The sequence below is a fragment of the Cibotium barometz genome, chromosome 61 (genome assembly GCF_041138505.1).
Source record: "Cibotium barometz isolate CiBa-2024 chromosome 61, ASM4113850v1, whole genome shotgun sequence".
In the NCBI taxonomy this organism is placed as follows: Eukaryota; Viridiplantae; Streptophyta; class Polypodiopsida; order Cyatheales; family Cibotiaceae; genus Cibotium; species Cibotium barometz.
In genome coordinates this window covers 37,058,001-37,130,089 of record NC_141106.1, presented here as the reverse complement: position 1 = coordinate 37,130,089, position 72,089 = coordinate 37,058,001, and the positions used below count along the sequence as shown (strand labels likewise).

Sequence of the window (72,089 nt, the reverse complement as noted above, 5' to 3'; positions counted from 1 at the left end):
TGCAGGTGCAAAATCAGCCTGTAAATCAGCCTTTTTATGAGGCAATTATTGAGGATGTAGTGGATGAGGAGAGAGCAGCCATAGAAGAATCTAGGAATATGCCAAAATGGCTTATGGAGACATTGAGGGATATCAAGTTGGGAGCTCCTTTACCTAGTAGAACTTGTGCAGGTTCTCATCATGCAGATTATTCTCATGTGGATCATTTTCTCATTTCTACATTATGTAATGAGGAGGAACTTGTTTCCTTTGTGCAAGCATAGGATGATGATCATTGGATGCATGCTATGCAGGATGAGTATAACTCTATACTCAAGAATGACACCTGATATTTGACAGATCTACCTCATGGCAAGAAGGCCATTAGTACTAAGTGGGTTTACAAGTTAAAACGCAAAGTATATGGTAGCATTAATCACTACAAGGCTAGACTTGTTGCAAAGGGGTATGCCCAACCAAAGGGCATTAATTATGATGAGACCTTTGCACCCACATCTCATATGACTACCATCAGGTGTCTCATTGCTTTGGCAACACATCATGGGTGGAATTTACATCAGTTGGACATTAAGACTGCAATCTTGAATGGTGATTTACATGAGGAGGTGTATGTATCACAGCCTCCTGGTTTTGCTGTGAAAGGAGAAGAGTCTAAAGTATGTAGGTTGAAAAAGGCTCTTTATGGCCTACATTGAACTTCTTCCAATTCTCTCTCTAATATGCCATATTGTTCCTAAAAAAACATGTGCAATAAGAAATTTGGAGAGCAACCATACAATTTTGTAGCACTTTTCTAGTAGTCAAAAGCACTCAAAAGCACCTAAAAAGTGAATTGAGGAGAGCACTTTGCCTCCCTAGCATTAAAAGTACCTAAAGAAACTAATACTAGTTAAAAGCACTCAAACGCACGTAAAAGTAGTGGCTTGAGGAGGGTACTTTACCTTCCTAGCACACAAAAGCACTTCAAAGCACCTTAAAGTAGTAGAGAGAACTTAAAAACACTAACAAAGCACTCAAAAGAATAAAAAAGAGGTGCCTTGATCAAGTTGCCTTGATGAAGGCAACTTGATTCTCAAATAGTAAAAGCAGTGTGTTGAGAAGAGAACTTTGCCTCCCTAGAGATAAAAGAAATCAAAAACACCTACAAGCACCTAAAACATTCAAAAGCAATGGCTGCATTATTCTTGAAAATCATGTGCATTAAGAAATTAAGAGAGTAATAATACAATCTTGTAGTACTTTTCTTGTAATCAAAAGCACCAAAAAGTGTGGATTGAGGAGAGCACTTTGCCTCCCTAGCATTAAAAGCAACTAATAGTAGCTAAAAGCACCCAAAAGCACCTAAAAGTAGTGGCTTGAGGAGGGCACTTTATCTCCAAGCTGCTCAAGGCGCTTCAAATCACCTTAAAGTAGTAGAGAGTACTTAAAAGCACTCAAAGCACCAAAAACCAGTGCCTTGGCCAATTCAATTTGCCAATCAAGCAATAAAAGTAGTGTGTTTGAGTAGAGCATTTTTCCTTCCTAGAGATAAAAGCAGTCAAAGTCATCTAAAAGTAGTAGAAAGCACTCAAAAGCATTATACCTCTCGATCAATAAATATATCTTAAAGCAGTAGGTTGAACCCACTTTGCCTCACCAGTAGTAAATGCAGTCCAAATCATCTCAAAGCACTTTAAAGTACTCAAAAGCACTTTAAAGTACTCAAAGCACTTTAAAGTACTCAAAAGCTCCTAAAGTACTCAATAGCACTTTAAAGTACTCAAAAGCTCCTAAAGTACTCAATAGCACTCAAAATCACCTTAAAGTACTCAAAAGCACCTAAAAGTACTTAAAATCACCTACCAATACCCAAAAAGCACTCAAAAGCATCGAAAAGCATCTAAAAGTACTCAAAAGCACCTAAAAGTAGTAGGATCTATAAATACCTTAAAGTAGTAGAGGTAGCATCTTAAAGCACTCAAAAGCATTAAAACTAAAGGCAGTGGCTCCCTTGAAGTACCTTCTATTTTCTCCCAAGGAGTCAAAGCACTTAAACGTAATAAGAAGCACCTTAAAGTAATGTCCTAAGCACCTAAAGGCACTTTTCATCTCACAAGCAGTCCAAAGCACCCAGAAGCACCTAAAAGCACTAGCTTCACCACGTTACTAAAATCACGTTGCAGTTAGAAGCACCTTAAAGTAGTCAGAAGCACCTAAAAGCAATCCAAAACACATATAACTAGTGGCACCTAGAATCACTTAGCTTGCCTAGTAATCCAAAGTACCTAAAAGCATTGAAGAGTAGATAGAACTTTTGGCATGTTGAAGCACCTAATAATCAAAAGTACATTTAAGCAGTGGATTGATCCATGCATAAAGAAGTTAAACATTAAAAAGCACAGGAAAAGCAATGTACAAGAACTTTAAAGGAGCTAGAAGCATAAATAAAAGTGACCTTATAAGAGAATTAGGAAAACTACCTGTAGTTTTGCCATGTCAACCTTGAAATTAAATATTTGTTCATATGCACAATAACATACATGAGAGAAGCGCATGCTGAATTTGTGCTTCTAGTTTCAATACTTCCTTCATATTCACCCAGTCTAAAACTGCTAATTTGTTATGTGCAGATTCTAATAGCCCTTGTAAAGTGGCCAAGACATTGAAGGCACCTTCCTCACACAAAATTTTCTCCATTTCTCCATCTAACAGTTATTAATTTGCAGCCTGTTGATTCTTCTTTCCATCAATTTTTGCTTGTGCCTGAGAGGTCATGAATTCTATAAGTAGCATATGCTTTGGACTAACTTTGCAAAACTCTATGAACAAACAATGCTTTTGACCTCACCTTGATAACTGTGTAGGATCTTGTGACTCCAATTGATCCTCTTCTTCTGTCTCACTCCATCTCAACCCTACTAGCCCCACGAAATGAAGATGTTTGTGTATTGACACTTCTCCAACGGTCCATCTTTTGTTGCAATGCACCTGATTGCCCTTGGATAATCTACACCACATGCTTTGCAAAATTTTGCCCATATGAGCACATGTGTTGACTTCTTCGATGGACTTTGGGCTCTTGAGGATCTTTCAAGCGCGAACTCCCAAGCAAAAGAAATACCCAACTCATTGTTTTAGGGGGGACTCTTGGTACACCTTATGATATTACATGGCACCCTCCTGCAATTCAGGGCGTACCATGCTAAAGTGTATATTAGCTTTCTTCTTATGGAGTTATGTGAAAACAAATAGCCTCTTCTAGTCAGGAATATCCTCCTCTGACAAGGCTCTTGCATCTTGTCCATCCAAGCTAATCCCGTACTCAGTGTGAAAATTCTCTTTTGTAGAACAAAATCAGGTCAATCTTGGAAATTAAATATCAGGTACTCATGGCCAATTTCATCCTCTTTGAGAAACAACCAAATATTAACTACAATCCATAATAGTCATATGTACATGGAGATGTGACAAAAATAGAATACTTAGGAGAGCATGCTTAACTCCTTATTTGGGCAACAAACCAATTGCACCAATTATTGTAATATAACATTAAATTCAACAAAGAACCTATAACACACACAAAAGATGATGATGATGATGGAGGAGAGAGAGAGAGAGAGAGAGAGAGAGAGAGAGAGAGAGAGAGAGAGAGAGAGAGAGAGCACAGGAGGAGGAGGAGGAGGAGGAGGAGGAGGAGAAAACCTTGGAAGCCAAATCGTTCAACAAAGATGTAGTCCTAAAGCAACACTTTCATCTAGCTTGTTCAAGGAAGCAAGAATTGGAGAAGGTTTACTTTTTCTTAAGGAAACAATAGAGGAGCTGCCACCACGAAGATGTGCATGTAGATTCTCATGATGAAGTCTCCATTTAATGATGATATCGACGGGACTCTCTTTGTTTGAATTGACAAATTTATTATTTGAACTTAAAAGTTGATCCCTTTGTTGAGTTTTTTTTTTAAAATTATTTTGAGATCTTCCCATGGGGATTTTAAAAAGTACCCAAAAAAAGTTGAAGTGTACCACCTAGTAAGCAAGGTGCCAATGGGAATCTAGATTTGTGAAGAAAAAAAGGAGGAAAGTCGAGCAATGTCTCTTGGAATAGGGGTGGACTTATGAGTCCAATGATCCATGTTCATTCTTGGGTTTCTTAGAGTGTATGGTATAAGGATATGAACATCAATGTCAGATTTCCTTGGATGGTCATACCTCATATTCAGATAGGCAATAATAGGATGCACTTGATGCAGAACTAGTATTGGCTCTGGTTCAACATCTCGAGGGAGATCCCTGAAGAGTACCCTATGGTTAAGTCCCCTATCTGGCTCATGGATTTCATCAATTGGTTTCATGCTAGACATCAAAGGACTTCATGTAGCGTGAATTGCCTGAGGTTCCTCCTCCAATTAAGCTTAGCATACTTTGACTAGCTCTTGAGCTGCCTTTAACCTACTCTTCTCCTCAACTGGGTTTCTCGGTGGTAATCCTCTCTACCTAAGGTTGTGGGGAAAGGTGGGACTAGCATATTCAGGGCATCCTCTTCTAGAGGAGCCCTTTCCTGTCCTTAGCAAGGAATTCAGGATCAGTTCATTTTATTATTAATGACTATACTGATAGAGCCTCCAAGATCCTAAGTCACTATGTGATGGAGGGAGAACAGATGTACCTAGTACACCTATCAACCCCAATCCGACAGGGATGAGATTTGAATAACATGGCCAAATGACCACCTATGCAATGTTATCATTGTGTAGGACCTCATCAAATAGCTAAGTGTCCAGTTAAAAAAGGGATGGCTAGTACTTCTATGAGTACCTCCACCTTATACACAAGGTGTGGAATAGACCATATTTGAAAGGGTTGTCCATTGAGAACAAGCACAATGGGGAAGGCACATGAGGCTAATCCTAGCACCAATATTAACTTGCTACGTGTATGAGATGGCTTCATCCATACAGTGCCTCTTAATGTAGTTACCAGAATGCAAAATAGAAGAAGGGCCACAACGCACACTGCTACCACTAAGGCATCGACCTCGCAAAGTCAGGGACACCCAAGACATGCAAGGATCCTATCCCGTAAGGAAGTCCTAAAACAAGCACGTGCAACAAGGCGCTCGTGAAACAAAAAGGCCAAGAAGATAGGCAAAAGGGATATCCGAGTGGTTATAAAGAGTGGTCCTAATGATGGGACAACCACCAATGCGTCAAACTCCTCATCTGATGAGGAGAAGATGCTACCTTTAACCCCTTTTGTCAAAGGACAAATAGACCCCAATCATCAGCCCTGGAAGTTAGCTGAATACCCCATTAAAGAGAAAGAAAGGTTGAAGGCCACTCATCACTGGTCATGGACTGTCAAGCTCAATTAGAGGAGAAACCTCAAACAACGCACCTTGAAGAATGTCCTCCTATCCCCCCAACATGAGACCAATTAAGGACACCCAAGAATATAACAGAGGTCCCGATAACCAAGCACCCTCTAAGTGACCTCCTCGAATGGGAGAACCAATAGCTATGGATACCCCTTTACAGGGAAACCCGGTTGTGGAGTATCTCAAAAACCTGAGAGGAAATCACCCAAAACAACGGACATGGAAGTCCAAGTTCCGATACCCTACACTCGCAAAAGCCTACACACAAGCAAGAGTGATCTAGCTTAGGGAAACTGCATCCGTTCCTAGAGGTCTCTCTTCCTTCCTTTCTTTCTTCTCAAATCCAAATCCTTCCCATTGGCACCTTACTCCAAGGCAGACCAAGTCTATAGAAAGGTTTGCAGGATTGGATTGGAGAGGAAATGCAGGAACTCGTAGAACTAGAAAGCTCTGACGAGACTTTGAGGACGGATTCATAGAACCACATGGAATCATTGGCGTCCCCAGGCAACAAACTAGGGCAATACTTTGAAGGAGACAAACTCAACGCAACACTACCCCTAACCTTCAATGGCCTTCAAGTCACGGCCATCCTGTATGGTGGAGCGGGAGTGAGCATTGTTACTAAACAATGCTCGGAGAAATGGGGAGCACCTGCCATGGATGTCATGGCCTTACTTGTGAAACTTGCTGAATCTGGACCCACTGCAAGTCCCATAGGCCTTTTGTGGGATTTGAAGATAAAGATCCTTGGAACCAAATTCTAACACATCTTTGTGGTGATGAACTTTGGCCAACAACCTATTTCCTATGATTGCATCCTAGGACGTCCCTTCATGAGAGAAATCAAAATGATCCATGACTGGGACATAGGTCATATCTACATCCGAAAGAAATATCAAATGATAAAGGTCAACTTGTGCACTTGGAAAGTCCATCCTATGAGTGGCCAACCTTTCATGTAGAGGATTTGGTAAAAATGACTTGATTTAGCAGTCCACTTGTGCCAAACGTGCCATAAGACGATCGATGAGGAGCAGGATAGCAAAGAATTTGCGCTCCTTCTACAGCCAGAAGACTTTGAGAATTGGATGCATATCCTTGCAACCTTATACATACTTCCAAGATTCACGGGTACCAGATTTGCTACAGCTGACGGGCAAGAAATCGCATCCCTCTACATGTTGAGTACCGCTTGCATGCCCGATGCCACAAGCCATGAGCCTGGGAGCGGTGGCGGTGGCGGTGGCAATGAAGGAAGAACCATTACGAGGAAACCATATGCGCAAAACTCGTAAATCCAAAAGCTTTCCCCCAGAAAGGAAGCATATGTCTTCGTGATTAAGTCGAAAGAACATTGGCTGAAATATGTTGGGGATGTTGACACGCATGCATAATTCCACCAAGTTTGACAAAAGGAGCTCGCCGACATCTCCATTCTGGTCAATACAGTAACCTCAAAACTGAAGAAACCCGTAGATTCTTAACCTAAATCTCAAAAGATTTTTCGCTTTGTGTGAAAAATACAAAACAAAAAGTTAGCTCTCATGAAAAACAAAACAAAAAAACTAATGGAATGAAGCTGAGGAGACTAAACAAGTCCCCAAACACTTTAGGGCCTTCAAGGGCGCTGATCATTTTGTATAATGTGACACGGCACAAAGAACCCATGATGGGGAGCCAAGAACATCTTATGATGGTCCCGACCAAAGTTAGAGAAATTAACCTAGCTGTCCTAGGCAAAGATCCAAGACCCATCTACATAGGGGAAGACCTCGATGGTCTACAAAAGAAGAAAAAGACCTAGTCGCTCTTCTCATGGAATTCTAGGATTACTTCACATGGAAGTATACAAACATGAAGGTTGTGCCTCCCAAAGTAGTCAAACATATCATCCCCATGGTAGAGGGAGTCAAGCCAGTGAAGCAAAGAACTTACCCTATAAACCCCAAATATTTGAAGATGATCTAGGAGGAAATTGAATGCCTTATAGATGCCTGATTCATCTACTAGATAGAGCACATAGAATAGGTTTCACCCATAGTGATAGTGCCCAAAATAATGGTAAAGTGTGAGTGGAGTGGATCTCGAAAAGGCCAATGGCACCATAATACGGGGTCACTATCCATTTCCTTTCACAGAGCATGTGCTTGGTAAAGTGTGAGTGAGTGGATCTTGAAAAGGCCAATGGCACCATAATACGGGGTCACTATCCATTTCCTTTCACAGAGCATGTGCTTGAGCGAGTCACTAGAAAGGAGGCCCACAACTTCCTTAATGGATTTTTTAGGTACAATCAAGTGTTGATCTATCCAAAGGATCAACATAAAACAGCTTTTGCTACTAAATGGGGCACATACGCATACCAAGTCATGCCATTCGAGCTAATCAATACCCCGGGCACCTTCCAATGCCTAATGGGCATGACCTATAAGGAATATCTTTAAAAATTCCTTGAAGTCTTCATGGATGACGTTTGTGTCAACTCTACGTGGAAAGCACATTTATGGTGTTTATGAAAAGTGCTAGACATGCCAACTCTGCCAAATCTCTCTCAGTCCCCTCAAGTGCAAATTTCAGGTCCGACATAGAGTAATCTTAGAACATATTGTCTTAAAACATGGAATCTCCACAGACAACAGCAAACCGCGACTCATGGGTCCAACGAGTCGAAGGAGTCCAACGATTCATGGGACATGTCAGGTATTATCGACGTTTTATATTCATGTATGCTGACATTGTTCGTCCCCTCTATGGACTCCTCTCATAATCTTCGAATGGACAAAGAAGTGCCAACAAGCTATATACCCTAAAGAAATCCTTAGCAAGTACTCCCATCTTGAGGTCTCTATTTTGGAAAATCATATTTACCTTTGCAATTGGGTATGTACTGGCTCAACCCGGTGACACACTAGGGATTTCCCTATTAGCTTTGCTAGTCACCAACTAAATGAGGCAGAATGAAATTATACCACCACAGAAAGGGAAGGGTTAGCCATGGTCTACACAGTTAAAAAGTTTAACCATTATCTTTTGGCAAGCAAGTTCATTTTCTTCCTTGACCATCAAGCTCTCCTTTACCTTATAAATAAATCAAGTACCACTGGCCGAATCACTAGATTCCCACTAATTCTGCTAGAATCCAACTTTACTATCACGGTGCGGAAAGGCTCACATCTCTTGGCTGACCATATGTTAAGCATCCCCAATGGTGATCCACTAGTGGGTGTTGATGATGACCTGCCAGATGCCCCCTTGTTTTAGCTATGCTTGATTCTTGAATGGGGAGAGGAAAATTGCACACTTCCTCGCCAATGGCCTACCCACCGAATAGCTCTCAACAAAGACCGAGCGAGACGCCTCATTAGAAAGGCTGCCCCCTACTATCAGTTGATTATAGGGAAACTTTACAAGCAAGGAAAAGATAAAATCACGAGACTTTGTGTCCAAGAGAACGAATGTCTAGGTATGTAAGCATGTATATATAAATAGATTTATATGTATGTCGGCGCACACACATGTATGTTCATGCACACACACACACAACACACAGACACCAGCACATGATACGTACACACACGCATACAAACACACATACACACTCGCACGCATGGACACACGTGCAACATATAGAGATATGCACACTTGCACACATACTCAAGCTTGCACATACACACACAAACATGTATATTATGTGCATGTGTAAGAGAGAGAATATACATACACACACACGTATATATAGGTATGTGAGCATGTATATATAAATAGATTTATATGTATATCGATGCACACATGTATGTTCATGCATACACACACACATAACACACAAACACAAGCACATGATACATGCACACACGCATACAAACACACATACACACACTCGCACACATGGACACACATGCAACATATAGAGATATGCACACTTGCACACATACTCAAGCTTGCACATACACACATGTGTATACATGCACACAAGCACATAAATACACTCACATACACAAGTACATGTGCACACACTCATACACATACATATGCACCTGCACGTGCACACACATAGATGTACACACGAGTATATTCACATGCTCACACACACGTACATGCAGACACTCGCATGGATACACATATATAAAAACATACACACCATGTACACACATACTTTTTTTTTAGTAAAATACCATGTACACACACACACACACACACACACACACACCAAATACACACTAACACATACACACAATCAAGACACTTGCACAACACATGCACGTATGAAGACATTACACAATCACACATACATGTGTATGTGCACACAATCACATACATATGTATGCAAAAGAGAAGACAAAAGACATTGTATATAAGATACACTTATTTAAAAGTGAACACACCTCATCATGCATCCCCACGTGTGTGTGTGTATACGTCTCTAAATATAATAAAATATAATATTATAGATAATATATATTTACATGTGGGTGTGTGTTTGTGTGTGTGCATGAATGTATCTGTGTGTGTGTGTGTGTGTGTTTGTGTGTGTGCATGAATGTATCTGTGTATGTGTGTGTGTGTGTGTGTGTGTGTGTGTGTGTGTGTGAGAGAGAGAGAGAGAGAGAGAGAGAGAGAGAGAGAGAGAGTTTCTATATGTGGGAGTGTGTGTGAGAAGAGAGATAGCATGTGTGTGTGTGTGTGTGTGTGTGTGGAGGGGAGAGAGAGAGAGAGAGAGAAACACAGAGAGAGACAGAGATATGGAAGTCTATGTGTGAGAGTGTGTGTTTGCATTAGTACATGTGCATGTGTGTACATACATGTTCATGAGTGAGAGAGAGAGAGAGAGAGAGAGAGAGAGAGAGAGAGAGAGAGAGTTTCGACATTTGAGAGTGTGCGTGAGGAGAGAGATTGTGTGTGTGTGCATGAGAGAGAGAGAGAGAGGCTGAGAATTTCTATGTAGGAGATAGTTTGTGTCGGAGGAGATAGTGTGTGTTTTCATTAGTGTATTTGCGGTGTGTACATGTGTGTGTGTGTGTGTGTGTGTGTGTGAGAGAGAGAGAGAGAGAGAGAGAGAGAGAGAGAGAGAGAGAGAGAGTGAGAGGCAGATAATTTCTACGTAGGAGATAGTTTGTGTGGGAGGAGAGAGTGTGCGTTTATATTAGTGTATGTGCAGTGTGTACATGTGTGTGTGTGTGTGTGTGTGAGAGAGAGAGAGAGAGAGAGAGAGAGAGAGAGAGAGAGTATATGCATGCATTCCTGCCCAAGAATATTGTGGAAGAGATTTCGAGAAGAAATGATAGAAGATTTTCTATACCAGTTATCAAGAAGCAGGGGTTAGTTTATTGGTATTGAACAATTAGCTGAAACTCATGCACTACTACATTTAGAAGAAATTCTTCGTGCTCAGAGAGACGGACATTGGAAAATTTTGAAGGAATGCCTGAACTAAACAGAACTGATTTGGAAGTCTTGGGTGAAAATAGATTGCTTTTGGAAGAGAGCTCTTTTGATACTATCGAACAATCTAGCCTGTCAAGTGCTATGGAGTCAACATTAACAGATAGCCAGCGTGTTGCTTTCGATGCTGTAATACATGCAATTGCAACAGATGCAGGTGACATTTTTTCCTAGATGGTCCGGGGGGATTGGGCAAGACCTATTTGTATAATTGCTTGCTTGCGCGAGTACGTGGACAAGGGTATGTTGCTTTGGCCACTGCATCATCAGGTATTGCTTCTCTACTCTTGGCGAATGGACGTACTGCACATTCTAGATTCAAGATACCTCTGGAGCTAAACAATTCTTCAACTTGCAAAATCCCTGTACATGGACAACTTGCTGTGGTTTTGAGAGTTTGTAAGCTCATTATTTGGGATGAGGCTCCAATGATTCATCGTTATTCTTTTGAAGCATTGGATAGGAGCTTACAAGATGTATTATTCTCAGATAAGCCATTTGGTGGAAAGGTTCTATTAATGGGGGGAGATTTTAGATAAATCTTGCCTGTTATTATGAAGGGAAGACGTGAGGATATTGTTAATGCAGCATTGTGTCGTTCCTTTCTATGGAACTCTATCAAAGTTCTAAAGTTAACTGGAAATATGCGTATTCAATCAAGCAATACTAATGGATGCAATGAGTTTAAACAATGGGTCATGAATATTGGGAATGGAGTGGATTGTAGCGATAATAATACGATGGTGACACTACCAAGTAATATGGTCTTGCAAAGATCGACTCTTAAAGACATGGTACATTGGGTATACTCTGAATTGGCTATCACTACGACATATGCTTCATACTTTAGTGAGCGTGCTATTCTTGCTCCGATAAACAGTCAAGTGGATATTGTGAATAAGACAGCTTTGGATGCAATGCCTGGTGAGCCTAAGCAATATTCCAGTGCAGATTCAATTCTTGAAAATGATGAAAATTCATTCCTATATTCCATAGAATTTTTGAACACAATCGACCTTTGGGGCGGATATCCACCTCACTGCTTGGTTTTAAAGTTAGAAGCTCTTGTTATTTTGCTTCGTAACTTGGATCCAAGACGTGGACTCTGTAATGGTACACGGATGATATGTGAGGCCTTTCACTCTAAAGTCTTGGAGACTGAAATCATCACTGGTACTACTAAAGTTGGTGAAAGAGTATTTCTTCCACGGATTACCTTTATATGCAGCGAGGCCCAACTACTGAAATCATCACTGGTACTACTAAAGTTGGTGAAAGAGTATTTCTTCCACGGATTACCTTTATATGCAGCGAGGCCCAACTACCATTCACCATGAGACGAAGACAGTTTCCCGTGTGGCTGGCATTTGGCATGTCAATAAACAAATCACAAGGCCAAACCCTAAATGTCTTGGGGTTGTATTTGGTGACTCCAGTGTTTAGTCATGGGCAATTGTATGTCGCATTGTCACCAGCACGGTCTCCTCATGCTGTGAAGGTGTTACTTGAGGATAACGCTAATGTGGAGTGTTCATTTGATGATCTTCAAAGTTATACACCTACAACAAACAATATTGTTTATAAGGAGATCTTGATGACTTCAGAGTGACAAGTCAGGTTTCTTATTTAAGTTCTGTAATTTGATTAATTTTGTTGTGATTTCTTTTTTTATACATATTTGTCCATGGTAAAAGTACCTATTTTTGTTGTTTATGTTTTGACCGACATGTCTAAGATTACCTTTACATTGGACATGCCTTTGTCGAGAATAGTAGATGAGTTATTCTCTATATTTGCATAACTTTTCTTGATTACAAAGTATGGAACATGATATTCTATACTGATGCCTATCTGTACAGAGCCACTGCTATGGTCAGCTCCTATTACTGCAGGTCACGTAGCAGGGATTATGATTGATGCTTATAGGGATGGGTAAGTATAAGTGTAATTGTTAGGCATTGTATAAATATTTTTTGAACCTATATATAAATAATTGTATAACTTATTTGTTATGCTTTGATTTTAGGATATTGCATGACATTGATACGTTTATGGTAAGAGTTGTCGACAAAGGCATCGAGATGTATGGGATCGGTGTTCCTGATGAGGAGTGGGGTGTCTATTTGTTTTGGAGAGAGATGGATAGATGCTTTGCATCATTTGAGGGGTATTCAGTACCCGATGACTGGTTGTTTCTTACATCCATCATGACCATTGGTATTCGTTATGGGTTTTATACTAGAGCTCCTCGATGTTCTATTATACGAGGTAATTTTGATTATGTTTTTCTATTATAAGATTTTTTTGAGATTTTATGTGTCGTTATGTGCAGGTGCTTTTGACATTTGATTTATCGTTGTTTCGTTTGTGCAGGTCCTTTTGCATTCATCGTGATAGTAGAGCATGTGCGGGATGGATCACCGCTTTACAACAGAGAGCGTATTGTGAGGAGACAAATGAATGATCCTTCTCATAAGAGAATAATTCAATTTGTTGATTCTGACATTACTGACTGAGAATACGTATTTTGTGGTGCATTTTGAGAATATGTAATATTGGTCCTTTTTTGCATCTTCGTATGCTACATTACTATGATATTTTTGTTTTCGCTATAAATCTACGAGACATGGATGTTATTTTGAGATATGTATATATGAAGTCACTTGAAATAATGTATTGTGTTTACTTAAAACATGACCTAAATTGGAGAAACTAAGCCTATTTTTTCTGGAACTCTACCTGCCCGTCGCAGCAACGCGCGGGTCCAATACTAGTAGTTAATGAAGGGTAGGTGTAACCTTTCACTTTTCATCTTCTTTAGCTCCTCGTTTAGAATGAAGTTCATTGACCTTACAAATGAGGTGGCTGATGATATAAACATTGCAGGTGTGGATGCTTGCATGGGAGACCTAAAAACTATAAGAAGGAAGAGGCCCTACTCCTTTCAAGGAAGCATACATGACAACAACTCTCATCGCCCTGAATACCAATATGTGAATGTGCCAAGATCAACAAAAAGAAACAAAGCGGAGCTATGAAGAGTGAATCACACCATGGAGAAGCAAGTATCCATAAAATAGCATGGCTATCCGAAGAACTAATGCCATTATAGTAAAGTGAAGTGTCAAGGATACCTAGAGGACAAAGGGGTCAAATGCAACAAGCTCATTGACATTAAAGGAAGGTCGGGAAAACAAGGTGTGCCAACACCTTGCTTCTTTGGGAGAATCAATACACCTATAGACATACATCGACAAATGATCTCGTTTTGTAGTGATAATGTTGATCATGCATGGACTTCTTCCAACATTGTTGAGGATACTCCTCCAAAGGTGCCACAAGAGTGGCCTATTGATAAGGGGACATTCTTGAGGGATATACCATTTGGATATGTAAAAGCATTTTTCCTACTTTTATGTTAGCATATTGAAATTACAAGTATTAGAGAAATTCCAACAATGTTTTGATCAAGGTAATATTCAGATATGTATTTTTGATTTAATTAATTTTAGTGATTCAATGTGCATGATTTGGATAAGGTTAAATAATGGTTTTATATACATGATTTTCATAATTGTAAAATATTATTTTATGAAGCTAGAAACTTATCTATGCCTTCACTTCGTCGCTCGAATTGCTCGTATGCCTGCTTGAATTGTGCTCGCCCCCAAAACAGTAGAGGCCAGCCGAAACGGTTGGGAACAAAAGCTACCAACAGCACTTTAGACATATCGCACATCGTACAAAGTAGCCACAACCGCAACACCCTTCAGAGTTTAACTTATGGTACTGAAGTTGTCATGTGCCTATGGAATTCTTAGTACCCAGCTTAAGGGTAGCAACACGGGAAAAACTCATAGCAGGTAATCTCCTGAGCTATCGGCTTTTGGAACATGAAAGGCTTGATGAAACACGCCTCATAGCTATGTACGACATGATCATAGAAAAGCAAACTTAAAGGCATAAACAATGGTTTGATGACCAACTTAAAGACAAGGAAATGGGTGAGAGAGATATGGACGTCCTCTACAGCATGAAGAATCACAAAAAGAAACTCAACTACGGAGGGCTAGGACCTTTCCTAGTCACTGAAATAACCCCGCAAGAAGGCGCAAGGCGCAAGGCGCAAGGCGCAATGCGCATAGAAACCCTCGACGGTGTCGAGATGGCAGGTTATTTCAACGGTAGAAAAACTAGCTACTCATCCCACTCACTCACAAAACATTAAGTGCCATTCACCTCAAAAAAACAGAAAAAACATTAGCACAAGGAAATGAAAGAATCGGCACAACGTGAAGCCAAAGAATAGCAAACAAAACTTAGGAGAAAACACATCGTAGTAAACATGGCCCCAAGTAGTAGACCTCAAAGAAGAGGACCGAGAAGTGAAACCCATGCAGCTATGGGGTTAGGGATGACCACACCGACGAGTTTCACACAAAAATTAGCGCTTGTCAATACGGGCTAATCATAATCTAATGTCCTATGACACATGGCACTCCCTTGAGAGGCCAACATTAATGAACACCCTGACCCACGGTCACTATTGTTGCTTCACATTCAGTCCAATGTCTAGGCACGATTGCAATTATATTTCACACTGGCAATAACCCCTTTGAAGGAAAGTTTTATGTTATACGTGCAGGAATAATGCAAGAAGAGATCCTTCTAGGGCGTGGATGGATGGGACACAACCGATGTCAAATTGATTGGGATGCAAGGACGGCAATCCTGCAACAACTAGCCTCAGGTCAAGTTATAGTCCTGATGACAGACAAAGAGCCCTTGTCATCCAATCACCCACCCCAAGTCGACCACTCTCTTCCACTAAACCCAATCACCTTGCTCCTTGACTGACATAAAACTATGCCACCCAAAAGGAGGCCTCTCCACCTCCGGAATACCCAATCCCCTCACCAAACCTCCTTTACACTAAGCTATGTAGCAACTCAAGCGTCCAACAAAGAGGCTGCTACCATTGCACCCCATTAACAAAAATAACAAACCACAGGTATACATATTGCCTTGTTCCACCCAGCCCCATAATCCTCACTATTGGGTGCCCAAGAAGATCCTTGAAACCCAAGGCTATTAGGAGGGCGCTAGATCTTTGTGGATTCCCCAAAGATCCACTCCCCCCATTCACACCTCGGCAAAACCGTACCTTACACTGCCGTCCAATAAGACAGCCACAAGCTCACAGGATGCCGGAGAACCTCAAGAGGCCAAAGATCTTTAATGCACCAAAATCGTCATCACCACCAACCTCGTCCCCACACTGTGACTACCTACAAGTGGGTCCCTAATAAGCTCAACAATCCTATGAAGGCAATCAGCACATCTAGTTATTGCGATAACCTCCATGCGCACCGGTCCTGCTCTTGCGATCCTGGCACCGCAAAAATTCCAATGGTGGCCCAAGATAGCCTCTGTTGTCACCAAACCAATGCTCCACGCAAGACAAAGGGAAAGTAAAGATTCAGAAGGAAGCCACGGGCATACAACCCCCATCCACTGTCTCCGATGGTGATATACCTTCAACCTTGGCTGCTCCACTGGCCCTTATCATCTTACTCCCTCGGTGCACCCCCACTCAACCATTCGCTTCTCCAACCCCCCTTTACACCCAATTTCTCCTCTAATGATGCATCCAAGCTCCTGATGGAGCTAGCAACCTCACCAAAACCTACTTGGAGAGCCGCATTCTCACAATTGTAAATTGGGCAAGGAGTCAGTACAAAACCCACAATGGGGTGCTGGCTATATAGCCTTAGGGTACAAAACTTATTTACAGGGTGCCCAAAAAAAATTCTTTGCAAAGTCACGGCCATTCACTCAAGCAATCCGTGGCCGTTCACTCATCTAAGCCCAGGGCCGTTCATTCAGAAGGTCACAGCCATTCACTCAGTAAGCCACGGCCGTTGACTTTCAAAATACTAAGCCACAACCGTTCACTCAAGCAATCCATGGCCGTTCACTCAGTAAGTCACAACCATTCCATTTATACATTTGCTTAAGCTACCACCATTTACTCAAGGAAACCACGGTCATTCACTCTCCCTTTGCTTAGCCATGGCCATTCACTTTACAAAGCCACGGCTATTCCCTTCCAAAAGCCACGGTCGTACCTTCTTAGGAAATCTATATAAAGGGCCCACCACCTTCATTTCACCCACTCATCTCCCGTCCCTCTAGCAAACTGTTGTAATTTTTTCTCCCAAGATTTCACTCTTTGGCCACCTTTTTATCCTCAGAATCATGGCAACCCCTGCACACTCCGTTCAGTCATCTAAGGCCATGGCCATTCACTCAATAGGCCACGGCCGTTCACTCAGTAAGCCACAACCATTCACTTTCAAAATACTAAGACACGGCCGTTCACTCGAGAAATCCATGGCCGTTCACTCAGTAAGCCACGATCGTTCCCTTTACATTTGCTAAGCCACGACCGTTCACTCAATAAGCCACAAACGTTCACTTTCAAAATGCTAAACCATGGGCAAGGACTAAGCCAATGCAGAAATTTGAAGCCTTAAGAGGGCACCAAAGCCCTTCAAACCTTCTAGAGAAGGCCTCTTTAAAAATAGGGTTTTAAAAAAAGGCCACTATTTTGAAAATTTCTCTAAATTTTAGACCTACGTTTCAAATCTTACATTGGAATAAAGACTTTATCGAGTTATCTTAACGGCCCCATCTTGGAAGTAGCTCGTTGTGTTAGTCTTATACTCATTGTTGTAGGTGCAGTAAATTGCAGTGATTGCGTTCAAGCTGATGAAGTCCACAAAGCCGCGTATGCAATCCACAGTTCGTACCACATAGGAGACTTGCAAATTTTTCTTCTCTGACGCCTAGCATGTGTGGTTAACTGTTGGCAGTATGAATCAGGTGTGCACAAATTGAGTTTAAGAAAGGGAACTGTTGGGTTTCTCTTAATTCAGTGGTCCCTGGTTGTTCATCATCATGAATGCAAAGGAAATAACGATTGAGAGACGATGGATGCCGCATCCAAGTGTTGATGGCATCAAATCATCATGGACATCGACCCCTTACAGCTCCGGAATTTGTATCTACATCGACACCCTCAAGATGTGGGGGAGTAACTTAGCAGGAGGCTCAACAAAGTGGCGAAGACAACCCTCGACTATAAAAGGCACAGTGCATTTAAGAATGGGGGAGCATGGCATGCTTGAACAACCCAAAGAAGTACAAGGTAAAGATGAGGAGAAGTCCAAGGAGAAAGCCAGCTCGTCGGCCACATTGGCTTCAATGACCTCGACACTCTTGTGTCCCACCCTTCCATAAGAACCATTGCTGCTTTTCATCATCTAATCCTATCTAACTATTACTCTTCAACAAGGAGCCTTATAGAAACCTTGTGGTTGAGCGATTCGACTAGCCCACAGTGTTGGACACCAACTAAAGTGGATAAGGCCTTAATATAAGGGGCAAGCAAGAGAAATCAAACCAATTCAAGGTTGCTCAACATGAAGAATGTTTCTTGGGCCATTGGGGAGTTTTAAATCTGTTGCAATAGGTTACCAGGTGGTGTTGATAAGCCCACCACAACAGAACTAAATTACCACTACCTCCCATTGACAATCTATTACTAAATCACCTCATAGGGGGGGAATATCTTAAGAAGCTAGATCTGAAGTCATAGATACCATCAACCTTTTCTAGGGAGTTTCATCATTGTCTTTGTTAATGACATCTTGGACTTCGACAGAATTAAGGATGAGCACACTGGTCATGGAGGGCACGACTATTGAAATGATTCAGGCAAATAGTCGGTGGACAATGGAGGACTATAGAAGTTAAGTTGGTGGATAGTGGAGGACTACAAAAGCTCACACCACGGAAGAAGGTTTATCAAGGAGCTCAGGGACGTGGTCTGCAAGCTAAAAACTGGAGGATGCATCCGGTTTTGCATTTGAGACATCTTATGAAGCACCATGGACCAATGTTGGGCGTTTCATTAGACGAGGACTCGTTTCCCGTGCACGTTATTTTGCGCGACTACAACAAGGGGTTCTCATCGAAAGTAGCTTCTCTTCCCCACAAAGGCTATCCTGCTAAGAATCAATTCACAGATGAATCGGGGCCATGGTTGAGAGCTTACTAGGAGGACCTTAGATGTCACATGCTCGGAAGCTGTGTCTTCTTTTAGCCCAAAGTCACCCACAACGAGAGAGAGAGAGAGAGAGAGAGAGAGAGAGAGAGAGAGAGAGAGAGAGAGAGAGAGAGAGAGAGAGAGAGAGAGAGAGAGAGAGAGAGAGAGAGAGAGAGAGAGAGAGCTATATTTTCGGCATTTTGTATAGTACAAAAGCTGTCCATAGGATTGGTCTTTGGCATATGTTTCGCTTTGTCCCCTTGCCTTCAAGCCATGTGCTTGACACTTGAATGGCCTCTTTTTCAAGGTTGATCATGGTATCCATTAATTCCGTCTTATCCTCTTCTCACCTCTTGTTGGCCAAAATTTACAGAGCTAATTTCTCTCTATTCTCTCTACCATTGGCCAAACCCTTTTAAGAGCACATTGTTCATGCTATTGCTAAGCCACACCTCCAAGGATTCGGCCGGAATATTGTCCATTCTCCCTCTTTGCTCACAATTGGTCCGATTCCTCTTAGTGGATGTTTAGCAATGCTATGCCCTATCCACAATCCAAGCCTCATGTCAAATGATCCACCGATTGAGCTACAACAAGCACATTATCAATCGGGACCTTTTTGCTAAATCATAGTGATTTTTACATGTTTTTAGATGATTCTTAGACTCTATCCCTTGCTCCTCATTAAGAGAAATAAGGCTATACAAAAATCCCCATGAAATTCCACTTCAATTAGCTTAATTGAAGACTCTAAGTTTTTAGCTTATTAATCATTATATTAAACACTAATCATGTAATTAATAGATAATTAGCAGTAATTGGGTGCAATTGGGGATACAGTTGAGCAATTACGATTGCATTTAGTGTGTTTACATATCAAAAGTACTAACTTTGCATTGGGGCTATCCTTAGGAAGCTTTAGAAGAAGAAAATTAAAAATTGGAAGCAGACACATTACTTGCATCTCATCTTGTTTAAAACACCCACATTTGCCAAGTTGTACGAGAATAGACACTTCCAATTAAAGCATCATAAGCTCATTAGTAATACCTTCTCATTATGGCAACATCAATAAGCATCACTTCGCATGTAGAGAAGTTCAATGGAGAAGGGTTCCACACCTTGGCTACATAGATGAAGTACCTTCTAATGAATGAGAAATTGTGGAAAATCGTTAAGAAAAATGTGCCGGATGAACCAAGTAAAGGGTGGGATGAAAAAGATAAGAAAGCATTGTCACTTCGGTTTGCACCTGGGCACTAGTCTTATTCATTACATTAACTCTCAGGAACACACAAAAGCTGCATGGGATACACTGAATCTCATGTTTGGAACTAAGGTAAAGAACCAAGAAATTTCCTTAAAGATTGAATTATGTGGTCTACAAATGAACTTTAATAAGTCTTTGGCTCAGTTTGTCAGTAAAATGAAAAGCACCATGACCTAGTTAGATGGCATAAATGCTAAGATTGGAGATAAATATGCAGTTGCAATAATCTTAAAAAGCATGCCAATGAAATATGAATGCACTTTTCATAACCTTGAAGAATCTACTAGAGCCAACATTTGATGGATGTGTCTCCTCTCTCTTGGAGATGGAGAAAGAACTAAAGAAAGCGATCCCAGCACAATTGAGCATGCATTGTTCAACAAAAGCAATGTGAAGTGTCACAATTGTGGTAAGAAAGAACACTTTCAAAATGAATGCAAGTTCAAAGACAAGCCAAAGTGTAACTACTACAACAAGTTCAAGCACAAAGAAGAAGATTGTAGATTGAAGAAAAGTGAAGGCAACTTTATGGAGACTACTTCGGCCACACCCAGTACGAAGATATCCCTAGTGATCAGCTCTTCTAAAGAGCAAGGAGGCAAACACCACCACTACCCTAGCTATCTATTGTAAAAGAGGGGTCACTATATAAGTAGACACCCATCTTATTACTTCATCTTGTTTATTGTGTGTATTCACTCGACCACCTGAAAGTAGCCACTTGACCACCCAGGGGGGATAATGTTTGTTGTAACTCACATTCGACCACCTTGAGTATCCCAGAGATATGGCACCAAGGGGGGGTGTTGAGAAGTGTGATGGTGCCATAGAGCACATGTAAAGGCAAGGAGTGAGCAAGTGAGCATGAAGCTATATAGCAAACTAGATTATCCCACATTCATGGAACAAGAAAATATGTACTCTACCCATATAAAAGGGATCATTTTCAAGCAATGAAAAGTACAAGCACTTGCACATATCTTAAGTCTCTCTATGAGTCCAAGCTAAACTATCTTGGAACCTAAATAATTTGAGTCTATTGCACATACACATCATCATGGATGTAATTAGACACCATCCACCTTAGCTTAATATAATCACTCACATTAACATGTGATTAGCTTAATCCACTTGCATTACTGAAGTTACCATGGATTTTAACAATACTTGAGTATATCCATTGAAACATAAATCATGGGTTTTTATGTGCTTTAAGCACTTTGTTGTTATGGTTGAAAATGTTTCTACATATAAGATTGGTGCCTTGTGTACTGATCGAGAGAAGGGAGTATATGTCTAAGAAGTTTCATGCATACATAGTTGATCATGGGATAGAATACCAATGTAATGTACCCTATACACCTGAGCAAAATGGTGTAGTTGAACATAAAAATGGGTATCTCATGGAGATGGCACGTTGTATGGTCAAAAGTGATGAGTTAACTCATAGTTTTTGGCTAGAAGCAATCATGTGTACGACATATGTTTTGAATAGGTGTCCTACCAAAGGCTTTGCATACAATTACACCTTTTGAAGCTTGGCATGGTAGAAAGTCATTTTAGGTATTTTTTGTTATCTTGCTTAGGTACTTATACATGACCAAATTCGTAGCAAGCTTGATGATAAGGCTATTAAATGTATATTTGTGGAGTATAGCTCAAAAAATAAAGATTAATGTCTCTAAATCCTGCTACCAAGAGAATTCTTGTGAGTAGAGATGTTGTGTTTGTGGAAGATGCAATTCAACCCTTGCTTTCGTGTAAAAACAACAAGCTATATATTCGTAGGATATATTCGACACTCTCGTTCCATTGTTTAATGCAAGCCACATTGATATAAAGTATTTGGATACTCAAAAGGAATGCTAGGAATCAAACCACAGAGGTTCAAAATGAACATGCTTTTTAGTCCAGAGGTTCAAAATCAGCATGCTTTCTAGCCCACGGATCAGCCTATTGATGAGACAAGTGTGGATAATGCGATTGATGAGGAAAGAAGGAAAATTGAGTTGTCAAAAAGTATGCGAAATGGCTGGTGCAAATACTACGTGACGGTAAATTGGCCACTCCTTTCCTAGTAGAACACGTGTAGGTTCTCATCATGCATCTCATGTTAACGCAAGTCATTCTCTTATGAGACTAGTTTAGGTAATGAAGAGAAACCTGTCTCCTTTAATGAAGCAAAGGAATTAGAACAATGGTGGATGAGTGCTGTGTAATCTAAATATGATGCTTTACTTAAAAATAATACTTAAAAGTTATCTGATTTGTCTCATGGCAAAAAGGCCATTAATATGAAATGGATTTACAAGCTTAAATTTAATGCTAATGGTAGTGTTGAATGATACAAAGCAAGGCTTATTTGCAAAGGATTATGCACACAAAAAACAAGCATTGACTATAGTGAGATATTTGCACCCACATCTCGTATGACTACCATGAAAAGTATCACAATGCATTAGCAGTACATAAAGGTTGAAATATGTCAATTGGACATATATTCCAATGCAAGGATTATGGACATATATTCCAAAATGAATGGTAGTGTTGAATGATACAAAGCAAGGCTTGTTACAAAGGATTATGCACAAGAAAAAGACATTGACTATAGTGAGACCTTTGGACCCACATCTCATATGACTACCATGCAAAGTATCAATGCATTAACAATACATAAAGGTTGGAATATATGTCAATTGAATATCAAAACTGTTTTTTTATGGAGATTTACATGAGAAGATCTATACATCTTAGCCTTGTAATTTTGTTCAAAAAGGTCACGAATCAAAAGTATGCAGATTGAAAAATGCTTTATATGGTCTTAAGGAGGCTCCCAAGACATGGTATGAGAAGATACATGCATACTTGATTGCTCAAGGTTTTTACGATAGTCTTACTCATAGTACCGTCTACATTAAGAGAACTAAAGATGAATTTTTTGTCGTCAATGCTATACGTTGATGGCAAGCTACTCACATGCCTTAAAGATGATCATATTTCAACTTTCATACCTAATTTACAGACATCTTTTAAAATATCACATCTTGGTCCGTTGCACTATTATTTGAACATTGAGTTTCGACAATGTAATGATGGCATTATTATGCTACACATAATACATATACATTTTTGAAGAGGTTTAATCTTGGAGATCGTAAACCTAGTGTGCTACACCTATGGAATCTGGTTTGCAACTTAGTCTTAAAGATACACGTGACTCTTTTGATACTTGCCTTTATCAAGAAGCTGTTGGATGCCTTATCTTCATATTTAATACCAAGATTGGCATCCACAATGAGATCTCAGTATTAAGCAAATTTATGCATAGTCCAAGCATAAAGCCTTGACAGCCTACCAAAAAAGTGTTTCGTTACGTAAAGGATACCAAGCACTTTGGATTGTTTTATCCCAAGGGAAGTAAATCACAAAGCTACATGCATTTATAAACTCAGACTGGGCTAGATGTTACGTTACATGAGTGTCCACGAGTAGTTTTTACCTTGGTAATTTATGTATATCATGGCTCAACAAGAAGCAACCCATTGTGACCACTTCTAATTGTGGAGGTGAGTATAGAGCAACGTTTATAGCTACAGTTGAGTGTGTTTGGCTCACACACCTTATTGCTGATTTGGATAGTAATGTCTTTAGTCACCACTATCTTTATTAATAGTCAGAGCACTATAACAGTTATGAGAAATTTAGTTTCTGATGCTTACACAAAGCTCATTGAGATGCATCATCGTTATGCCAAGGAGAGATGCTCCACAAAGGAAATCGGCTTGGATTATGTTCCGACACAAGATAACATGGCAAATTAAAAATTCTCACGAAACAAGTTTGAAGCTTTTTGCAAAGCTTTCAACTTACTTCCCTTTGGAAATTAGTCTGGGCTCCCTATCATAGTCCAAAAAGCCCGACACATGTTTGTACTTTTAGTGCCAGCTCACCCTTTGTTCACATCATCACTCCCAAGAAGAGATTTATAGCTATATATTTGTAGTGATGTGTGTGAACACATTACGACCAACCAAGACACTTTTTTCCTCTTTAAGATTTTTTTCCTTCGTACTAGTCTACACTCATCATGAGATATACTTTATTCTTTGTATTGCGCACACATTCATTATCTATCTGTCTATCTTACTTACCACCGTATTAAATGAAATGCCAAGGAGAAAATCATATCGATAGTGTTGGCGTTTATACCAAACGGACCATCTTATTCAACTGAATATGATTGAAGAACATGATGATTGTATGTATATTATCTATCTGTCTATCTTACTTACCACTGTATTAAATGAGATGCCAAGGAGAAAATCATATTATTAGTGTTGGCCTTTATACCAAATGGACCATCTTATTCAATTGAATATGATTGAAGAACATGATGATTGTATGTATATTGTGAAACATAACTCTCTCTCAATCTTTCTTCTCACAAAAGCGCAAACACATCACAAAGTTGTATAGGATGCACACATATGATATAATGAAACAACATAAAATATCCAGAGGGAGACTTTCATGAAAACCAAATACATCACATGTTTTGGAGTGGTTTTTTTCTCCTCTACATTTTGGCAATATAAAGCTTTTTTTGTTTAAACCCGCCTATATCAATACTTCCCTTTTTCGAACATTGGAAATCTTCATTTATGCAAAACTTCTTTCACATACAAAAATTAAGGACTGCTTGGATCAAATTTACGAGCTATTTTCCATGTTCATAAGCTGACAAGCTTTGCAAGACATGTGCAACATGGTATAATTTTTTGGGATATAGATTATAGCTATTTGTATGAAGAAAGAGAAAATCCTACATGTCACTACATGTAATGGACGCATAAGTAATCATAGTAGTTCTCAAGTGCAAAAGTCGTTATTGCAAAATTTGGGCAACCTCCACATTGCATACATAAGTGACAGGTGTAATATTGAGAGCATGTCTAGCTTGCATAAGCTTGGGAGGTGCTATTCGAAGTGAGCATATTCTTGAACCACAAGGCAGATAACCTCGGATATCGATTGAAGTCGTCATCCACATAATATATCCCAAATCTTATTTGTAGCCCATAGATCGTCTCAAACCCATCAATAAGGGACCATACATACATGCCAAGTACATTTGCCCCATCTCTATTTGCCATCAAAACAAAAAATTTATTACCAATCATTAATAAACATAAAATAAACATAAGCCCAAAAAATGTATTCATATCAATCCTCATCCTCTCTCTCTCTCTCTCTCTCTCTCTCTCTCTCTCTCTCTCTCACACACACACACACACACACACACACAAGCACTCCTTTTAGAGTCCAAAGTGTTAAAAGCATGTTGCTCTACCTTATCCCAACGATCAGAGATTTTAGATATGAGGAATAGAACTCCACTCGATCGATGTCATTCAATGTGTCATTAGTCGAAAATTCCAATCCATAACCTGTAACATCATAAATTCTATATTTTACATCACATGACTACATGTCAATAGGCCCTTGCATTAATGCCAATCACAACTTGCTTCCTAAACAAGGGCATGAGTTTATACATACACATGCATGCATAAGAGGGTACAAATGCGTGTGCGTGCTCTCGCGCATGTAACTTAGAGAGAGAGAGAGAGAGAGAGAGAGAGAGAGTCACCCACTAGTAAGAATGAAGCCAATTGGTAAGAATGAAACCAATTGGTAAGGAGAGATTAATTTACCTAATGCTGTAATATATGTTGGGAAGTTATTGTAATGGGTTCTCATGTACCCAACAATTTTCTCCATACACCATGGTACAGAGTAATCACCATCATACTGCAAGGAGGAGCAACTCAATATCTCACGACAACAAGTGCAGATGAGAATTCAAGAAAACATAATTAATATCCACATAGCTTCATCATGTGAGAGACAGGCAAGTTGATTGGGAATTGAAGTACCTTGCCAATAGCCTCACCATCCTTATAGGCTGTCCAAAGAAAAAAGAAAAGAAAAGAAGAATGAATTGGAAGGGGCTTAAGACAATGCTAAAACTTGAAGCCTTACCAAAGCCCTTCAAACTGTGTAAAAAAGAAGGCCTCTTAAAAAAATAAGGTTGAAAATTTCCCTGAACATAAGTTTCAAATCTTACATTTGAATGAAGACTTTACCAGTTAGCTTAACGGCCGGATCTTGGAAGTAGCCCGTTATCGTTGTGTTAGTCTTGTACTCGTCCTCGTAGGTGCAGTAAATTGCAGTGACTGCGTTCAAGCCGATGAAGTCCACAGAGCCGCGTATGCGTGCAGACTCTTCCTCCGTGAAAGAAGGTAGCCGTGAGCCCACCAGCTCCCGCATAACAGCAGGGTAATCTCCATATAAGATGGGATCCACAAACCTGTTTGGATTTGATCAAAGGCAAAACATATAGTTGCTAATTTGTCCACTCAAAATGTAAAAGTAGAATAACCTGGCTTGATTATCCACATAATATAGTTTAATTCTCCACAAACTTGCTTGGACTCGCCCTTAATTGGAACAGAATATTCATAGCCATGGCGCTTCAGGCCTTCACCTACCATCCCACTGTAAAATCTGTGGCTCTTTGAGCTGCATCAAGGTCCACAGTGGAGTTTGTGAGAGGCTCGAACCATCGGAACCAGATGATTAGCCCAATCTCGCCTTGCTGAGTGGCCTGCGAGAGGTCAACACACAAATAAGTAGTGGTACCCATTCCAGGCAAAATTAGTAAAATTACACACGTGCACTGCCGGACCTACCACATGCTTATGCATGCATCAATACAAAAAGGGGCGGACGAGTTGCGCATCTTCATCATCTGATCCTATCTAACTATTACTCTTCAACACGTAGAAACCCTGTGGTTGAGCAGTTGAAGTGGCCCACAGTGTCGGACACCAACTACGTGGATAAGGCCTTGATATGAGGAGCAAGCAGAAGAAATTGAACCAATTCAAGGCTAAAAACTGGAGGATGCATGAGAAATCTTATGAAGCACTACAAAAACTGTGGCCTTTGGCCTCCCAAAAGGGGTAATCTAAGACCTAAAAAGCCCCAACTCTTGACCTACCGAAAAGGGTCACATAACTAAAATGATTTCTTGCTTAGCTTTTTATAGGCCCTTCCAATCGGCCAGCTTCATTTGACAACTAAGCAGCATTAATGTTGCCCACACACCCTTCTAGAACTAGTATACTTGATCTTCGTCCAACAAGAAGCCTTCCGATGCTCTTTACAAACTTGCTACTATCCTAAACTGATATTTGTTGCTTGCTCAAATCAGGGATTAGCCTGAAGATTGGCCATGTCCATGTATACACATGACATCCCCTCTTGCAAAACTTGATGATGGGATTTCAACCTTTGATATTGGATGAATATCATCATCACTTCTTTCTTCACAGACTCCCAAACTTATCATCCTTCCTTCTTGACAACCTTTTCACTGAAAACCTTGCCATGTCTTTGACTCCACTCCAAATCTAGCATTGCTAACTCCTCTCCTCACGGACTCCCAAACTTATCACCCTTCCTTCCTGACAACCTTTTCACTGAAAACCTTGCCATGTCTCTTACACCACTCCAAATCTGGCGTTGCTATCTGTGCATCTATTCCACTTTGTCCATGCCATGTCCGTGAACGCTTCAATGGTCTCCTTCTCCAGGTTGATCATGGCATCCTTGGTCCACCCCCTTGGAGCCATTTTCTCAAGAGCCTTCCTTGGAATGTCCCAAATCTGGCGTTGCTATCTGTGCATCTATTCCACTTTGTCCATGCCATGTCCGTGAACGCTTCAATGGTCTCCTTCTCCAGGTTGATCATGGCATCCTTGGTCCACCCCCTTGGAGCCATTTTCCCAAGAGCCTTCCTTGGTATGTCCCAAATCGCATCAACCCCTAGAGCTATCATTCCTTTGGGTTTTATTGACACCTACCAATCCCATGGGATTTCTACCCTCACTGTGTTACTCTCCTTCGACTTGTGCACCTTCCTCGGACATTTTAGCACTTAGCCTTGCTGAGCTTGATGCTCTGATACCAATGTTACAAGCGCGAAAGCTTCGTGTGTCTTCCTTCAGCCCTAAGTAATTGAATAGGAACCTTGACGCAAGTCACCCACAACCAGAGAGAGAGAGAGAGAGAGAGAGAGAGAGAGAGAGAGAGAGAGAGCTATATTTCCATAGGACTGGTCTTTGGCCTTCCAAAAAAAGGTAATCTAAGACCTAAAAGGCCCTCTTGACCTACCCAAAAGGGTCAGATAACTAAAATGATTTCTTGGTTAGCCTTTTGTAGGCTCCCTTAAGCCACTTTTATTAGCCGACTGTTGGCCAGCTCCATTGGAACTAAACTCCATTAATGTTGGCGACACCCTGCCAAACTTGGTCCAATATGAAGCCTTCCGTAACCTTTAGGAGCCTGCTACTGCATGTTGCCCAAATCAAGAATTAGCCTTGAAATTGGCCATGTTCATGTGTGCACATGACATAAGATGTAAGCGGAGAAGAGTGTGTCGAGCACTCTTGATCAAGAATCAGCCTTGAAATTGGCCATGTCTATGTCCATGTGTGCACATGACATAAGATGTAACCGGAGAAGCGTGTGTCAAGCAGTCTTGACACATTAACCATCTCACTAAAGGAGTACATCCGTCTAGCACAGCCACCTTATCCCCATAGCCATGACATTCGTGTGGCAAGAGGATGTACAAATAAATTAAAGTGGCTGTCTCACTTTCATTATTGTCGGCCTAAGTGGCTGTCTCACTAACATTGGTTTAACAAAGAGCTACTCTGCCCACGGTATGGATTCAAATCTCCCTGCACGAACGATGTCACTTGTGCATGTAGGTGGTAACATGTGTACTTTTTACTTTCAAGTCAAGATAATAATAATAATAAATCTAGAGCTCTAAGTTATCGTACTACATGGAACGACACATACTCTCAATAACAGAGAGTGGAATAAAGTGTGAGGAATAAAATCATGATAGTATTTTTTTAAACAACTCTTTTCAAAACCAAGTTGACAACAAAGTGTCAAATTTAAAACGTATGCTAGAAAAAATTTGGGAAATTTAAATTCATCAAAGGGAAAAATTTGGGAAATTTGTCCCTTAACAAAATAGCCCGAGGGGGGACGTAAAGAATCATTTTTTTTTTCAGAGAGTGCATTTGTGCGTGCCATGTGCTGTCCTCCATCGTGTAACCCTTAGGTTTTGAACTCGAGAACCAAAACGTTCTACCAGTTAAGCTACACACGCCCATCTTGCCGTCCATCTTGTAGCCTTGGGTATTGAACCGATAGTTCTACCAATTGAGCTACACGCATGTCGGCCTGACATAAAGAAATTTGTTGACAATATCAATTTTCCGTCTTATTTTAAATGGGGTTTGATTGCACACCTGGTATTCATTTCTGTAGAGCTCCACTGCGGCGGCGTGGGCAAGGAGCATGTTGTGGCCGGCGATATAGGGCTCGGTGGAGGAGTCGCCGGCTGTGCAGTTGTAAGGGGGAAGTCCCACGCTGCACCTCAAAAGGTATGAAATCGTTGCCCTCCTCCCGGGTGGGCAGTAAGTTCCTGCGTAGGCAAAAGGTATGAAATCGTTGCCCTCCTCAAAGGTCACCCAATGCTTCACTCGATCGCCAAATGCACTAAAGCAGGCGTTGGCAAAGTGCACAAAATCATCTCTGATAAGAGACACGCCATTTTTAATTAGCAAAATCTCTTATTAAGAGCTGCTCTTAATACGCAATTATATATATAACCGTTTAGTAGCTGCTGCTTGAAAAAACGTGTTTAAACTCATGGGATTCGGAGCGTAATTAATTATAAGTGATGAGAGATTCGGAGGGTAATTAATCGACACAAATAAGCAAGGTATACGCAGTACGCACATGAAGAGGGGACTTAACAGCCCCCCGTAAGCGTCTTCGAGGATCTGTGGCATGTCTTGCTCATACAGAGCAACCATGGGCTCAATGCCTGTGAACAGATAACGAAGCTTTGAGGGATAAGCAAGCCATTATTAATAAGCCTAATCAGGTATTAATTAAGGATCGAGGGTTCGGGTGTACCCGCAGCAATGAGGCGATCGATGACATCGTTGTAGTGGGCGACAGCCTTCTCGTTCAGCTCACCCGTTCCATCTGGAGAAAACTCAATATAGCAAGGAGGAGCAACTCAATATCTCACGACAACAAGTGCAGATGAGAATTCAAGAAAACATAATTAATATCCACATAGCTTCATCATGTGAGAGACAGGCAAGTTGATTGGGAATATTGAATTACCTTGCCAATAGCCTCACCATCCTTATAGGCTGTCCAAAGAAAAAAGAAAAGAAAAGAAGAATGAATTGGAAGGGGCTTAAGCCAATGCTAAAACTTGAAGCCTTACCAAAGCCCTTCCCTAAAAAATTTTGAACATAAGTTTCAAATCTTACATTTGAATGAAGACTTTACCGGTTAGCTTAACGGCCGGATCTTGGAAGTAGCCCGTTATCGTTGTGTTAGTCTTGTACTCGTCCTCGTAGGTGCAATAAATTGCAGTGACTGCGTTCAAGCCGATGAAGTCCACAGAGCCGCGTATGCGTGCAGACTCTTCCTCCGTGAAAGAGGGTAGCCGTGAGCCCACCAGCTCCCGCATAACAGCAGGGTAATCTCCATATAAGATGGGATCCACAAACCTGTTTGGATTTGATCAAAGGCAAAACATATAGTTGCTAATTTGTCCACTCAAAATATAAAAGTAGAATAACCTGGCTTGATTATCCACATAATATAGTTTAATTCTCCACAAACTTGCTTGGAATCACCGCCCTTAATTGGAACAGAATATTCATAGCCAGGCCTTCACCTACCATCCCACTGTAAAATCTGTGGCTCTTTGAGCTGCATCAAGGTCCACGGTGGAGTTTGTGAGAGGCTCGAACCATCGGAACCAGATGATTAGCCCAATCTCGCCTTGCTGAGTGGCCTGCGAGAGGTCAACCAACACACAAATAAGAAGTAGTGGTACCCACCATTCTAGGCAAAATTAGTAAAATTACACACGCGCACTGCCGGACCTACCACATGCTTATGCATGCATCAATACAAAAAGGGGCGGACGAGTTGCGCATCTTCATCATCTGATCCTATCTAACTATTACTCTTCAACACGTAGAAACCCTGTGGTTGAGCAGTTGAAGTGGCCCACAGTGTCGGGGACACCAACTAAGTGGATAAGGCCTTGATATGAGGAGCAAGCAGAAGAAATCGAACCAATTCAAGGCTAGAAACTGGAGGATGCATGAGAAATCTTATGAAGCACCTTCTTGGACCAATGTTGGGTGTTTCATTGGATGAGGACTAACCGGAGTTGGAAGACTACAGAAGGTGCTCGTTTCTCGTGCACATTATGTTGCGCTCATCGAAAGTAGCTCCTCTTCTCAGCACGAAGGCTATCCAGTCTGGTAAGTTGTCCGGTTTGATGAGCATCAATTCACGGATGAATCTCATCCATGGTTTAGAGCTTACTAGGAGGCCATGCACCTGAGAGCACCTTAGATGTCAACATGCACGGAAGCTGTCTTCTTTCAGCCCTGAGTAACTGAACAGGAACCTTAATGCAAGTCACCAACAAAGACAAGACAAAAGCCGTCCATAGGACGCTACAAAAACTGTGGCCTTTGGCCTCCCAAAAGAGGTAATCTAAGACCTAAAAAGCCCCAACTCTTGACCTACCGAAAAGGGTCACATAACTAAAATGATTTCTTGCTTAGCTTTTTATAGGCCCTTCCAATCGGCCAGCTTCATTTGACAACTAAGCAGCATTAATGTTGCCCACACACCCTTCTAGAACTAGTATACTTGATCTTCGTCCAACAAGAAGCGCCTTCCCATGCTCTTTACAAACTTGCTACTATCCTTAACTGATATTTGTTGCTTAAATAAATCAGGGATTAGCCTGAAGATTGGCCATGTCCATGTATACACATGACATCCCCTCTTGCAAAACTTGATGATAGGATTTCAACCTTTGACATTGGATGACTATCATCATCACTTCTTTCTTCACGGACTCCCAAACTTATCATCCTTCCTTCTTGACAACCTTTTCACTGAAAACCTTGCCATGTCTTTGACTCCACTCCAAATCTAGCATTGCTAACTTCTCTCCTCACGGACTTCCAAACTTATCACCCTTCCTTCCTGACAACCTTTTCACTGAAAACCTTGCCATGTCTCTTACTCCACTCCAAATCTGGCATTGCTATCTGTGCATCTATTCCGCTTTGTCCATGCCATGTCCCTGAACGCTTCAATGGTCTCCTTCTCTAGGTTGATCATGGCATCCTTGGTCCACCCCCTTGGAGCCATTTTCCCGAGAGCCTTCCTTGGTATGCCCCAAATCGCATCAACCCCCAGAGCTATCATTCCTTTGGTTTTTGTTGACACCTACCAATCCCATGGGATTTCTACCCTCACTGTGTTACTCTCCTTCGACTTGTGCACCTTCCTGGGACATTTTAGCACTTAGCCTTGCTGAGCTTGATGCTCTGATACCAATGTTACAAGTGCGAAAGCTTCGTGTGTCTTCCTTCAGCCCTAAGTAAGTGAATAGGAACCTTGACGCAAGTCACCCACAACCAAAGAGAGAGAGAGAGAGAGAGAGAGAGAGAGAGAGAGAGAGAGAGAGCTATATTTCCATAGGACTGGTCTTTGGCCTTCCAAAAAAAGGTAATCTAAGACCTAAAAAGCCCTCTTGACCTACCCAAAAGGGTCAGATAACTAAAATGATTTCTTGGTTAGCCTTTTGTAGGCTCCCTTAAGCCACTTTTATTAGCCGACTGTTGGCCAGCTCCATTGGAACTAAACTCCATTAATGTTGGCGACACCCTGCCAAACTTGGTCCAATATGAAGCCTTCCGTAACCTTTAGGAGCCTGCTACTGCATGTTGCCCAAATCAAGAATTAGCCTTGAAATTGGCCATGTTCATGTGTGCACATGACATAAGATGTAAGCGGAGAAGAGTGTGTCGAGCACTCTTGATCAAGAATCAGCCTTGAAATTGGCCATGTCTATGTCCATGTGTGCACATGACATAAGATGTAACCGGAGAAGAGTGTGTCAAGCAGTCTTGACACATTAACCATCTCACTAAAGGAGTACATCCGTCTAGCACAGCCACCTTATCCCCATAGCCATGACATTCGTGTGGCAAGAGGATGTACAAATAAATTAAAGTGGCTGTCTCACTTTCATTATTGTCGGCCTAAGTGGCTGTCTCACTAACATCGGTTTAACAAAGAGCTACTCTGCCCACGGTATGGATTCAAATCTCCCTGCACGAGCGATGTCACTTGTGCATGTAGGTGGTAACATGTGTACTTTTTACTTTCAAGTCAAGATAATAATAATAATAAATCTAGAGCTCTAAGTTATCGTACTACATGGAAAGGCACGTACTCTCAATAACAGAGAGAGTGGAATAAAGTGTGAGGAATAAAATCATGATAGTATTTTTTTTAACAACTCTTTTCAAAACGAAGTTGACAACAAAGTGTCAAATTTAAAACGTATGCTAGAAAAAATTTGGGAAATTTAAATTCATCAAAGGGAAAAATTCGGGAAATTTGTCCCTTAACAAATTTTTTTCAGAGAGTGCATTTGTGCGTGCTATGTGCTGTCGTCCAGTTAAGCTACACACGCCCATCTTGCCGTCCATCTTGTAGCCTTGGGTATTGAACCCGGGAACCGATAGTTCTACCAATTGAGCTACACGCATGTCGGCCTCATATAAAGAAATTTGTTGACAATATTAATTTTCCGTCTTATTTTAAATGGGGTTTGATTACACACACACCTGGTATTCGTTTCTGTAGAGCTCCACTGCGGCGGCGTGGGCAAGGAGCATGTTGTGGCCGGCGATATAGGGCTCGGTGGAGGAGTCGCCGGCTGTGCAGTTGTAAGGGGGAAGTCCTACGCTGCACCTCCCGGGTGGGCAGTAAGTTCCTGCGTAGGCAAAAGGTATGAAATCGTTGCCCTCCTCAAAGGTCACCCAATGCTTCACTCGATCGCCAAATGCACTAAAGCAGGCGTTGGCAAAGTGCACAAAATCATCTCTGATAAGAGACACGCCATTTTTAATTAGCAAAATCTCTTATTAAGAGCTGCTCTTAATACGCAATTATATATATAACCGTTTAGTAGCTGCTGCTTGAAAAAACGTGTTTAAACTCATGGGATTCGGAGCGTAATTAATTATAAGTGATGAGAGATTCGGAGGGTAATTAATCGACACAAATAAGCAAGGTATACGCAGTACGCACATGAAGAGGGGACTTAACAGCCCCCCGTAAGCGTCTTCGAGGATCTGTGGCATGTCTTGCTCATACAGAGCAACCATGGGCTCAATGCCTGTGAACAGATAACGAAGCTTTGAGGGATAAGCAAGCCATTATTAATAAGCCTAATCAGGTATTAATTAAGGATCGAGGGTTCGGGTGTACCCGCAGCAATGAGGCGATCGATGACATCGTTGTAGTGGGCGACAGCCTTCTCGTTCAGCTCACCCGTTCCATCTGGAGAAAACCATAAAATGTGTCAAATTACTATTTTCTTTGGGGTTTAATCTAACTTTTCCTCCTTAAATCCTTCAATTTTTTTCAAATTATAAGAGCCAATTACTTGGGAACATCCTCGCCCAGGCGATGGAGAATTTGTATGAGTCCATCCCCAAGTCAGTAAGCAGCTCAATATCCTCCTACATTATAATATTAAGCATGCATAATGAAAGGTTATAAGGCCACTAATTAATCAATATTAAGCTGAAGAGGCAAAGCCATTAATCATGAAAAGCTGCTGCTAGAAAGAGAGGAGGCAGGCAGGCAATACAGGGTAACGGTGGTATTGATCGCCCCCATCGGCAGGAGTGGTGCCATCGTTAACGGTTCCTGTCGAGGACCATCCTCATTGTGTAAGCCAAAGCTTGCTTAATCAGAGCTGGCAAAGCTAGTTAATTACTAATTAGCAGGGGAAAGGGATTGACTGATGGTACCGTCTTGATGGGCATAGGCATCCCATAGATTGACACTTTTACCATCCTCGGATATGGCCGCTTCATGCTGTGTGTGTGTGAGAGAGACAGAGAGAGATTGATTATCACACAAGAGATGATGAGCTATAATAAGAATGTGGATTAGATGAGCTATAATAAGAATGTGGATTATTAAACCACCTTAATGACATTGAGAGGCCACAGCTAACCTTGACAGCCCAAGTGAGGGCTCCGAACTTGAAGGTTTCTGGGAAAGCCTTGCGATCAATGGTGGAGCCATTGGGGAAGAGCTCGCGCAGGAGGGTGGAGGAGGAGGAGGAGGGAGTCGCCGAAGCGAAGCGAGCCCTCCTCGGACAGCACGCAGCCAACAAGAAGAAGAAAAGCAAACGAGTGGAAGTGGCCGCCATCATCATTAATGTGCCAGCACTCGTGCCTGCCGACTGTTGTATTAATAGTACACTGATAACTGCACTTACGTAGCTTCATTGGATTTTTGAATCTCTATCGAGTGTAAATAACTTAATATTTTTTTTTGACGCAGGAGCGTCCTTTCCCAACACGAGGGCCTCGGAGTCTCTCACGTGTGCATCGCTCACCAGGTTTGCTGGGCGCTGCATTCAATGCTCCAGGTCTCTAATGACCTTCAAATTATGGTTTTTTTTTTATAAAATTGACCTTCAAATTATTCAAAACTACCTCCAATGAATATATATATATATATATAGGTCTCGAAGTAAAAACTATTAAATAACTTTATTTTTTTTTTTAAGCAGGAGCGTCCTTTTCGAACACGAGAGTCTCGGCGTTTCTCACATGTGCATCGCTCACGAGACCCTCCTTCACATTGTTTTTCAAACACCACGAGGTTTGCTGGGCGTTGCATTCAATGCTCCAGGTCTCGAAGTAAAAACTAATGACCTTCAAAGATACAAGCAATTCGAAAATAAGAGTTTGTAAATTGATTGATTACCTTGAAGTTTAAGATAATAAGACAATGTTTTTCATTAGATTATTATTGTTTATTGAGTTGTGATTCCAAGAAGGCTTTTTTATGACATGCCTAGTGAGACTGATTTACAAGATCAAGATAATTTGTGATTATTATTGTTTATTATTGTTTATTAAGTTGTGATTCCAAGAAGGCTTTTTTATGACATGCCTAGTGAGACTGATTTACAAGATCAAGATAATTTGTGCAATGCCTCAAGATCTATCTAGTTTCTTATTTGGAGTTAAATTTTATAGAATTAAGGCCAGTATGCTCTTACTTTAGAGTTTAGGAGGCCTACTAAAGTCTAGCATATACATGACTAGCTTAACATAAAATTATTTATCCAAGATCTATCGAAGATATGAATGAAAGAGAGCACGTTACTGAGAGAAAAGAATGTTATAATATTGAGAGTCTAATAGATGCAATGATTACCAAGTATGTTGATTTTATCCAAGAGATAGGTAACAAATAAAGAATCAAGTTAAGAGCTTATTATATCAAGTTAAGATCTTAGATAAGTAAGTCGTCAAGTCATCCTTTCCACGACTACTTGAAGAAATCTCAAGAGGAAGACCTATGGATATTTATAGTTTTCTTGAAAGTTAAAAGCATTCGACTTCTTAAGTACTATACCAAAAGTATAATAGGTGAGTAAGCAAAACTATTTCTTAAGGTCTAATTATTTAAGGATAAGATGTTTTTATCGTCGAGGAGGACGATTTCTTAATAGGGAGAGAATGTAACATACCTCCAAGATTAACCAAGTTATGATTAAAGATAATCTTAAGTTTTGGATGCTACAGATTTTAATAATGAATTCCAGCTGGTTTTCAGTGGTTTTTCACACCAGTAAAGATTCTAAGCGTTAAAATTAAGTGAAAATTCAAGATTGAGTTTTCAATTAGTTAGTATGCTCAAAGAAATCCTTTAAGTACATGTAGATAGACATGCAAATCGATATTTGATATAAAAAAAAGTAAAACGTGACATATTTTTGGAGTCGACTTTCACATACAGCTGATTTTGGCGATTCCATCCGCGTTGGGTTGTAGACTGCACATGTTTTGGTAATTTTAAGTACCTACATGACTAGTTTCTGATAACTGTGCACAGAGTTATACCTATTGCAGGTTGTTTTGCAGCCCTGACAGTGGATGTGAGAGGCTTACCAAATATACCAACAGATCTCCCACAACTTCTTGAGAGTAGACATGGATTCCCAATCAATCAAGACATCAAAAAATATATCGTCGAAGTACACAAACACTCCTTCTATTGTTTTGCTTTAAATTCTTTTGAGATTAAATAAATAAATCCATAAGCGTGTATATGGGAGAATCTGAGTCGATGTATGACATGCTTAACCATGGCAACGATGGGAAAACACCGTGAGAAGAGGAGAGGGGGGGTTTCCCACCGAGAGCTATTGTTGATTACCTTAGTCCAACTCATAGAATAAACATTTTTGGAGTTAAAGAATTAGAAGATAGAATATTTGACTAGTTTGTGACTAGATTTTAGGTATAACCTTCATTAGGGGTTGTTTTGTGAAGCATTTACCTTTCCATGTGTTTAGAATCAGATTTTTACATAAAGACAAAAGTTTTAGATGACAGAAAACTCTACAAGAGTGTATGAGATGCTAGAAAGGCAAATCTCTTTCGTTTTTTAATTAATCACTTGGCTGTTTTTGATAATTTTGTGCCGAAAACATAACTTTGACCATTTTGAATGCCCTCAAAGAGACCTTAGAACTCATTTTTAGAGAACCATCACTGAGACATGCTTTATATAGCATTGGAAGTCCTGAAACTCTGTAGTTTTGACTTTTCTCTAATTCCAAATAGATAGGAAGATATTACTCTCCCAAAGAGACCAGTTATCAGGCTTTGCCTTAGAAATTACTATCAAGACTGACTATTTTACCTTTATAGACCTGATAGACTAACGTATAAGCATAGTTAAGACTTAGCTATAGTAACTAGAGATAATCTTACTAGTTAGAATGTGATAATTCAAAGACTAAGAGAAGTTAAGGACTATTTGAATTAAAAGTTGGTTTCTATACTTGAGGTTGATTTTGATTGATTTGAATATGCTTGTCTTGAAAGACTATGGATTAGATATGAGTGTCTTGAAAGACTGTGGATTAGATATGAGTGTAAGATGATAACAATGACTTGTGATTACTTTGTTTTGAAATGAATGATTGATATGTATGTGTATGAATGATTGATATGCATGTGTATGATGAGACTCGACATGAGATTTTGAGATTCAGGCTGGCCGTCCTTAGACAGGGAACGTCGGACAGAGAACGAGATTTATGCCCTCTGGGAGCCATGTGGTAGAATCCACAAAGAATGAGATTCAGAAAGAGACATACCCGGGATAGCCGCAATGTCCAGTATGGAGGTTGGGTAGACGAGCATCGAAGAAAGCCCTAGATTGGCTGGATTTTGGTAGAATCCACAAAGGATGAGATTCAGAAAGAGACATACCCGGGATAGCCGCAATGTCCAGTATGGAGGTTGGGTAGACGAGCATCGAAGAAAGCCCTAGATTGGTTGGATTTTGGTCATTATGACTAACCATGTTGTCGAGCATGGTGATGATGATAGAATCTTGAGATAGACACATATATTATGATTGATTGAGATGCTGTGTTTTAATTGATAGGTTTTAATTGATAGAGATTTATATAATGTGAATGTTTGTTTGAGATTACATGATTCTTTGCTTATGTGATAAATATGGCATGCATGCTTGTTTGCTATTTGAGAAGGTTCATTTGATTGTATTGCTATATAGAAATAGCACAATTAAGTGAGTTTCAATGTTGCTTAGATTAAGTTGTACGATTAAGATATGGGTAGATTAAGTTATACGATTAAGATATGGGTAGATTCGGGTACGTCACAAACTGGTATGGAAGATTTACAGAGAGGCATTTAATACTAGTATCTTGGATAAAGATCTAAAGGAGGGGGTGGTGAAGCTTATCCCTAAGCAGGCTACATGCAATAGATTTAATCTCACTGGAGACCCATAGCTTTGCTAACTATAATTTACAAAATCTTTGGCCAAAGTCATTGCCTTGAGGATCTCTCCTGTTCTCCAAGAGGTAATGTCTAGAAAACAATATGGTTTTATAAAAGGTAGATCCATATATGATAACATATTTGCTACAATGATAGGGAGAGACGTGGTCCAAAGGATTGATAAAAAATGCATTATGCTTAAGCCGGATTTGGAGAAAGCATACAGTAGTATCCATTGGTCTTTTGTGGGAAGGGTAAAGGAGAAATTGGGCTTTGGATTTAAGATAGTTTCCTGTATTTACACACTCACTCTTAGGGGACACTCTAAATTGCTTTTGAATGGAAGACTTGTGGGAGGGTTTGAGGTCAGGAGGTCACTGAGACAAGAATGCCCTTTTGCCCCTTTACTTTTTTCTATTGCCTCGTAATTCAATGCTTTTTGTTGATGACTCATTGCTTTTTCTGAGAGCAGATAATGATAATGTGAGGCAAGCATTATCTATTATATAGGAATTTGCTGATGCTTATGGTTCCAGATGCAACATTCATAAATCCAAGTTAATTAGTTTGACTAAGGACAATGACTGATCTAGAAAGATGGGGATGTGAGGTGATCAAGAGAGGTCAAATCATTAGACACCGAGGAATTCCTTTTAGGGTGGAGGTGACAACAAACAAATAATTGATTGGGCCCTAGAGAGATTCACCCAGAAATTAAAGAAATGGTAAGAGGTAAGGGTTCCATTTCATGATAGGCTAACCATTTGCGATGCTGTTCTAAATCATGTTTTGTGCCCTATGATCAACTTTGGTAAAGGCCAGTGGAAGAAAATAATAGGAAAGGGACTTTCTATGGAGAAACAAGTAAAACATCAGGAGAGTGGCAACATGGCTTGCTTGGGACAAGCTGAGTATGCCAAGGATTAAAGGTGGCATTGGTATCCTACATCTTCCCACCCATGCTCTAGCCAAAATAGCTATTTTCCTTCCCAAATGTCTACATTAGGAAGAGTCATGGACCAGAATGCTAAAGGAATTAGTGGAAGTTTCCCATATCCTACGAAAAGGCAAATGGTTTGGGCTAAACTGGAACGACAAGCTCGACTTAAAATTACAAGCTCTCCCTTTTGCAACTTTCTATGTGGAAGATGGAAGGAAGTGCTGAAGTTGATGTGTTGGGATGGTTATCCCATAGTTACCGACAATTATTTTTTCAACATGGGGCTATGGTGGACCCATAAATTTAATCCCCCTCTTACATGCCTTGACATCACTCTGGCCAAAAAACTGAACAACAACAAAGGCCTGTGAAGTTGGCTGATTGCTAGGACTGGTCATTGGTGGGATGGAAGGAGTTGGACCAAATGGTCGCAGAATTTGGATTACTACCAAGGGAGAGGTAGTTGGTAGGAGAGGTGTTGAGACAGAAGTGCAAAAAGAATGGATATCCACAACCTTTGACGAGTCCCGTTGGATAAAGGACTGGATGTGGTTTAATGAAGTCAAGTTGGATAAAAGGGCAACTAAGGCTCTATACCTAGAATTAAGAAAGAGTGAGGTAAATGCAAAATATTGCAACAAAGTCTAGAAGGTAAGTTGGAATGCTGGTATCTAGAGGAAGAGGTGGAGAAATATGTGGGAGGCAAGTATCCTAGTGAAAGCTTGGGTATTTTCATATAGGGTATGCATGTTGGCCTTACCTCTAGGACTGAAGCTATTACAAAGAAACTTCACTTCTGGTTGCTGCCCCAAGTGTATAACTACTTTGGAAGATGGGAGGCATGTCTTTAGGGAATGTCCAGCTATTAGAGGGGTATGGGGTAGAATTGGGAAATGGGTATCTAACAACATAGGGGTTCAGGGATTTTGGGGAGATTGGGTCCTTGGAAGGTTGGTTGATCCTGACATCTTTACGTTCTGTTGTTTGTGGGAGATCTGGGCTTCTAAGGACAATATAGTCTTTTAGAAAGAGGTGAACATTGGGGTAGATGCCCTAGAGCTAATGTATAAAAGTATCCATGTGTTGGTCAATTTATTATGTTAATAAACAGAGTGATGCTGATATGTTTAAGTTAATCCAAATCCTATAGGCTGGGATTAGATGATTTGCTCTACTGATTAGCGTCCGGACTCTTGTGCATAGTAGGTTTTCCTAACTGTTGACACTAGGGATACTCATGATATGATGTGAGAGCAAAGCTACGTAAGTTTGGGCCAAAGACAAGAAGATGGTACCTAAAGTAGAAGCATCATGTCTACACCTTTGTGGCTTTCATTGAGATTCCTTTGGGAACAAGACTAATTGTGAAGATGTGGGTAGGTGGGCATGTTTTGGAAAATCAGTCTCCCAAGGGATGTACTTCTGAAACCATGATTTCCTGCATGCAGTTGGGTTATCATATATCTTGGGATTAGTCTTCCTTTTTTTGGAAGATGAAAGGTGGGACCTCATATGCAAGCTACTTAATTGTAATTTGGAGGATCTTGGTATGGATAAGGACACCTCTAGATGATGAATCTGATGTATCTAAGAGAAGGATTGTAGGTAAACTTTTTGTAAAGGCCTACCTGTGGTAATATTATATACTATTCTTGAAAAAAAAGAGATGACGTGTAGAGAGAGAGAGAGAGAGAGAGAGAGAGAGAGAGAGAGAGAGAGAGGACATGGTGAGAGAGAGGGCACAGTGACAGAGAGAATCAAGGTGTAGCGAGAGAGAGAGAGAGAGAGAGAGAGAGAGAGAGAGAGAGGACATGGTGAGAGAGAGGGCACAATGACAAAGAGAATCAAGGTGTAGCGAGAGAGAGAGAGAGAGAGAGGGAGAGAGAGAGATGATGCAGTGATTGAGAGAGAGAGTTGAGGCAGTGTGGTTGACACGCATGGAAGTGAAAGCGAATAGAGACATAACAAAACCTATATGCAATTAGAGAACAAGGTTTAAACCTTAAAGACTAAGGTTTAAACCTTAGTACTTAATTAATTAATTGGGTCTCATAAGCACACTAATTAATTAATTGAGGCATTGCCTGAATATGTTTTTTTCACCATTGCGTGAAAAGTTTTTGTTCAGGCATGGTACAATGAAGCCTTTGAGGGGGGAGAGGACAAGCACCTATGGATAAATGATTCTTTACTTTCTAGGACATTAGCTAAGATGATGATGCCTTGCTGGCCAAGTTTTACACTGTTTCTCAACTGTTCCAGTCTCTAGGCACAATTAGGATTGATCTACCAAATGGCTAAGCTAGCTCAAATCAATTAGCTAAGCTGGCTGTCCCTGTGGGAAAATGTTGTAATAGGGCCTTATCATCTAGAGGAAGGAGAAGTCAAGCAAGGTTTCCGTAGGTGAACCTATAGAAGAATCATTGACACACATCCGAGAGAACACCGTGAACCCATCATTTTTTCAAAGATGACCTAGTTCGTCAAAAATCTTCCTTGATAGGGAGGTCAAATCAAGTGGCATATTGTTTGTCAAGGATGGCTATGGTTAAAACTTAAGAGTACAAAACCGTTCAAGGGGTGGTATAACATGAACTATCACACATTATTTTTAAAAGATGGCTAAAGTCAAGAGTGCAAAACCATTCAAGGGAGTGGGGGTGGTATAACATAAACTATCACATATTATTTTTCAAAGATTGCTAAAGTTAAGAGTACAAAACCATTCAAGGGAGTGGGGTGGTATAACATGAACTATCACATATTATTTCTTAAAGATTTAACTAAAGTCAAAAGGTACAAAACCATTCAAGGGAGCACCCACATGTCACTCTGTGGCTATCTCATTTTACCATGTCTAAGAAGGGAGAGTTAAAAAGTGAAAGACATTTAATGCCAGAGATGTGGCATTAAATTAATTCAACGTTAGTATATGAGTGCTATTAGCTTAATTTAATTCCACATAAGTATATGGCCAGGATTTCATTAATTCCATGTCAGGAGGAAAATATTAAGAAGTGTCAAAAATAAAAAATTTAGAGGAATAGACCACTTCCATGGATGGAAATTCAAAAGACCCAATGGAAATTATATAGTAAAAGGGAATATACATAGAGGGCTTTGATGCAAACTGGATTGCATAGAGATGTCACACAAGAGATAGGAGGTTGACATTTTTATATATAAAAGAGCACCATAAACTCATCAAAACAAGGCTGCCTATGTAAACTACACAAAACAAGCATCATCTTTAGGAAGCCCCACATATTTTCTTTGTATTAGACAACAGGGGGACATAATTTTCTATGGTTTTTATGGATTCTTTGAATATTGCAGTCTTTTCTTGAACACATAAGTACTTTTTGATCCATTGGTCCTTTGTGGGAAGGGTAAAGGGAGAAATCGGGCTTTGGATTTAAGATAGTTTCCTATATTTACACACTCACTCTTAGGGGACACTCTAAATTGCTTTTGAATGGAAGACTTGTGGGAGGGTTTGAGGTCAGGAGGTCACTGAGATAGGAATGCCCTTTTGCCCCTTTACTTTTTTCTATTGCCTCGCATCCTCTCATTGTGGCCCTTGAAGCTGCCTGTGAAAAAGGGAGGGTGACTGGATTAAAGCTAAGTAGTGGGGTGAACAACTTGTAATTCAATGCTTTTTGCTGATGACTCATTGCTTTTTCTGAGAGCAGATAATGATAATGTGAGGCAAGCATTATCTATTATATCGGAATTTACTGATGCTTATGGTTCTAGATGCAACGTTCATAAATCCAAGTTAATTAGTTTGACTAAGGACAATGACTTTGATCTAGAAAGATGGGGAGGTGAGGTGATCAAGAGAGGTCAAATCATTAGACACCGAGGAATTCCTTTTGGGGTGGAGGTGACAACAAACAAATAATTGATTGGGCCCTAGAGAGATTCACCCAGAAATTAAAGAAATGGTAAGAGGTAAGGGTTCCATTTCATGATAGGCTAACAATTTGCGATGCTGTTCTAAATCATGTTTTATGCCCTATGATCAACTTTGGTAAAGGCCAGTGGAAGAAAATAATAGGAAAGGGACTTTCTATGGAGAAACAAGTAAAACATCAGGAGAGTGGCAACATGGCTTGCTTGGGACAAGCTGAGTATATGCCAAGGATTAAAGGTGGCATTGGTATCCTACATCTTCCCACCCATGCTCTAGCCAAAATAGCTAATTTCCTTCCCAAATGTCTACATTAGGAAGAGTCATGGACCAGAATGCTAAAGGAATTAGTGGAAGTTTCCCATATCCTACGAAAAGGCAAATGGTTTGGGCTAAACTGGAAAGACAAGCTCCACTTAAAATTACAAGCTCTCCCGTTTGCAACTTTCTATGTGGAAGATGGAAGGAAGTGCTGAAGTTGATGTTTTGGGATGGTTACCCCATAGTTACCGACAATTATTTTTTCAACATGGGGCTATGGTGGACCCATAAATTTAATCCCCCTCTTACATGCCTTGACATCACTCTGGCCAAAAAACTGAACAACAACAAAGGCCTGTGACGTTGGCTGATTGTTAGGAATGGTCATTGGTGGGATGGAAGGAGTTGGACCAAATGGTCGCAAAATTTGGATTACTACCAAGGGAGAGGTAGTTGGTAGGAGAGGTGTTGAGACAGAAGTGCAAAAAGAATGGATATCCACAACCTTTGACGAGTCCTGTTGGATAAAGGACTGGATGTGGTTTAATGAAGTCAAGTTGGATAAAAGGGCAACTAAGGCTCTATACCTAGAATTAAGAAAGAGTGAGGTAAATGCAAAATATTGCAACAAAGTCTAGAAGGTAAGTTGGAATGCTGGTATCTGGAGGAAGAGGTGGAGAAATATGTGGGAGAGACAAGTATCCTAGTGAAAGCTTGGGTATTTTCATATAGGGTATGCATGTTGGCCTTACCTCCACCAGGACTGAAGCTATTACAAAGAAACTTCACTTCTGGCTGTTGCCCCAAGTGTATAACTACTGTGACACAAAGTTGGGGTTTTGACTTCGGTCACTTCTTAGAATCAAAACACACTTGTATGAAACCTCACAACCTCCTCACCTCCCTTTCTCTCCCTAGGTTAAGATAAATATATACACATCAAAGGTGACATCATAATTCATGGAAGGAAAGATGAAAGGCTCCGGAGAAGCAAGAATTTCTGCCAGTCTTGCAGCTCCAAACAAAGAGGGCAATTCTTTGCTGGAAGAAAATCTTCCGACTCAGGATTATGTGAACGAAAACATACGGGGCATGTTGGTAAGGTTCATCCATTTGAATTGGACAATTTGGACAGAACATATTAAAGAAAAACAATATAGCAATCACTTGTAAGAGGATAAGACACATGGGATTTGCTTTCGATAAGAGATTAAGAGAAATTAATCATTATTAAGAAGAAAGAATGGCCAAAAGTCTATAAAAACAGAGATACACAGAGAATTGCAGTTTTAAATCCATAAAGATTATGCAAAAGAGGATTACATAGGTGCGTAGAGCTTGAAGAGCGCTTCGTGCCTATATAAAAACTTTCAAAATCGGACAACCGAGCGAAAAGTTATGAGCATTTTACTACAAGACTATAAAATTGCTAAAATTCACCAGTTTGCAACTTTGGGAGAAATGCTGATCATCAATGAAGTAAAGGATTAAGAAATTAGTTACATGATTGGAAAGAGCATATAAAGAGCTTCCTAGACATATGATCAATTTTAGAAACCAATACCCGAGTGACGAGTAATTACCGATTGAAATTTGGGTATTGGACCATAAAAACTGCACTTCCCTCTCTTTGCATGAAACCTCAATTTTCACATAGCCTCTTGCCTCTCATCTCCTTCATGATTCAAGCTAGAGGGTAAGGGTTAACATTGCTCAGCAGACAATCGTAAAGATTTACCTATGGTCCCCAAAGTCTTTCCACATGCTCATAACCGCTAAAACCATTGGTACCTCCAAAGGAGGGCGGCAATAAGGCAAGGGCTACCTTGAGAAGTCACAGGCCCGCTAAGATAATAACTCCTTATCCCACTTATCATGAATCATCAAAGAGGTCCAAAATTGGGTTAAGCATGAGGAGCTAATGCTAAATGAGACATTCACATGTAAAGAAAGTGTTTGAATAGGGGTTTGAAAGATAAGAGAATGGCAATGACACAAAATGCTCAATTGAGGAGGCTCATTCCTTGATTTGAAAGGGAGAGGAGGGCTCCTTTTATAGGTGGAGAATCACCCTCTCTTCCATTGTTACAAATTACAACATAAAAATCTTCAACCCTTCAGTGACATAAGGGTAGATGTCACCATCAATTGTCCTCTTAGGCTAAGTCTTCTATTGATTATTAAATTGAAGACTTTTTGACTTTGAAAGTGTGATGAGATAATAGCCAAGTCTAAGTGGCATGTAGGTGGAGATCCTACTTACACATGGCGGAATTCTCCTCTTCCATGTAGGCATTCTAGAAGAATCTTTCCCAATAATGCACCTACACACACACTCCTCCACATGCCTTCCACACTCCCCAACTTATAGCCTTATGGGTGAATACGACATTAATAATACAATTAAAATCCATGTGAGCATGAAGGCCCACTTTAATTTTCCACATCACTAGCCTATCTACCATACCAAAGTATTTATCAAGCATACTTGTGGCATTTACAATATGTGCACCCTAAATCAAGTAAAACCATTATATTTGAAGATAGAATGTTGTTATCAAGGTAGCCGCCAAGTCGTCGCATCACCACGCCGTTATTCCATTGTGGGCGCCATAATCTTCTTGGACAAGCTTCCACCTTATTACCATTGAGAAACCATCAAAATATGCACAAAATTGAAAATGAAAGATATCAATTTTTCATGTCACACTACTTTGGAAGATGGGAGGCATGTCTTTAGGGAATGTCCAGCTGTTAGAGGGGTATGGGGGGTAGAATTGGGAAATGGGTATCTAACAACATAGGGGTTCAGGGATTCTGGGGAGATTGGGTCCTTGGAAGGTTGGTTGATGCTGACATCTTTACGTTCTATTGTTTGTGGGAGATCTGGGCTTCTAAGAACAATATAGTCTTTTAGAAAGAGGTGAACATTGGGATAGATGCCCTAGAGCTAATGTATAAAAGTATCCATATGTGTTGGTCAATATATTGTGTTAATAAACAGAGTGATGCTGATATATTTAAGTTAATCCAAATCCTGTAGGCTGGGATTAGATGATTTGCTCTACTGATTAGCGTTCGGACTCTTGTGCATAGTAGGTTTTCCTAACTGTTGACATTAGGGATACTCATGATATGATGTGAAAGCAGCAAAGCTACCTAAGTTTGGGCCAAAGGCAAGAAGATGGTACCTAAAGTAGAAGCATCATGTCTACACCTTTGTGGCTTTCATTGAGAACCCTCTGGAAACAAGACTAATTCTGAAGATGTGGGTAGGTGGGCATGTTTTGGAAAATCAGTCTCCCAAGGGATGTACTTTTGAAACCATGATTTCCTGCATGCAGTTAGGTTATCATATATCTTGGGATTAGTCTTCCTTTTTTTGGAATATGAAAGGTGGGACCTCATATGCAGGCTACTTAATTGTAATTTGGAGGATCTTGGTATGGATAAGGACACCTCTAGATGATAAATCTGATGTATCTAAGAGAAGGATTGTAGGTAAACTTTTTGTAAAGGCCTACCTGTGTTAATATTATATACTATTCTCGAAAAAAAAGAGATGTAGAGAGAGAGAGAGAGAGAGAGAGAGAGAGAGAGAGAGAGAGAGAGAGAGAGAGAGAGAGAGAGAGGACATGGTGAGAGAGAGGGCACAGTGAGACAGAGAGAATCAAGGTGTAGAGAGAGAGAGAGAGAGAGAGAGAGAGAGAGAGAGAGAGAGAGAGAGAGAGGACATGGTGAGAGAGAGGGCACAGTGAGGACAGAGAGAATCAAGGTGTAGAGAGAGAGAGAGAGAGAGAGAGAGAGAGAGAGAGAGAGAGAGATGACGCAGTGATTGAGAGAGGGAGTTGAGGCGGTGTGGTTGATATGCATGGAACCCCTAATGAAGGTTATACCTAAAATCTAGTCACAAACTAGTCAAATATTATATCTTCTAATTCTTTAACTCTAAAAGTGTTTATTCTATGAGTCGGACTAAGGTAATCAACAATAGCTCTTGGTGGGAAACCCCCCCTCTCCTCTTCTCACGGTGTTTTCCCACCATCGTTGCCATGGTTAAGCATGTCGTACATCGACTTAGATTCTCCCATATACATGCTTATCGATTTATTTATTTAATCTCAAAAGAATTTAAAGCAAAACAATAGAAGGAGTGTTTGTATACTTCGCCAATATATTTTCTGATGTCTTGATTGATTGGGAATCCATGTCTACTCTCAAGAAGTTGTGGGAGATCTGTTGGTATATTTGGTAAGCCTCTCACATCCGCTGTCAGGGCTGCAACCTGCAATAGGTATAACTTTGTGCATAGTTATCAGAAACTAGTCATGTAGGTACTTAAAATTACCAAAGCATGTGCAGTCTACAACCCAGTCTACAACCCAATGCGGATGGAATCGCCAAAATCAGCTATATGTGAAAGTCGACTCCAAAAATATGTCACATTTTACTTTTTTATTATTAAATATCGATTTGCATGTCTATCTACACACACTGAAAGGATTTCTTTGAGCATACTAACTAATTGAAAACTCAATCTTGAATTTTCACTTAATTTTAACGCTTAGAATCTTTACTGGTGTGAAAAACCACTGAAAACCTGCTGGAATTCATTATTGAAATCTGTAGCATCCAAAACTTAAGATTATCTTTAATCATAACTTGGTTAATCTTGGAGGTATGTTACATTCTCTCCCTATTAAGAAATCGTCCTCCTCGACGATAAAAACATCTTATCCTTAATAATTAGACCTTAAGAAATAGTTTTGCTTACTCACCTATTATACTTGGTATAGTACTTAAGAACTCGTATGCTTTTTGACCCGCCTATAGCACTACCCCCTCTTTATAATAAAATTTGAATTTGAAATGAGAATAAAGCTTGTCTTTCACTCTTTAACTCTCCCTTCTTACACATGGTAAAATGAGATGGCCACAGAGTGACACGTGAGTGAATGTTGTGGCAAGGGCAAAATAGTGAGAGTAATAGTGTAGGATGAGAACACTCCCTTGAATGATTTTGTATTCTTGACTTTAGCGATCTTTGAAAAATAATATGTGATAGTTCATGTTATACCACCCCTTGAATGGTTTTGTACTCTTAAGTTTTAACTTTAACCATCCTTGACAAACAATATGGCACTTGATTTGATCTCCCTATCAAGGATAATTTTTGATGGACTAGGTTATCTTTCAAAATGATGGGTTTAGTAAAATTAATACGCTTTTTTAAAGTTTACATTAGTTTTTGACGCTCACTTAAAATAAGTGGGTGTATTTTATAGCCAAAATGCATAAAAATGTGTATGATGCTAGTTAAAAAGCAACCTTGCTCCCTGTTACAACATTTTCGCATGGGAACGGCCAGCTTAGCCAATTGATCTGAGTTAGCTGAGCCATTTTTCAAATCAATCCTAATTGTTCTTGGAGGCTAGAATAGTTGAAAAACTATGAGTAAAACTTGGTTTTAAAAACATATTCATCTCTCAAAATTGGAGATAGTAAGGACCCAAAATGTTTTGTTTGTGCTTATTAATTAATTTTCTTTTTTAGGGCTTGCTATACATGATGGGCACTGTGGTCAATTTTTCTTGAATTTTAGTAACTCTTTTGACCACATGTTTATTCCCTACTTCTCCAAGTGCACTACTGCCTATGGTGGCAGAGCTTGGTTGACATCTGAGCCTGGTTTTGCATTTTCTCCATATGCATGCGTGATTGCTAGGATTAGCGTGCATGTCATCTGACGCTTAGTTCCCACCCGCTACATATACGTGCTCGATTGTGTGCTGGGATTGGATACTCGTCTATCTATGATTACCATGGTAGAGGCTCATACATTTGAGGCTTGTTGCATGCCGATTGGTTGGATTGCTCTAGCTGACATCTAAGGCTTGGTTTTCATAAGCTACATATATGTGCCGGATTGCTAGGATTGGACGCTCGTGAGACTTTGATTACTATGGCAGAGGCTCGAGAGAGGCTCACAGGTATGAGGCTTCTTTTGGCATTTCATGTGCTCCTTCATTTCCATGTGCAACTGCTATGGCGAATCGTTGCAGTGGTTGAGCAATCTTACTTTTCATGTCGAAGATTTTGTATGTTCCATTATGGCAGAGACATACACACACCTTCTACAAGCCTATCCATCCCATGCATGGGATGGATATCACGTGCTGGATGGTGGTCATATATTTGCATACAAGATTATGGCCATCACAGGTATGTTTGTGCTCTTCCATGTCAAACAGTGGTCCAATGCAAAGGCTATCAATCACATGGAGAGGATTGGTATCAACTTTTTGGTGCCTCTGGTATGTTCTCATGCATCATTGCATGCAACTGCTATGTTTTATGCTTATTTCCTTATTGTATGTGCCCAAGTATGCTTGTGCTCTTCCATGTTGAACACTAGTTCAATGCAAAGGCTATCGATCATATGCACGGGATGGGTATCACCTTTTCGGTGCCTTTGGTATGTTCGCATGCATCATTGCATGCAACTACTGTGTTTTATGCTTATTTCCTTATTGCATGTCTCAAAACATGTACGAAATCAAATTTAAGAAGTGTGTTGATGTTACTCGGCATCGAGCGATATAAGAGGACATGGGTATCACATGCAAGATGGTCCTCGTGTATTTGCATGCTTGTTGTTTCTTATTCTAATGTTTGGCTCCCTTAGATCATTTATAAATATCAGGTTCTTCTTTGTTTATGATTTGACCTCTCTTGATCACCTCACATCCCCATCTTTCTAGATCAAAGTCATTGTCCTTAGTCAAACTAATTAACTTGGATTTATGAATGTTGCATCTGGAACCATAAGCATCAACAAATTCCTATATAATAGATAATGCTTGCCTCACATTATCATTATCTGCTCTCAAAAAAAGCAATGAGTCATCAGCAAAAAGCATTGAATTACGAGGCAATAGAAAAAAGTAAAGGGGCGAAAGGGCATTCCTGTCTCAGTGACCTATTGACCTCAAACCCTCCCACAAGTCTTCCATTCAAAAGCAATTTAGAGTGTCCCCTAAGAGTGAGTGTGTAAATACAGGAAACTATCTTAAATCCAAAGCCCAATTTCTCCTTTACCCTTCCCACAAAAGACCAATGGATACTACCGTATGCTTTCTCCAAATCCCGCTTAAGCATAATGCATTTTTTATCAATCCTTTGGGCCACGTCTCTTCCTATCATTGTAGCAAATATGTTATCGTATATGGATCTACCTTTTATAAAACCATATTGTTTTCTAGACATTAATTACCTCTTGGAGAACAGGAGAGATCCTCAAGGCAATGACTTTGGCCAAAGATTTCGTAAATTATAGTTAGCAAAGTTATGGGTCTCCAGTGATTAAATCTATTGCATGTAGCCTGCTTAGGGATAAGCTTCACCACTCCCTCCTTTAGATCTTTATCCAAGATACTAGTATTAAATGCCTCTCTATAAATCTTCCATACCAGTTTGTGACGTACCCGAATCTACCCATATCTTAATTGTACAACTTAATCTACCCATATCTTAATCGTATAACTTAATCTAAGCAACATTGAAACTCACTTAATTGTGCTATTTCTATATAGCAATACAATCAAATGAACCTTCTCAAATAGCAAACAAGCATGCATGCCATATTTATCACATAAGCAAAGAATCATGTAATCTCAAACAAACATTCACATTATATAAATCTCTATCAATTAAAACCTATCAATTAAAACACAGCATCTCAATCAATCATAATATATGTGTCTATCTCAAGATTCTATCATCATCACCATGCTCGACAACATGGTTAGTCATAATGACCAAAATCCAACCAATCTAGGGCTTTCTTCGATGCTCGTCTATCCAACCTCCATACTGGACATTGCGGCTATCCCGGGTATGTCTCTTTCTGAATCTCATCCTTTGTGGATTCTACCAAAATCCAGCCAATCTAGGGCTTTCTTCGATGCTCGTCTACCCAACCTCCATACTGGACATTACGGCTATCCCGGGTATGTCTCTTTCTGAATCTCATCCTTTGTGGATTCTACCACATGGCTCCCAGAGGGCATAAATCTCGTTCTCTGTCCGACGTTCCCTGTCTAAGGACGGCCAGCCTGAATCTCAAAATCTCATGTCGAGTCTCATCATACACATGCATATCAATCATTCATACACATACATATCAATCATTCATTTCAAAACAAAGTAATCACAAGTCATTGTTATCATCTTACACTCATATCTAATCCACAGTCTTTCAAGACACTCATATCTAATCCACAGTCTTTCAAGACAAGCATATTCAAATCAATCAAAATCAACCTCAAGTATAGAAACCAACTTTTAATTCAAATAGTCCTTAACTTCTCTTAGTCTTTGAATTATCACATTCTAACTAGTAAGATTATCTCTAGTTACTATAGCTAAGTCTTAACTATGCTTATACGTTAGTCTATCAGGTCTATAAAGGTAAAATAGTCAGTCTTGATAGTAATTTCTAAGGCAAAGCCTGATAACTGGTCTCTTTGGGAGAGTAATATCTTCCTATCTATTTGGAATTAGAGAAAAGTCAAAACTACAGAGTTTCAGGACTTCCAATGCTATATAAAGCATGTCTCAGTGATGGTTCTCTAAAAATGAGTTCTAAGGTCTCTTTGAGAGCATTCAAAATGGTCAAAGTTATGTTTTCGGCACAAAATTATCAAAAACAGCCAAGTGATTAACTAAAAAACAGCCAAGTGATTAATTAAAAAACGAAAGAGATTTGCCTTTCTAGCATCTCATACACTCTTGTAGAGTTTTCTGTCATCTAAAACTTTTGTCTTTATGTAAAAATCTGATTCTAAACACATGGAAAGGTAAATGCTTCACAAAACAACCCCTAATGAAGGTTATACCTAAAATCTAGTCACAAACTAGTCAAATATTCTATCTTCTAATTCTTTAACTCCAAAAATGTTTATTCTATGAGTTGGACTAAGGTAATCAACAATAGCTCTCGGTGGGAAACCCCCCCTCTCCTCTTCTCACGGTGTTTTCCCATCGTTGCCATGGTTAAGCATGTCATACATCGACTCAGATTCTCCCATATACACGCTTATGGATTTATTTATTTAATCTCAAAAGAATTTAAAGCAAAACAATAGAAGGAGTGTTTGTGTACTTCGACGATATATTTTTTGATGTCTTGATTGATTGGGAATCCATGTCTACTCTCAAGAAGTTGTGGGAGATCTGTTGGTATATTTGGTAAGCCTCTCACATCCACTGTCAGGGCTGCAAAACAACCTGCAATAGGTATAACTCTGTGCACAGTTATCAGAAACTAGTCATGTAGGTACTTAAAATTACCAAAACATGTGCAGTCTACAACCCAACGCGGATGGAATCGCCAAAATCAGCTGTATGTGAAAGTCGACTCCAAAAATATGTCACGTTTTACTTTTTTTTATATCAAATATCGATTTGCATGTCTATCTACATGTACTTAAAGGATTTCTTTGAGCATACTAACTAATTGAAAACTCAATCTTGAATTTTCACTTAATTTTAACGCTTAGAATCTTTACTGGTGTGAAAAACCACTGAAAACCAGCTGGAATTCATTATTAAAATCTGTAGCATCCAAAACTTAAGATTATCTTTAATCATAACTTGGTTAATCTTGGAGGTATGTTACATTCTCTCCCTATTAAGAAATCGTCCTCCTCGACGATAAAAACATCTTATCCTTAAATAATTAGACCTTAAGAAATAGTTTTGCTTACTCACCTATTATACTTTTGGTATAGTACTTAAGAAGTCGAATGCTTTTAACTTTCAAGAAAACTATAAATATCCATAGGTCTTCCTCTTGAGATTTCTTCAAGTAGTCGTGGAAAGGATGACTTGACGACTTACTTATCTAAGATCTTAACTTGATATAATAAGCTCTTAACTTGATTCTTTATTTGTTACCTATCTCTTGGATAAAATCAACATACTTGGTAATCATTGCATCTATTAGACTCTCAATATTATAACATTCTTTTCTCTCAGTAACGTGCTCTCTTTCATTCATATCTTCGATAGATCTTGGATAAATAATTTTATGTTAAGCTAGTCATGTATATGCTAGACTTTAGTAGGCCTCCTAAACTCTAAAGTAAGAGCATACTGGCCTTAATTCTATAAAATTTAACTCCAAATAAGAAACTAGATAGATCTTGAGGCATTGCACAAATTATCTTGATCTTGTAAATCAGTCTCACTAGGCATGTCATAAAAAAGCCTTCTTGGAATCACAACTTAATAAACAATAATAAACAATAATAATCACAAATTATCTTGATCTTGTAAATCAGTCTCACTAGGCATGTCATAAAAAAGCCTTCTTGGAATCACAACTCAATAAACAATAATAATCTAATGAAAAACATTGTCTTATTATCTTAAACTTCAAGGTAATCAATCAATTTACAAACTCTTATTTTCGAATTGCTTGTATCTTTGAAGGTCATTAGTTTTTACTTCGAGACCTGGAGCATTGAATGCAACGCCCAGCAAACCTCGTGGTGTTTGAAAAACAATGTGAAGGAGGGTCTCGTGAGCGATGCACATGTGAGAAACGCCGAGACTCTCGTGTTCGAAAAGGACGCTCCTGCTTAAAAAAAAAAATAAAGTTATTTAATAGTTTTTACTTCGAGACCTATATATATATATATATATTCATTGGAGGTAGTTTTGAATAATTTGAAGGTCAATTTTATAAAAAAAAAACCATAATTTGAAGGTCATTAGAGACCTGGAGCATTGAATGCAGCGCCCAGCAAACCTGGTGAGCGATGCACACGTGAGAGACTCCGAGGCCCTCGTGTTGGGAAAGGACGCTCCTGCGTCAAAAAAAAATATTAAGTTATTTACACTCGATAGAGATTCAAAAATCCAATGAAGCTACGTAAGTGCAGTTATCAGTGTACTATTAATACAACAGTCGGCAGGCACGAGTGCTGGCACATTAATGATGATGGCGGCCACTTCCACTCGTTTGCTTTTCTTCTTCTTGTTGGCTGCGTGCTGTCCGAGGAGGGCTCGCTTCGCTTCGGCGACTCCCTCCTCCTCCTCCTCCACCCTCCTGCGCGAGCTCTTCCCCAATGGCTCCACCATTGATCGCAAGGCTTTCCCAGAAACCTTCAAGTTCGGAGCCCTCACTTGGGCTGTCAAGGTTAGCTGTGGCCTCTCAATGTCATTAAGGTGGTTTAATAATCCACATTCTTATTATAGCTCATCTAATCCACATTCTTATTATAGCTCATCATCTCTTGTGTGATAATCAATCTCTCTCTGTCTCTCTCACACACACACAGCATGAAGCGGCCATATCCGAGGATGGTAAAAGTGTCAATCTATGGGATGCCTATGCCCATCAAGACGGTACCATCAGTCAATCCCTTTCCCCTGCTAATTAGTAATTAACTAGCTTTGCCAGCTCTGATTAAGCAAGCTTTGGCTTACACAATGAGGATGGTCCTCGACAGGAACCGTTAACGATGGCACCACTCCTGCCGATGGGGGCGATCAATACCACCGTTACCCTGTATTGCCTGCCTGCCTCCTCTCTTTCTAGCAGCAGCTTTTCATGATTAATGGCTTTGCCTCTTCAGCTTAATATTGATTAATTAGTGGCCTTATAACCTTTCATTATGCATGCTTAATATTATAATGTAGGAGGATATTGAGCTGCTTACTGACTTGGGGATGGACTCATACAAATTCTCCATCGCCTGGGCGAGGATGTTCCCAAGTAATTGGCTCTTATAATTTGAAAAAAATTGAAGGATTTAAGGAGGAAAAGTTAGATTAAACCCCAAAGAAAATAGTAATTTGACACATTTTATGGTTTTCTCCAGATGGAACGGGTGAGCTGAACGAGAAGGCTGTCGCCCACTACAACGATGTCATCGATCGCCTCATTGCTGCGGGTACACCCGAACCCTCGATCCTTAATTAATACCTGATTAGGCTTATTAATAATGGCTTGCTTATCCCTCAAAGCTTCGTTATCTGTTCACAGGCATTGAGCCCATGGTTGCTCTGTATGAGCAAGACATGCCACAGATCCTCGAAGACGCTTACGGGGGGCTGTTAAGTCCCCTCTTCATGTGCGTACTGCGTATACCTTGCTTATTTGTGTCGATTAATTACCCTCCGAATCTCTCATCACTTATAATTAATTACGCTCCGAATCCCATGAGTTTAAACACGTTTTTTCAAGCAGCAGCTACTAAACGGTTATATATATAATTGCGTATTAAGAGCAGCTCTTAATAAGAGATTTTGCTAATTAAAAATGGCGTGTCTCTTATCAGAGATGATTTTGTGCACTTTGCCAACGCCTGCTTTAGTGCATTTGGCGATCGAGTGAAGCATTGGGTGACCTTTGAGGAGGGCAACGATTTCATACCTTTTGCCTACGCAGGAACTTACTGCCCACCCGGGAGGTGCAGCGTAGGACTTCCCCCTTACAACTGCACAGCCGGCGACTCCTCCACCGAGCCCTATATCGCCGGCCACAACATGCTCCTTGCCCACGCCGCCGCAGTGGAGCTCTACAGAAACGAATACCAGGTGTGTGTGTAATCAAACCCCATTTAAAATAAGACGGAAAATTAATATTGTCAACAAATTTCTTTATATGAGGCCGACATGCGTGTAGCTCAATTGGTAGAACTATCGGTTCCCGGGTTCAATACCCAAGGCTACAAGATGGACGGCAAGATGGGCGTGTGTAGCTTAACTGGACGACAGCACATAGCACGCACAAATGCACTCTCTGAAAAAAATTTGTTAAGGGACAAATTTCCCGAATTTTTCCCTTTGATGAATTTAAATTTCCCAAATTTTTTCTAGCATACGTTTTAAATTTGACACTTTGTTGTCAACTTCGTTTTGAAAAGAGTTGTTAAAAAAAATACTATCATGATTTTATTCCTCACACTTTATTCCACTCTCTCTGTTATTGAGAGTACGTGCCTTTCCATGTAGTACGATAACTTAGAGCTCTAGATTTATTATTATTATTATCTTGACTTGAAAGTAAAAAGTACACATGTTACCACCTACATGCACAAGTGACATCGCTCGTGCAGGGAGATTTGAATCCATACCGTGGGCAGAGTAGCTCTTTGTTAAACCGATGTTAGTGAGACAGCCACTTAGGCCGACAATAATGAAAGTGAGACAGCCACTTTAATTTATTTGTACATCCTCTTGCCACACGAATGTCATGGCTATGGGGATAAGGTGGCTGTGCTAGACGGATGTACTCCTTTAGTGAGATGGTTAATGTGTCAAGACTGCTTGACACACTCTTCTCCGGTTACATCTTATGTCATGTGCACACATGGACATAGACATGGCCAATTTCAAGGCTGATTCTTGATCAAGAGTGCTCGACACACTCTTCTCCGCTTACATCTTATGTCATGTGCACACATGAACATGGCCAATTTCAAGGCTAATTCTTGATTTGGGCAACATGCAGTAGCAGGCTCCTAAAGGTTACGGAAGGCTTCATATTGGACCAAGTTTGGCAGGGTGTCGCCAACATTAATGGAGTTTAGTTCCAATGGAGCTGGCCAACAGTCGGCTAATAAAAGTGGCTTAAGGGAGCCTACAAAAGGCTAACCAAGAAATCATTTTAGTTATCTGACCCTTTTGGGTAGGTCAAGAGGGCTTTTTAGGTCTTAGATTACCTTTTTTTGGAAGGCCAAAGACCAGTCCTATGGAAATATAGCTCTCTCTCTCTCTCTCTCTCTCTCTCTCTCTCTCTCTCTCTCTCTCTCTCTCTCTCTCTTTGGTTGTGGGTGACTTGCGTCAAGGTTCCTATTCACTTACTTAGGGCTGAAGGAAGACACACGAAGCTTTCGCACTTGTAACATTGGTATCAGAGCATCAAGCTCAGCAAGGCTAAGTGCTAAAATGTCCCAGGAAGGTGCACAAGTCGAAGGAGAGTAACACAGTGAGGGTAGAAATCCCATGGGATTGGTAGGTGTCAACAAAAACCAAAGGAATGATAGCTCTGGGGGTTGATGCGATTTGGGGCATACCAAGGAAGGCTCTCGGGAAAATGGCTCCAAGGGGGTGGACCAAGGATGCCATGATCAACCTAGAGAAGGAGACCATTGAAGCGTTCAGGGACATGGCATGGACAAAGCGGAATAGATGCACAGATAGCAATGCCAGATTTGGAGTGGAGTAAGAGACATGGCAAGGTTTTCAGTGAAAAGGTTGTCAGGAAGGAAGGGTGATAAGTTTGGAAGTCCGTGAGGAGAGAAGTTAGCAATGCTAGATTTGGAGTGGAGTCAAAGACATGGCAAGGTTTTCAGTGAAAAGGTTGTCAAGAAGGAAGGATGATAAGTTTGGGAGTCCGTGAAGAAAGAAGTGATGATGATAGTCATCCAATGTCAAAGGTTGAAATCCTATCATCAAGTTTTGCAAGAGGGGATGTCATGTGTATACATGGACATGGCCAATCTTCAGGCTAATCCCTGATTTATTTAAGCAACAAATATCAGTTAAGGATAGTAGCAAGTTTGTAAAGAGCATGGGAAGGCGCTTCTTGTTGGACGAAGATCAAGTATACTAGTTCTAGAAGGGTGTGTGGGCAACATTAATGCTGCTTAGTTGTCAAATGAAGCTGGCCGATTGGAAGGGCCTATAAAAAGCTAAGCAAGAAATCATTTTAGTTATGTGACCCTTTTCGGTAGGTCAAGAGTTGGGGCTTTTTAGGTCTTAGATTACCTCTTTTGGGAGGCCAAAGGCCACAGTTTTTGTAGCGTCCTATGGACGGCTTTTGTCTTGTCTTTGTTGGTGACTTGCATTAAGGTTCCTGTTCAGTTACTCAGGGCTGAAAGAAGACAGCTTCCGTGCATGTTGACATCTAAGGTGCTCTCAGGTGCATGGCCTCCTAGTAAGCTCTAAACCATGGATGAGATTCATCCGTGAATTGATGCTCATCAAACCGGACAACTTACCAGACTGGATAGCCTTCGTGCTGAGAAGAGGAGCTACTTTCGATGAGCGCAACATAATGTGCACGAGAAACGAGCACCTTCTGTAGTCTTCCAACTCCGGTTAGTCCTCATCCAATGAAACACCCAACATTGGTCCAAGAAGGTGCTTCATAAGATTTCTCATGCATCCTCCAGTTTCTAGCCTTGAATTGGTTCGATTTCTTCTGCTTGCTCCTCATATCAAGGCCTTATCCACTTAGTTGGTGTCCCCGACACTGTGGGCCACTTCAACTGCTCAACCACAGGGTTTCTACGTGTTGAAGAGTAATAGTTAGATAGGATCAGATGATGAAGATGCGCAACTCGTCCGCCCCTTTTTGTATTGATGCATGCATAAGCATGTGGTAGGTCCGGCAGTGCGCGTGTGTAATTTTACTAATTTTGCCTAGAATGGTGGGTACCACTACTTCTTATTTGTGTGTTGGTTGACCTCTCGCAGGCCACTCAGCAAGGCGAGATTGGGCTAATCATCTGGTTCCGATGGTTCGAGCCTCTCACAAACTCCACCGTGGACCTTGATGCAGCTCAAAGAGCCACAGATTTTACAGTGGGATGGTAGGTGAAGGCCTGGCTATGAATATTCTGTTCCAATTAAGGGCGGTGATTCCAAGCAAGTTTGTGGAGAATTAAACTATATTATGTGGATAATCAAGCCAGGTTATTCTACTTTTATATTTTGAGTGGACAAATTAGCAACTATATGTTTTGCCTTTGATCAAATCCAAACAGGTTTGTGGATCCCATCTTATATGGAGATTACCCTGCTGTTATGCGGGAGCTGGTGGGCTCACGGCTACCCTCTTTCACGGAGGAAGAGTCTGCACGCATACGCGGCTCTGTGGACTTCATCGGCTTGAACGCAGTCACTGCAATTTATTGCACCTACGAGGACGAGTACAAGACTAACACAACGATAACGGGCTACTTCCAAGATCCGGCCGTTAAGCTAACCGGTAAAGTCTTCATTCAAATGTAAGATTTGAAACTTATGTTCAAAATTTTTTAGGGAAGGGCTTTGGTAAGGCTTCAAGTTTTAGCATTGGCTTAAGCCCCTTCCAATTCATTCTTCTTTTCTTTTCTTTTTTCTTTGGACAGCCTATAAGGATGGTGAGGCTATTGGCAAGGTAATTCAATATTCCCAATCAACTTGCCTGTCTCTCACATGATGAAGCTATGTGGATATTAATTATGTTTTCTTGAATTCTCATCTGCACTTGTTGTCGTGAGATATTGAGTTGCTCCTCCTTGCAGTATGATGGTGATTATTCTGTACCATGGTGTATGGAGAAAATTGTTGGGTACATGAGAACCCATTACAATAACTTCCCAACATATATTACAGCATTAGGTAAATTAATCTCTCCTTACCAATTGGTTTCATTCTTACCAATTGGCTTCATTCTTACTAGTGGGTGACTCTCTCTCTCTCTCTCTCTCTCTCTCTCTCTCTCTCTCTCTAAGTTACATGCGCGAGAGCACGCACACGCATTTGTACCCTCTTATGCATGCATGTGTATGTATAAACTCATGCCCTTGTTTAGGAAGCAAGTTGTGATTGGCATTAATGCAAGGGCCTATTGACATGTAGTCATGTGATGTAAAATATAGAATTTATGATGTTACAGGTTATGGATTGGAATTTTCGACCAATGACACATTGAATGACATCAATCGAGTGGAGTTCTATTCCTCATATCTAAAATCTCTGATCGTTGGGATAAGGTAGAGCAACATGCTTTTAACACTTTGGACTCTAAAAGGAGTGCTTGTGTGTGTGTGTGTGTGTGTGTGTGTGTGTGTGTGTGTGTGTGTGAGAGAGAGAGAGAGAGAGAGAGAGAGAGAGAGAGAGGATGAGGATTGATATGAATACATTTTTTGGGCTTATGTTTATTTTATGTTTATTAATGATTGGTAATTCATTTTTTGTTTTGATGGCAAATAGAGATGGGGCAAATGTACTTGGCATGTATGTATGGTCCCTTATTGATGGGTTTGAGACGATCTATGGGCTACAAATAAGATTTGGGATATATTATGTGGATGACAACTTCAATCGATATCCGAGGTTATCTGCCTTGTGGTTCAAGAATATGCTCACTTCGAATAGTACCTCCCAAGCTTATGCAAGCTAGACATGCTCTCAATATTACGCCTATCACTTATGTATGCAATGTGGAGGTTGCCCAAATTTTGCAATAACGACTTTTGCACTTGAGAACTACTATGATTACTTATGTGTCCATTACATGTAGTGACATGTAGGATTTTCTCTTTCTTCATACAAATAGCTATGATCTATATCCCAAAAAATTATACCATGTTGCACATGTCTTGCAAATCTTGTAAGCTTATGAACATGGAAAATAGCTCATAAACTTGATCCAAGCAGTCCTTAATTTTTGTATGTGAAAGAAGTTTTGCATAAATGAAAATTTCCAATGTTCGAAAAAGGGAAGTATTGATATAGGCAGGTTTAAACAAAAAAAGCTTTATATTGCCAAACTGTACAGGAGAAAGAAACCACTCCAAAACATGTGATGTATTTGGTTTTCATGAAAGTCTCTCTCTGGATATTTTATGTTGTTTCATTATATCATATGTGTGCATCCTATACAACTTTGTGATGTGTTTGCGCTTTTGTGAGAAGAAAGATTGAGAGAGAGTTATGTTTCACAATATACATACAATCATCATGTTCTTCAATCATATTCAATTGAATAAGATGGTCCATTTGGTATAAAGGCCAACACTAATAATATGATTTTCTCCTTGGCATCTCATTTAATACAGTGGTAAGTAAGATAGACAGATAGATAATATACATACAATCATCATGTTCTTCAATCATATTCAATTAAATATGATTGAAGAACATACAATTGAATATGATAGATAATATACATACAATCATCATGTACTTCAATCATATTCAATTGAATAAGATGGTCCGTTTGGTATAAACGCCAACACTATCGATATGATTTTCTCCTTGGCATTTCATTTAATACGGTGGTAAGTAAGATAGACAGATAGATAATGAATGTGTGCGCAATACAAAGAATAAAGTATATCTCATGATGAGTGTAGACTAGTACGAAGGAAAAAAATCTTAAAGAGGAAAAAAGTGTCTTGGTTGGTCGTAATGTGTTCACACAGCTATAAATCTCTTCTTGGGAGTGATGATGTGAACAAAGGGTGAGCTGGCACTAAAAGTATAGAGATGTGGCGGGCTTTTTGGACTATGATAGGGAGCCCAGACTAATTTCCAAAGGGAAGTAAGTTGAAAGCTTTGCAAAAAGCTTCAAACTTGTTTCGTGAGAATTTTTAATTTGCCATGTTGTCTTGTGTTGGAACATAATCCAAGCCGATTTCCTTTGTGGAGCATCTCTCCTTGGCATAACGATGATGCATCTCAATGAGCTTTGTGTAAGTATCAGAAACTAAATTTCTCATAACTGTTATAGAGCTCTGAGTGTCAATAAAGATAGTGGTGGCTAAAGACATTAATATCCAAATTAGCAATAAGGTGTGTAAGCCAAACACACTCAACTGTAGCTATAAACGTTGCTCTATACTCACCTCCACAATTAGAAGTGGTCACAATGGGTTGCTTCTTGTTGAGCCATGATATACATAAATTACCAAGGTAAAAACTACTCGTGGACACTCATGTAACGTAACATCTAGCCCAGTCTGAGTTTATAAATGCATGTAGCTTTGTGATTTACTTCCCTTGGGATAAAACAATCCAAAGTGCTTGGTATCCTTTACGTAACGAAACACTTTTTTGGTAGGCTGTCAAGGCTTTATGCTTGGACTATGCATAAATTTGCTTAATACTGAGATCTCATAGTGGATGCCAATCTTGGTATTAAATATGAAGATAAGGCATCCAACAGCTTCTTGATAAAGGCAAGTATCAAAAGAGTCACGTGTATCTTTAAGACTAAGTTGCAAACCAGATTCCATAGGTGTAGCACACCAGGTTTACGGTCTCCAAGATTAAACCTCTTCAAAAATGTATATGTATTATGTGTAGCATAATAATGCCATCATTACATTGTCGAAACTCAATGTTCAAATAACAGTGCAACAGACCAAGATGTGATATTTTAAAAGATGTCTGTAAATTAGGTATGAAAGTTGAAATATGATCATCTTTAAGGCATGTGAGTAGCTTGCCATCAACGTATAGCATTGACGATAAAAAATTCATCTTTAGTTCTCTTAATGTAGACGATATTATGAGTAAGACTATTGTAAAAACCTTGAGCAATCAAGTATGCATGTATCTTCTCATACCATGTCTTGGGAGCCTCCTTAAGACCATATAAAGCATTTTTCAATCTGCATACTTTTGATTCCTAACCTTTTTGAACAAAATTACGAGGCTAAGATGTATAGATCTTCTCATGTAAATCTTCATAAAAAAACAGTTTTGATATTCAATTGACATATATTCCAACCTTTATGTACTGTTAATGCATTGATACTTTGCATGGTAGTCATATGAGATGTGGGTCCAAAGGTCTCACTATAGTCAATGTTTTTTTCTTGTGCATAATCCTTTGTAATAAGCCTTGCTTTGTATCATTCAATACTACCATTCATTTTGGAATATATGTCCATAATCCTTGCATTGGAATATATGTCCAATTGACATATTTCAACCTTTATGTACTGCTAATGCATTGTGATACTTTTCATGGTAGTCATACGAGATGTGGGTGCAAAGATCTCACTATAGTCAATGCTGTTTTTTTTGGTACATAATCCTTTGCAAATAAGCCTTGCTTTGTATCATTCAACACTACCATTAGCATTAAATTTAAGCTTGTAAATCCATTTCATGTTAATGGCCTTTTTTGCCATGAGACAAATCAGATAACTTTTAAGTATTATTTTAAAGTAAAGCATCATATTTAGATTACACAGCACTCATCCATTGTTCTAATTCCTTTGCTTCATTAAAGGAGACAGGTTTCTCTTCATTACCTAAACTAGTCTCATAAGAGAATGACTTGCGTTAACATGAGATGCATGATGAGAACCTACACGTGTTCTACTAGGAAAGGAGTGGCCAATTTACCGTCATGTAGTATTTGCACCAGCCATTTCACATACTTTTTGACAACTCAATTTCCTTTCTTTCCTCATCAATCGCATTATCCACACTTGTCTCATCAATAGGCTGATCCGTGGGCTAGAAAGCATGCTGATTTTGAACCTCTGGACTAAAAAGCATGTTCATTTTGAACCTCTGTGGTTTGATTTTTAGCATTCCTTTTGAGTATCCAAATACTTTATATCAATGTGGCTTGCATTAAACAATGGAACGAGAGTGTCGAATATATCCTACGAATATATAGGTTGTTGTTTTTACACGAAAGCAAGGGTTGAATTGCATCTTCCACAAACACAACATCTCTACTCACAAGAATTCTCTTGGTAGCAGGATTTAGAGACATTAATCTTTATTTTTTGAGCTATACTCCACAAATATACATTTAATAGCCTTATCATCAAGCTTGCTACGAATTTGGTCATGTATAAGTACCTAAGCAAGACAACAAAAAATACGTAAAAGGACTTTCTACCATTCCAAGCTTCAAAAGGTGTAATTGTATGCAAAGCCTTTGTAGGACACCTATTCAAAACATATGTTGTACACATGATTGCTTCTAGCCAGAAACCATGAGTTAACTCATCACTTTTGACCATACAACGTGCCATCTCCATGAGAGACCCATTTTTATGTTCAACTACACCATTTTGCTCAGGTGTATAGGGTACATTACATTGGTATTCTATCCCATGATCAACTATGTATGCATGAAACTTCTTAGACATATACTCCCTTCTCTCGATCAGTAGACAAGGCACCAATCTTATATGTAGAAACATTTTCAACCATAACAACAAAGTGCTTAAAGCACATAAAAACCCATGATTTATGTTTCAATGGATATACTCAAGTATTGTTAAAATCCATGGCACCTTCAGTAATGCAAGTGGATTAAGCTAATCACATGTTAATGTGAGTGATTATATTAAGCTAAGGTGGATGGTGTCTAATTACATCCATGATGATGTGTATGTGCAATAGACTCAAATTATTTAGGTTCCAAGATAGTTTAGCTTGGACTCATAGAGAGACTTAAGATATGTGCAAGTGCTTGTACTTTTCATTGCTTGAAAATGATCCCTTTTATATGGGTAGAGTACATATTTACTTGCTCCATGAATGTGGGATAATCTAGTTTGCCATATAGCTTCATGCTCACTTGCTCACTCCTTGCCTTTACATGTGCTCTATGGCACCGTCACACTTCTCAACACCCCCCCTTGGTGCCATATCTCTGGGATACTCAAGGTGGTCGAATGTGAGTTACAACAAACATTATCCCCCCTGGGTGGTCAAGTGGCTACTTTCAGGTGGTCGAGTGAATACACACAATAAAAAAGATGAAGTAATAAGATGGGTGTCTACTTATATAGTGACCCCTCTTTTACAATAGATAGCTAGGGTAGTGGTGGTGTTTGCCTCCTTGCTCTTTAGAAGAGCTGATCACTAGGGATATCTTCATACTGGGTGGCCGAAGTAGTCTCCATAAAGTTGCCTTCACTTTTCTTCAATCTACAATCTTCTTCTTTGTGCTTGAACTTGTTGTAGTAGTTACACTTTGGCTTGTCTTTGAACTTGCATTCATTTTGAAAGTGTTCTTTCTTACCACAATTGTGACACTTCACATTGCTTTTGTTGAACAATGCATGCTCAATTGTGCTGGGATTGCTTCCTTTAGTTCTTTCTCCATCTCCAAGAGAGAGGAGACACATCCATCAAATGTTGGCTCTGGTAGATTCTTCAAGGTTATGAAAAGTGCATTCATATTTCATTGGCATGCTTTTTAAGATTATTGCAACTGCATATTTATCTCCAATCTTAGCATTTATGCCATCTAACTAGGTCATGGTGCTTTTCATTTTACTGACAAACTGAGCCAAAGACTTATTAAAGTTCATTTGTAGACCACATAATTCAATCTTTAAGGAAATTTCGTGGTTCTTTACCTTAGTTCCAAACATGAGATTCAGTGTATCCCATGCAGCTTTTGTGTGTTCCTGAGAGTTAATGTAATGAATAACACTAGTGCCCAGGTGCAAACCGAAGTGACAATGCTTTCTTATCTTTTACATCCCACCCTTTACTTGGTTCATCCGGCACATTTTTCTTAATGATTTTTCAAAATTTCTCATGCATTAGAAGGTACTTCATCTATGTAGCCAAGGTGTGGAACCCTTCTCCATTGAACTTCTCTACATGCGAAGTGATGCTTATTGATGTTGCCATAATGAGAAGGTATTACTAATGAGCTTATGATGCTTTAATTGGAAGTGTCTATTCTCGTACAACTTGGCAAATGTGGGTGTTTTAAACAAGATGAGATGCAAGTAATGTGTCTGCTTCCAATTTTTAATTTTCTTCTTCTAAAGCTTCCTAAGGATAGCCCTAATGCAAAGTTAGTACTTTTGATATATAAACACACTAAATGCAATCGTAATTGCTCAACTGTATCCCCAATTGCACCCAATTACGGCTAATTATCTATTAATTACATGATTAGTGTTTAATATAATTACATGATTAGTGTTTAATATAATGATTAACAAGCTAAAAACTTAGAGTCTTCAATTAAGCTAATTGAAGTGGATTTCATGGGGATTTTTGTATAGCCTTATTTCTCTTAATGAGGAGCAAGGGATAGAGTCTAAGAATCATCTAAAAACATGTAAAAATCACTGTGATTTAGCAAAAAGGCCCCGATTGATAATGTGCTTGTTGTTACTTATGCGTCCATTACATGTAGTGACATGTAGGATTTTCTCTTTCTTCATACAAATAGCTATGATCTATATCCCAAAAAATTATACCATGTAGTATGGGTTTAAACATAGGTTACCTAGTGGGTGCAATAGCCATTGTGGATGTTGAGTGACTTGAGTCTTCTTTAATGAGTTTCACGGTAATTTTAATAAATGTTTACGTGTAGTGTTGACTTGTGAATTTGACACACAGAAATGTCTACATTGCACATGTCTTGCAAAGCTTGTAAGCTTATTAACATGGAAAATAGCTCGTAAATTTGATCCAAGTAGTCCTTAATTTCTGTATGTGAAAGAAGTTTTGCATAAATGAAAATTTCCAATGTTCGAAGAAGGGAAGTATTGATATAGGCGGGTTTAAACAAAAAAAGCTTTATATTGCCAAAATGTGGAGGAGAAAAAAACCACTCCAAAACATGTGATGTATTTGGTTTTCATGAAAGTCTCCCTCTAGATATTTTATGTTGTTTCATTATATCATATGCGTGCATCCTATACAACTTTTTGATGTGTTTGCGCTTTTGTGAGAAGAAAGATTGAGAGAGAGTTATGTTTCACAATATACATACAATCATGTTCTTCAATCATATTCAATTGAATAAGATGGTCCATTTGGTATAAAGGCCAACACTAATAATATGATTTTCTCCTTGGCATCTTATTTAATACAGTGGTAAGTAAGATAGACAGATAGATAATATACATACAATCATCATGTTCTTCAATCATATTCAATTGAATAAGATGGTCCATTTGGTATAAAGGCCAACACTAATAATATGATTTTCTTGGCATCTCATTTAATACGGTGGTAAGTAAGATAGACAGATAGATAATGAATGTGTGCATTATACAAAGAATAAAGTATATCTCATGATGAGTGTAGACTAGTACGAAGGAAAAAAATCTTAAAGAGGGAAAAAGTGTCTTGGTTGGTCATAATGTATTCATTCACACACATCACTACAAATATATAGCTATAAATCTCTTCTTGGGAGTGATGATGTGAACAAAGGGTGAGCTGGCACTAAAAGTATAGAGATGTGTCAGGCTTTTTGGACTATGATAGGGAATAACTTTTAAGTATTATTTTTAAGTAAAGCATCATATTTAGATTACACAGCACTCATCCATTGTTCTAATTCCTTTTCTTCATTAAAGGAGACAGGTTTCTCTTCATTACCTAAACTAGTCATAAGAGAATGACTTGCGTTAACATTAGATGCATGATGAGAACCTACGCGTGTTCTACTAGGAAAGGAGTGGCCAATTTACTGTCACGTAGTATTTGCACCAGGGCCATTTTGCATACTTTTTGACAACTCAATTTTCCTTCTTTCCTCATCAATCGCATTATCCACACTTGTCTCATCAATAGGTTGATCCGTGGGCTAGAAAGCATGCTGATTTTGAACCTCTGGACTAAAAAGCATGTTCATTTTGAACCTCTGTGGGTTGATTTCTAGCATTCCTTTTGAGTATCCAAATACTTTATATCAATGTGGCTTGCATTAAACAATGGAACGAGAGTGTCAAATATATCCTACGAATATATAGCTTGTTGTTTTTACACGAAAGCAAGGGTTGAGTTGCATCTTCCATAAATACAACATCTCTACTCACAAGAATTCTCTTGGTAGCAGGATTTAAAGACATTAATCTTTATTTTTTGAGCTATACTCCACAAATATACATTTAATAGCCTTATCATCAAGCTTGCTACGAATTTGGTCATGTATAAGTACATAAGCAAGACAACAAAAAATACGTAAGTGAGCCACAAAGGACTTTCTGCCATTCCAAGCTTCAAAAGGCGTAATTGTATGCAAAGCCTTTGTAGGACACCTATTCAAAACATATGTTGTACACATGATTGCTTCTAGCCAGAAACCATGAGTTAACTCATCACTTTTGACCACACAATGTGCCATCTCCATGAAAGACCCGTTTTTATGTTCAACTACACCATTTTGCTCAGGTGTATAGGGTACATTACATTGGTATTCTATCCCATGATCAACTATGTATGCATGAAACTTCTTAGACTCTATACTCCCTTCTCTCGATCAGTACACAAGGCACTAATCTTATGTGTAGAAACATTTTCAACCATAACAACAAAGTGCTTAAAGCACATAAAAACCCATGATTTATGTTTTAATGGATATACTCAAGTATTGCTAAAATCCATGGTACCTTCAATAATGCAAGTGGATTAAGCTAATCACATGTTAATGTGAGTGATTATATAAAGCTAAGGTGGATGGTGTCTAATTACATCCATGGTGATGTGTATGTGCAATAGACTCAAATTATTTAGGTTCTAAGATAGTTTAGCTTGGACTCATAGAGAGACTTAAGATATGTGCAAGTGCTTATACTTTTCATTGCTTGAAAATGATCCCTTTTATATGGGTAGAGTACATATTGGCTTGTTCCATGAATGTGGGATAATCTAGTTTGCCATATGAATTCATGCTCACTTGCTCACTCCTTGCCTCTACATGTGCTCTATGGCACCATCACACTTCTCAAAACCCCCCTTGGTGCCATATCTCTGGGATACTCAAGGTGGTCAAATGTGAGTTACAACAAACATTATCCCCCCTGGGTGGTCAAGTGGCTACTTTAAAGTGGTCGAGTGAATACACACAATAAACAAGATAAAGTCATAAGATGGGTGTCTACTTATATAGTGACCCCTCTTTTACAATAGATAGCTAGGGTAGTGGTGGTGTTTGCCTCCTTGCTCTTTAGAAGAGCTGATCACTAGGCATATCTTCGTAATGGGTTGCCAAAGTAGTCTCCATAAAGTTGCCTTCACTTTTCTTCAATCTACAATCTTCTTCTTTGTGCTTGAACTTGTTGTAGTAGTTACACTTTGGCTTGTCTTTGAACTTGCATTCATTTTAAAAGTGTTCTTTCTTACCACAATTGTGACACCATATTGCTTTTGTTGAACAATGCATGCTCAATTGTGCTGGGATTGCTTGCTTTAGTCCTTTCTCCATCTCCAAGAGAGAGGAGACACATCCATTAAATGTTGGCTCTAGTAGATTCTTCAAGGTTATGAAAAGTGCATTCATATTTCATTGGCATGCTTTTTAAGATTATTGCAACTGCATATTTATCTCCAATCTTAGCATTTATGCCATCTAACTAGGTCATGGTGCTTTTCATTTTACTGACAAACTGAGCCAAAGACTTATTAAAGTTCATTTGTAGACCACAGAATTCAATCTTGAAGAAAATTTCCTAGTTCTTTACCTTAGTTCCAAACATGAGATTCAGTGTATCCCCTGCAGTTTTGGTGTGTTCCTTAGAGTTAATGTGATGAATAAGATTAGTGCCCAGGTGCAAACCGAAGTGACAATGCTTTCTTATCTTTTTCATCCCACCCTTTACTTGGTTCATCCGGCACATTTTTCTTAATGATTTTCCACAATTTCTCATGCATTAGAAGGTACTTCATCTATGTAGCCAAGGTGTGGAACCCTTCCCCTTTGAACTTCTCTACATGTGAAGTGATGCTTATTGATGTTGCCAATGAGAAGGTATTACTAATGAGCTTATGATTCTTTAATTGGAAGTGTCTATTCTCGTACAACTTGGCAAATGTGGGTGTTTTAAACAAGATGAGATGCAAGTAATGTGTCTGCTTCCAATTTTTAATTTTCTTCTCTTCTAAAGCTTCCTAAGGATAGCCCCAATGCAAAGTTAGTACTTTTGATATGTAAACGCACTAAATGCAATCGTAATTGCTCAACTGTATCCCCAATTGCACCCAATTATTACTAATTATCTATTAATTACATGATTAGTGTTTAATATAATGATTAACAAGCTAAAAACTTAGAGTCTTCAATTAAGCTAATTGAAGTGGAATTTCATGGGGATTTTTGTATAGCCTTATTTCTCTTAATGAGGAGCAAGGGATAGAGTCTAAGAATCAGCTAAAAACATGTAAAAATCACTGTGATTTAGCAAAAAGGCCGCGATTGATAATGTGCTTGTTGTAGCTCAATCGATGGATCATTTGACATGAGGCTTGGATTGTGGATAGGTCATAGCATTGCTAAGCATCCACTAAGAGGAATCGGACCAATTGTGAGCAAAGAGGGAGAATGGACAATATTCAGGCTGAATCCTTGAAGGTGTGGCTTAGCAATAGCATAAACAATGTGCTCCTAAAAGGGTTTGGCCAATGGTAGAGAGAATAGAGAGAAATTAGGTGTGTAAATTTTGGCCAACAAGATGTGAGAAGAGGATAAGACGGAATTAATGGATACCATGATCAACCTTGAGAAGGAGGCCATTCAAGTGTCAGGCACATGGCTTGAAGGCAAGGGGACAAAGTGAAACATATGCCAAAGACCAGTCCTATGGACAGCTTTTGTACTATACAAAATGCCAAAAATATAGCGCGCTCTCTCTCTCTCTCTCTCTCTCTCTCTCTCTCTCTCTCTTGTTTTGGGTGACTTTGGGCTAAAAGAAGACACAGCTTCCATGCATGTGACATCTAAGGTCCTCCTAGTGCTAAGCCACGACCGTTCACTCAATAAGCCACAAACGTTCACTTTCAAAATGCTAAGCCATGGGCATTCACTCGGACACATCTATTCACTTTCAAATTGCTAAGCTACGGCCATTTACTTAAGGAAGCCATGGCCATTCACTCTACAAAGCCACAGTCATTCCCTTCCAAAAGCCACGATTGTACCTTCCTAGGAAATCTATATAAAGGGCCCACCACCTTCATTTCACCCACTCTTCTCCCTTACCTCTAGCCAAACT

The 72,089-nt window shown here is 39.6% G+C and overlaps 2 protein-coding genes across 2 annotated transcripts; one reads left to right on the top strand and one right to left on the bottom strand.

The window, feature by feature from the left end:
• Nucleotides 1–25,036: 25,036 nt before the first annotated feature.
• LOC147604857 (beta-glucosidase 34-like) lies at nt 25,037–35,826 on the bottom strand. The gene is made up of 14 exons (XM_086795015.1): nt 35,806–35,826; nt 35,419–35,649; nt 35,210–35,276; nt 35,047–35,105; nt 34,840–34,915; nt 34,662–34,733; nt 34,482–34,569; nt 34,016–34,274; nt 31,028–31,143; nt 30,630–30,853; nt 30,459–30,487; nt 25,889–25,985; nt 25,525–25,621; nt 25,037–25,316 (listed from the first exon to the last, which is right to left on the bottom strand). Exons 1-14 carry the CDS (start codon nt 35,824–35,826, stop codon nt 25,127–25,129), a joined length of 1,626 nt encoding a protein of 541 aa, XP_086651141.1. The 3' UTR covers nt 25,037–25,126.
• Nucleotides 35,827–55,353: 19,527 nt separating this feature from the next.
• On the top strand, nt 55,354–61,796 carry LOC147604856 (beta-glucosidase 34-like). Its single transcript, XM_086794621.1, has 13 exons — nt 55,354–55,561; nt 55,704–55,770; nt 55,875–55,933; nt 56,065–56,140; nt 56,247–56,318; nt 56,411–56,498; nt 56,706–56,964; nt 59,851–59,966; nt 60,141–60,364; nt 60,507–60,535; nt 60,663–60,759; nt 61,037–61,133; nt 61,354–61,796. Exons 1-13 carry the CDS (start codon nt 55,358–55,360, stop codon nt 61,541–61,543), a joined length of 1,578 nt encoding a protein of 525 aa, XP_086650747.1. The 5' UTR covers nt 55,354–55,357; the 3' UTR covers nt 61,544–61,796.
• The last annotated feature ends 10,293 nt before the right edge of the window (nt 61,797–72,089 follow it).

Bases quoted from the DNA above. Each gene is read 5' to 3' on its own strand.
- LOC147604856 (XM_086794621.1), top strand. From the start codon at position 55,358: ATGATGATGGCGGCCACTTCCACTCGTTTGCTTTTCTTCTTCTTGTTG. The intron at 56,141-56,246 runs GTAATTGGCTCT...GGTTTTCTCCAG, and splicing joins CTGGGCGAGGATGTTCCCAA to ATGGAACGGGTGAGCTGAAC. The intron at 56,319-56,410 runs GTACACCCGAAC...ATCTGTTCACAG, and splicing joins CGATCGCCTCATTGCTGCGG to GCATTGAGCCCATGGTTGCT.
- LOC147604857 (XM_086795015.1), bottom strand. From the start codon at position 35,826: ATGCAGCGCCCAGCAAACCTG. The intron at 34,734-34,839 runs GTAATTGGCTCT...GGTTTTCTCCAG, and splicing joins CTGGGCGAGGATGTTCCCAA to ATGGAACGGGTGAGCTGAAC. The intron at 25,317-25,524 runs GTAGAGCAACAT...GATGGCAAATAG, and splicing joins TCTCTGATCGTTGGGATAAG to AGATGGGGCAAATGTACTTG.